At 34.9% G+C, this 72,089-nt stretch overlaps 1 protein-coding gene across 2 annotated transcripts; it reads left to right on the top strand.

The window, feature by feature from the left end:
- Positions 1–19,199: 19,199 nt before the first annotated feature.
- Positions 19,200–47,888, top strand: LOC125650180 (uncharacterized). 2 transcript variants are annotated; one of them, XM_048878227.2, is made up of 6 exons: positions 19,200–19,633; positions 19,726–19,813; positions 33,102–33,145; positions 33,596–35,502; positions 43,810–44,491; positions 45,027–47,888. In XM_048878227.2, exons 4-6 carry the CDS (start codon positions 33,607–33,609, stop codon positions 45,089–45,091), a joined length of 2,643 nt encoding a protein of 880 aa, XP_048734184.1. In that variant the 5' UTR covers positions 19,200–19,633; positions 19,726–19,813; positions 33,102–33,145; positions 33,596–33,606; the 3' UTR covers positions 45,092–47,888. The 2 variants fall into 2 exon arrangements, with proteins under 2 accessions (XP_048734184.1, XP_056021892.1); XM_056165917.1 differs by lacking the exon at positions 19,726–19,813.
- Positions 47,889–72,089: the final 24,201 nt, after the last annotated feature.

Here is a 72,089-nt window from a genome sequence, read left to right as displayed (position 1 = left end):
TATTCACACAGACCTATTCACCATTAGAACACACTTATAGTAAACGTCACATTGGCATCCATAGTGTACCATATGTATTCAATCCAATTTGAGCTAATGTTACGATTTAATAACGTTGAATTGATAAGATTGATAAATAAGAATAATTCGTAGGTAATTTAGAAATAAGATACGCGTTTCCGTGCATGTTGCTGGATAACCTCCGAGGTCGAGAAATGTTGGTTTGAAATATAAAACACGAGGCTTTATTTCTATTCTACTATGGCTCAGAAATATGCAGGCGATCGTATTACGCATATATCCACATATCGATCGTATCCATATCTAGCTACACATTAGGTAATTTCATGACGTCATGACAGCTCCAAAAACAGAATACATGAAGAGGTTTGATATGTATCAATTCTCTGATGATCTATTGATAACGTAACGTCTACAATGGACGCGAGATTCCTTTTATCTCTGTCATAACCGTGGTAAGATAGGCAACATAATGTTACTTACCATACGTACAATATCAGATAAACATCTTATCAGGTTCTCATATGTAAAACTAAATTAAAAAAATATTTACTATTGTTGTATTATTTGCCACAGAAACAGAAGTAAAGGAAAATGTTTCGGGTAGATGGATAACAATACAACAGCTTATGAAGAACCTTAGCACCCCACTATACTCCATCGTTTTTACTATATCGGGTATTGAAATGTTAGATAAAGAACAGGACTAATAGAGAGAAGAGGTTAGAACTGAATGTGTGAAGATCAAAGTAGGTGGCTAGACTGGGGGAAAGTCCATACACAATTGGGGCTCTCATATTTATTATTCAATACGATCATAAACATGAGGAGCAGCTGTTTAATGAGCAAGGGAACAAGCAAGCGCGTGGTGCAATAGAAACTCATCAGCAGAGGAGTGTACAAGATCAGATTTATGACAAACATTTGATATCTCATCATTAGTCGGTGTTACGCTTCAACAAACGATGGTCTGAATAAACGAAAACAATTTCAATAACACTTTAGATCAAGTAATTAAAGAAACTTCAAAACATAATGTACATATAGGGAGTAAACATAAAATCTGAAAAATCGATAAACAAGGAAAGTATTAGAATACATAGTGATGAAAATATCGATGATAATGGAAGTAGATTCGAAGAAATTGTCATCCTGAATAGCGTTGGTATCAGTGTAACGATCTTTCAACATGAATATATTCACAGGCATATCTCCATCTCCCCAATTGGAAATGCGAACAACTAGATATACCAGCTTCTAATAGATAATCAAAGTACAGAATGTATTCCTAGAAAGCCAACCTTTCAGACATCTAAAAAATAATTATATGTCAAAGTAATTCCCGAATGTTTTCTTAATTTAGAATTGATTCATCTTCACTAAATTGACAGTTAATATTGGTTCAAGAAACTTACAATATATTAGTTTACTATATACAGAGACTCGGATGTTTTAATCTTCAACTCCTCTAATCAGCGATGGACTCTTATAGTACAAAGGGTGCAAGCTAGAATAATGGTGACCGTTTCATAACACTTATACCGATTAAAGCTGAAGTTATGGTATTTATGAATACACAATACATTGAAAAAATCCATGTCTCATCAGAGTTCTTTTAATGCTTACATTTAACGAAACAATTTGTTCTGTATTAGAATAGGATTATTTGTTTCAGTGGACATTTTTTTTTATGTCTCATATGTCAAAGAGAGATTAAAGTATGATCAAGCTTTTAAAAAGTCCCTTGCAATACATCCATGTGCGATCTTTCCGATGACTAAGAAGATTTACATTACTACATGCCACAGTGAAAAGAGAGAGAGAGAGAGAGAGAGAGAGAGAGAGAGAGAGAGAGAGAGAGATTACACAACAATTAATAACATCGAATGTGACCACATGGTGTGATAAAACGACACAACATGATAAAAGTAAGAATCGGTTTAAATCAATATTAAATAAATATGGGCACCAATTGTACTCAATTGTTAGCTGACCTATTTTTTATGAGGCGGAATATTTTTCAAAACCTTCTAATTGAGAAAAATATTTCACTGTGGCCTTCAACTCGACAATTAAATATATCGACGATATTGCATCTATTTACAATATTCATTTTCATTCATATGTCGATTCGATATATCGGATTGAATTCAAAATAAAAGACACCACAGAATCTCCCATATCTCCTTCGTATTTGGATATTTTATTGAACATAGATATCAACAACAAACAACTTTATGACAAACGGGATAACGTCAACTTCTCCATCGTTCATTATCACCTGCATATGGTATTTATGTCTCTCAACTGATTCGATAGACGGGAGCATATGATAAAGACTTACTTTGAAACAGGTTATTGACAAACAAACGGCGGAGATAACGAACAGTGAATCTAAATCCCACAAAGAGTACATAATTAAGAGTAGGGCAAATTATATCGTCATTATAACGGTCTAATTTGTAAATACTGCACAACCCGCCATTTAGTCGAATGCTATCTGACGTGTTTCATACCAACTGTTATGCCGTCATTTACATACTTATTTTACTACAGATTATACCGCTTATTTGATTAAGATATATGGCTCACGGCGGTTGTGACCGGTGAATAGGAGACACCTGGTACTATCTTTGATATGCCCAGGTATCTGGGTTAGCGCTTGGCTTAATTTTGTATTATTTATAGGATTCATGAAATATGAAGATAATCCCGTGGGAGAGATATAAATATATACCTCCACTAATTTAAATGGTACGTAATACAAATAAAAAATAGAAACACGAAATAAAAGAATTGAATTTCAATAACGCTTCAGGTTGGACAGGATACAAGCAGAAGTTTTTGATTATGATGCAAAAGGAGTCAAATGCTGTCTGACCTGTTTCATACCGATTGTTAGATCGTTCTTAGCACACTGATTTTGACTACGGATAGCTCCGTTTACCTGTTCAGGATATACGGCTCACGGTGGGTGTGACCTGTCGATAGAGGACGCTTACTCCTCCTAGGCACCTGATCCCATCTCTGCTGCGTCCAGAAGTCCGTGTTTGCTCAACTATCTATTTTGTATTGCTTATAGGAGTTATGAGGATATCGCATACAACAAATTAGACACCTTATTGAAACACTTCAGAATATTACTTAACAGCAATGTTTTGCTTCTTTTTTTGTATAATATTTGGGGTTTTTTCACTCATATAGAGGCGTCGCTCATCTGTAAGCGAAGTGCCACTACATTAGGCCTATTTATTACGCTTATGGCCATAGCTGTTAATGTTCTTTATTGTGCCATCACTGACATTTCATTTGAAGGTCAAATCCAAGACTTTCACTTCTGATTTCGAGAGAATGGCGGAGAAACAGCCATTATATGTGAAAAATTTATGGTTTGATGAGACGTCGACATCGAAAATCGAACCTATGACATCACGGTTTCGACGCGAGCACCCTAACCACTAAGCTACCGCGACAGGTCAGATATGCGTTGTTATATGGTCGAAAACAAATGAAAACGTAAATAAAAATATCAAGAAATGAGAGGATGTTTCCGCAAAAGGATTATCATGTCAATTGTGTGGTCTGAGGTAATAGTCAATGTCTATCTCTCAGGAAAAAAAACAGGTATATGAAGTAGATTTAGAAACATTAAAAGAGGGGAAATCAAATTCACTTGACTCGTTTTAGAATGGAAAATTGCAGGCAAAAGGCAATAAAGTTGAGCACATCTCTTCCAGGAGAACATGATGGCCCAGAGGCACTTAGAAAAGAAATATAGAAGTAGATAATCAACACCATGGATGTACATGGAACCGTTTGGATGGCATGGTGAGTGAAGGACTAGTTTGAGGACTATTGTAGATGTCTATCCATTGCAGAACATGGATGGACTGAATAAAAAAATTATTTCATATTTAATGTTTCAATCAATTACAAATGCATGCATTGAATGAAGAAATGTCATAGATAATCAAGGGGAAAATAGGTAATATATAAAGTTATCATGCTAAATGTATTTGTTATTTCTCTGTTAATGCCTATAAATCATAAATCGTGTATCCTGTTAAACGGGAAAATCACGTGCTCGAGGAAATATGACAGGACTAATGTATACTTATATATCATTTCGTGTATGTTACACAACTATATTCCGTTACATAGAGTGTAATGTGACATTACACTTATGGCTGGTATCGTTTACATATGAATAACCATTCTCCCTGGGACGAACGTAAAACTAAGCATCATTTAGCAAAACTTGCAACACAGTAGTATCTATAGTCACGATGCGGAAACAGTTGATATCTAATAATCAACTTAAATATACATGTACATTTTTCAATGAACTAAGTTTTCTGAGTGTAGGTAAAAGTACATAAATTAAAAAAGGAGTTTGACGTGCAGATATTTATTTGCTATTTAATTGGTGATATATCAATGTTCGTTATCTTCATCTTTTCATACAAAACTAATTAATTTTTAGTCTTAACTTAACATTACGTACTTTCGTAAAAACAAACCATCCAATCAAATCCCTTCATTCATAATGCGGTTTGACCTTGATGAATTACACAAGCAAGTGAATGGTCATGTCGTAATTCGCAAAATTCATCACATGCATGTATTTGCATAACGTACATAATAGTCCTGTTTATTGTCTAACTTAAATGTTATTAGAAATCTTTAGATATACAGAAGGTAATAATCCGCCATTTTCTGGCGATATTGGGGCTTAACGAAAAAACTGGAACACTCAAATATGTTTTAATTATTCATATCCGGAAATCCTGCACTTAACAGGTAAACTAGGCATCATTGGTCACGTAAGTCAAATTGCCTTCTTCTTGACTGAAATTAAAACCACTAGTTAATTGGTTCCATACGCTCGCACAGAACCAATCACATTTTAAATTTCATACCAAGTTAAAATAGTGACATTTTTCAAGGGGTTGTATAAGAATCGCAAACCAGTGAGAGTGTGAAGATGGAAAGCTGTTCTTCCATTTTGATTACATGATATTTATCGACAAAACTTCTGATTATAGAAAACAAGCCATCACTAATTCGTGCTAGATGGACGTGTTTCATACCGATTGTTAGGCCGTTATTGACACACAGATTTGACTACGGATTCCTCTGTTTACCTGATCAAAAAATAAGGCTCACAGCAGGTGTAACCGGACGAAAGGTTGCTTACTGTTCATAGGCACCTGGTCCCACCTCTTGTATATCCAAGGGTCTGTGTTTGCCCAATATTTTGTATTCTTTAAAGGATTTATGAGATTAATCACTGTTCGTTATCGTCACCTTTCATGGAGTCATATCATTAGCAAAGGGTCCATACAGTTTTCACAAAACGTTTTGCGAATTCTATATAATAGATTATAACAACAATTTAACAACTCAACTTAATGACAAACAGGATGATTTCAGCTTGTCCATCGTCAACTTCCAATATTTATGAAGCAATATTCATTATCACCTGTATATGGTATTTATGTATCTCAGCTGATTTGATACGTAAGAGCATGTTCTGAGTATGATCGCTTTTCAAATAAAAAAAGTTGATGATACAGGGGTTTCAACAGTTTCGTTTAAAGTCAGCATTTTAAAAATACAATGTTCATTATAACGATCCAATTTACAAATACAACCTGTCAACAGGCATACTAATTTTGACTACGAATTACTCCGTTTACTTAATCGAGATATAGAGCCAATGGCGGGTGTGACCAATCGACAAGGGATGCTTACTCCTCCTAGCCACCCGATCCCACCTCTCGTATATCCAGGGGTCCTTGTTTGTCCAACTCTCTATTTTTTTCCCTCCTTATAAGAGTTACGAGATTGATCACTGTTCGCTATCTTCGTTATTTACACCTTTCATTGGCTACAACTACTGTAAAGTTATTATCCAGTCCGTTAGTGGAACTCCTATCAACATTGTACTCCTTTATTGACTATCCTGTTTTTGTATTCGTATGAGTCAGAATCTATATCTAAAACATTTTCATTGGAAGAAGAAATATCTTGCTGTGAGTCTGTGGCCTTCAAACGCAACATTGAAATACATCAACGATGTTTTATCTATTAGCAATATTCGATTTCATTTCTCATTGAAATCTACATAAAGAAAACTACAGTTTTCCACGCATGCTTTCATATTTGGATATTTTTTCTGAACATATACGTTAATGGTAACTTAGCAACTCAATTTCATTACAAACAAGATGACTTTAGCTTCTCCAACATGAAAGGTAAAGATAACGAACAGTGACCAACCTCAACAACCCCCACAAGCAATACAATAGATAGTTGGGCAAACACGGACCCCTGGACACACCAGAGGTGGGATCAGTTGCCTAAGAGGAGTAAGGATCTCCTATCGATCGGTCACACCGCCGTGAACCCTATATCCTGATCAGGCAAACGGAGCCATTCGTAGTCGAAATCAGTGCGCCAAGAACGGCCTAACAATCGGTATGAAACACGTCAGACAGCATTCGACCCAATGCCAGGTTGTATTGACGAAATAGATCGTTACAACGATCATAGAATTTGCGAAATGCTTACTTCAATCGAGACTGTTGAAACTCCTGTACTATCAACTTGTTTCGTAGTAGCTTGCATCTATTTGAAAACTGACCATACAAAGAACAAGCTCTTGCGTATCGAATCATTTGGGAGATATAAACACCATATGCAGGTGATAATGGAATATTGCTACATGAATATGGGAAGTTCCGAAGTTCCAATATTCATGCATACTATATCTATCTATCTATCTATCTATCTCATATATATCACGGTTGGTTGATTGCTTGTATATTGTTTAACGTCTCGCTCGAGAACTTTTCACTCAAATGGATTCGTCACCATTACCGGTGAAGGGCTGCAAAATTTAGGCCTATGCTCGGCGCTTATTGGATCTTTATCATGCAACACCTGCTTTGACATGGGGTCTCAGTGTTTGCGGTCTCATCCGAAGGACCGTCCCATTTAGTCGTCTTCTACGACAAGGAAGGTAATGAGAGACAATATATTAGGGAGGGTGTAATCGGTCAACAGGGGATACCCCTCCTAAGCACCTGATCCTATCTCTGGTGTTTCCAGTTTTCCATGTTTGCCCTGTTTTCGATGTTGTATTCTTTATAGGATGCATGAGATTGGTCTCCAGCTTTTTTTCCAGTTTATTCAATTAAATCCATACGCCATACTCTAATAAATGGAGAAGAATTCTTCCAAAGAAGTAAGATACATCTCCTTTATCCAGCAAAACCAATCCGAAAAGTTTCCTTATAAAATCCCCTCTATGAAATAGATCACTGTAAACCTCAATTTCATTTAATCTCTCTATCACTTCTCATAACACTGGCCTTCTTGCTGATATGGTGATTTTGCGATGTACGCATTGATATTGAATAGCATTTATGCAGTTGTAATGACAATGCTTTTAATAGGTTTAGTGTTATCATGTGATGCTCATTCTACATTGAAAATGAAAAAAATAGTACTGTTAACATTCTCTCTTTAAGATAAAAACTACACCGGATACAGAAACGTTTAATACGTGATCAATGTTCTCCACATATTTATAATCATCAACTCCTTCTGCCATGTTACAACAGCTCTTAATAATTAAAACAGTGAATCAATGTTCCATCTTCGTCAACAGCTAGTGCGTCTTTCGATCGAAACCTTAAAAATCGAAATACCTTCTCGACATGAAAACGGTGAAGATAACTAATACTGATCAATCTCATAAAACCTATAAAGAATACCGAATCAAAAAATAAGGCAAACGTGGATCCCTCAAAACACCAGATGTGGGACCAGGTGCCTGGGAGGAATAAGCATCTCATGTTGAACGGGATACTTTATGTAAGTCCTCTAGCTCTATCGGGTAAACAGAATAATCCGTAGTCAAAATCAGCTTGAAAGGAACAGCCTAACAATTGGTAGGAACTTGGCTTGCTAAATACCTACTTAAGTAAAATACCTAGAACCCCAAACAAAGTTAAGAGCTTTTGACATTTCAAAAGCCGGTGACATTTTACGTTACTTACAGAATTTCGAGGAAACACACACCTGGCAAACAAAATTAAAATCTACACATTTGCACACACTACATGAAAGGTGAAGATAACGAACAGTGATCAATCTCATAACTCCTATAAGCAATACAAAATAGATAGTTCGGCAAACACGGACCCCTGGACACACCAGAAGTGGGATCAGGTGCCTAGGAGGAGTAAGCATCTCCTGTCGACCGGTCATACCTGCCGTGAGCCCTATATCCTGATCTGGTCAACGGAGTTATCCGTAGTCAAAATCAGTGTGCCAAGAACGGTCTAACAATCGGTATGAAACACGTCAGACAGCATTTGACCCAATGATAGGTTGTATTGACGAACTAGATCGTTATAACGACCATAGAATTGGCTAAATGCTGACTTCAATCGAAACTGTTGAAACCCTTGTACCATCAACTTGTTTGTCAGTAGTTTGCCTCGATTTAAAAACAGATTATACGGTCTTGCGTATCGAATCAGTTGAGAGAGATAAAATCAACCCGTTTGTCATACAGTTGAGTTATCAGTTTGCCGTTAATGTCTACTTTCAATAAAATATCTAAGTATGAAGCAGAAGTGGATGAATCTGTGGTGTCTTTTATTTCGAGCTCACATGGGATATATCGAATCGACATAGGAATGAAAGTTATCATTGTTAATAGACAAAACCTCGTCGATATATCTAAATGTCGAATTGAAGGCCACATCAAGAGATGTCTTCTTCTTACGTATAAGTTTTTGAATATATTACGCTTCATATGAATATAGAAACAGGTCAGCTAACAAAGAAGTTTCTCCTTCACAGCCGTTAATATTTTCGTGAGGAGCAAAGATAGGGATTGGTAGAGCACTCACTGGATCCAGCAATGTATCTTTACATAGTTTGATTTACTTCTTTACGATCATGCATTCCACTTTCATACAATTTACAATCCAGAAGTCCCCTTAACAATTCATTTTCTCGTGTTAAGTAAATGCATAACTCCATGGACTATCATTAAAGCAAGCAATAAAGGATGGTTTTGCATATCATGTTATGTTGTATGTTCAGAAAGCTCGATGCTTCCATATTTTGATGCTGTACTGAACATGGACGATAATGGCAAACTAAGAATTTAGTCAATGACTTCGGTTTCTCCATCGTCACCTTCTCCTATCTATATAACAATATTCCATATATAATATAACTTAAATGATACGGTGATTATGTCCCTCAGTTGATTCGATACTAAGCAGCATGTTCTGCGTATGAGGAATTTGGAAACCGGGGGAAATACTGACCAATAAGTTGATGTTATAAGGGTTTCAACAATTTCGTCTAAATTCAGCATTTCATTAATTCTATGGTCGTTAAAATGATCTTGTTTGCAAATACAACGTGTGGTAAGGTGGAATGTTATCTGATGTGTTTCACACCAATATTGTTAGGTCTTTTGCTTCGTACTGATTTTGACTAAGGGTTGTATACTGTTTACCTGATCAATACATTACTGAGGTCTCACGAACAATGTGATCGGTCTATAGTGCATGCTTTCTGCTCTTAAGCACCTGATCCCACCTCTGGTTTGTCCAGTTTTTAATTTTCTACTTTTTGTGAGATTTATGAAATTGACCACTATTTGTTATCTTCATCTTTTTCATGTAACGTAATTTGTATACCTTAAATCAACAATTTCACTATATGCCATTTGTTTATCAAAGAATATAGAGTGCAGTGTATCCTAGTAGAAAACGCTCTTTTCTTGTGAAATACCCAAAACATTTTCCATCTGCAGAACGTCATTTTAAGAAATAGTATATTTAGTGGAGTAGAATGCGCATTGTGTAATATCCCTGAACAGAGAGAAATGCAAACTATATATACATGTACATGTATATAGGCATACTACAAATCAATCAAGAGTTTAAGTCGTAACTACAGAATCCCTTTAATGTAATTTGCTAAACAGAAAACAACAATGTTTTCGCCTATAAATCGAATATGCCAAAAAAAATTTAAAATGGATTTTAAGAAAGATTTAATTTGATTGATTTATTCAGTCATGTGACTACAGAGGATAAACAAAGATGTAGATCAATTTCAAGATCATTGTACTCGCTCTGAACCACTGACTGATTTAATTCAACGGTTGTCAAAACAAATCATGATAGCCGAAAAGTGATTTAATTCTATCACTAATGTTTTTTATAAGTTTACTTAATTAAAACCAAATGCACGTATACAGACTAATACACACCATTACTCTGTATGAAACAGTTGATTGCATGTTATGACATGACGGCTATTGTGACGTATTTTTTCAACAGTCAAATTCAGTGAATCACTGGTCCAGAGTGATCACGGTGATCCTGGAATGACTCTACAAATGCAATGAAAAGCATATCCACTAGCATTCAGATTATTTCTAAACAACATAAAAACCCTTACAAACAAAGATACATTGCTGGATCAGTAAGTGCTCTACCAAGCCATTTAATATCCCAGTCAATGGGTCGTATGAATATGATTTACCGTACCTATACTGGATTCCTAAACTTCATAAAAACCCTTACAAACATACATTGCTGGATCCAGTAAATGTTATACCAAACCCCTATTTTTGCTCCTCGGGAAAATATTAACAGGTGTAAAGGAGAAACTTCAAACTTACTGTCCGACTACATATGCCAGAAGTCGTGTAAATCAAATGTGGATTCTAAAAAAAAATATAAAGTACTTTTAGTAAACTTGAAATCGCAAAACTTTTCTGAGATCAAAATAATCAATACGTATTACTTTTCTACACTTTACAAGACCATTTCTCACGATAAATTAAAGACTATACTTTTTGACATCATAGACAGTTGCTTCTTCAACAAAATGGAAAACACAAATGTTCATATGCAAGGTGAAGATAACGAACAGTGATCAATCTCATAACTCCTACAAGCAATACAAAATAGATAGTTGGGCAAACACGGACCCCTGGACACACCAGAGGTGGGATCAGGTGCCTAGGAGGAGTAAGCATCTCCTGTCGACCGGTCACACCCGCCGTGAGCCCCATATCCTGATCAGGTCAACGGAGTTATCCGTAGTCAAAATCAGTGTGCCAAAAACGGCTTAACAATCGGTATGAAACACGTCAGACAGCATTTGACCCAATGCGAGGTTGTATTGACGAACTAGATCGTTATAACGACCATAGAATTTGCGAAATGCTGACTTCAATCGAAACTGTTGAAATCCCTGTACCATCAACTTGTTTGTCAGTAGCTTACCTCGATTTAAAAACTGACTATACCCAGAACAAGCTCTTGCATATCGAATCAGTTGTGGGAAGTTGACGATGGAGAAGCTGAAATCATCCCGTTTGTCATACAGTTGAGTTGTTAGTTTGCCGTTAATGTCTACTTTCAATAAAATATCTAAGTATGAAGCAGAAGTGGACGACTTTGTGGTATCCTTTATTTCTAGTGATTAGTCATCCAAAAATTACTTCGTTAAACACCATTCTGATTTCACGCACAAGTACACTGAAGTTGTAAAAAAAAAAATATCCTAGACTTCCTCATTGACAATATCTTCGTGGTCTTTGGTGATCAGATCTTCCAACAGTCTGTTGAAATTCCCATGGGCATGAATTGTGCTCCTTTGTTAGCTGACCTGTTTTATATTCATATGAAGTAGAATTTATTTTTAAAAAAAATTCTACATGAGAAGAAAAACTCTCTTGCTGTGGCCTTCAATTCGACATTTAGATATATCGACGACGTTTTACCTATTAACAATAATAACTTTCATTCATATATCGATTCGATATATACCTGTGAACTCGAAATAAAAGACATCACAAAATCGTCCACTTCTGCTTCACACTTAGATATTTATTGAAAGTAGATATTAACGGCAAACTGACAACTCATCTATAAGACAAACGGAATAATTTCAGCTTATCCGTCTTCAACTTCTCATATTTATGTAGCAATATTCCATTATTACCTCCATATGGTGTTTATATCTCTCAACTGATTCGATAAGCAAGAGCTTGCTCCGTGTATGATATGGGTTTTTTTTAAATCAGGACAAGCTACTGACAAACAAGTTGATGGTACAGGGGTTTCAACAGTCTCGTTTAAAGTCAGCATTTCGCAAATGCTATGGTATTTTGACGATCTAATTTGCCAGTACAACCTATCATTGGGTTGAATGGTATCTGACGTGTTTCATACCGATTGTTAGACCGTTCTTGACACACTGGTTTTGACTACGTATGGCTCCGTTTGCCTGATCAAGATATGGCTCACAGTGGGTATGACCGGTTGACATGGGATGCTTACTCCAGTTAGGCACCTGACGCCACCTCTGATGGGTCCGTGTTTGCTCGACTAACTATTTCGTATTGCTTATAGAAGGTATGAGTTTGATCATTGTACGTTATCTTCACCTTTCATTAATGAATGTTGAATATACAAGCCAGCTTATTACATTGAAAGTAAATTATCATTGGGACATTAACACAAAATGCCCAAACTACGTTACCAAAGTCTAGAATTATATCGCAAATAGAGCAATTTTATAGAAATAAATGTGAATTCGGTACACTAAACAGATATTTGCATGAAAGATCGATTCATATCATGACGCTTTATTCACTCAAAAATCACGAGTGAGTAAAGCTTCCACAACCCCCATTATCATACAATAAATGTATACCATTGCACCAAAATCTTTGTTACACCTTGAATGTGAAACCTCCCCCATCATTTCACACAATGCAAACTTTATTGTGAGTTGAGATCCCTTTTTGATTCATAAGAAACAAAAACAAGCCCTGGTGTTGACAATTGAAAACTTATGGCCAGTTAGTACATGTAATACGATGTGTTCCCTCACAGTAGCTGAGTAGTAAACGTTCTTTGTGATCGGGAAATTGTGAGTTGAAATCCTGTTGAGACATACTTGAGCTATGAAAAGGTAGCAACTGTTCCTTCCCTAAGTGCTCAACACCAGAGGTGAAAGCTGTCGGCCTTTAAAAAGTAAGGATCCATGTCACGATAGTAGTTGACACGATGAAGAAGCGTCTGCTAATTTGCATTTCACCTAAAGCTGGAAACGTTGAGATATGATCGAAAGAATGTTAATCAAAGAGGCATAGGTAATCATATAAAAATATCACGCTCTTGTCACATTACGCAGTCACTACATGTTGTGACGTAACATTGATTTAAAGTCATATGCATTATGACACAGTGACTCACGAGTTGATAGAGTGGGCACTGCTCAAAGAAAATACTTGACACATGTTTGGAAAGTTAACTTTGACCCAAACTTTATGTCATAATAGTCGATGTACTCGTAGTTAAGAAGTCGCTGGAGATGATTATGAATAACTGGTCAGAGTATAAAAATTACCGACGTTTTCTCTTTTTTCTTTCAGATTACTTCATTACAATAAATGATCTTCATGAGAATAATCACTCTTCGTTATCTTTACGTTTCTTTTTCTTTCTGAACTTTCGTCGTCGTCGGTGTCCTCGATTTTGACAAACTGCACAACCTTGAGTGGGGTTTGATATTTGTAACTAGAACTAAATCCTTTGAATGTGCGTTCCTATGTTATGCTCAGTTGTTGTCACGTGACCAGTGTATTAGTCTTGTGGGAGAAAACACACAGCTGCATGCCAAAACTCTATCAACAGCATGCTCAGGTAATATGATATATTGTATAATCCTCCTTGATATGAACTTTTTTTTTTACTTTTGCAAAATTTTTACTGACATTTCGTATAGAAATCTCAAAATAGCATGTCTTGTAGGAAAGAATGTTTTCCGGTAATGACGTTCGTTTATTTGATGGATATAAATGTTAATATATCAAACGTTGCCCAAATCTTACCGTACTGTTACAAAGTTAAATGACAGGTGCGACCTAATTCGACTCGGTGAAGCATATTAACTAATTCAGATACTTGGCCCATTGCCAAACAGCTGTATTTTATCAGGTTTCCCCGGCACAATGTATACAGGGCTTTTTATTATCTCGCATAATTCGTGTTGCTAGTGGTAACGTATATCTGATATTGAATTTACGGCTCGCTTTGTGTGGACGCCGCACAAAGAGCTCGTTGCCATAGTGATAATCATAGTGGTTTAGGGTTTGCATATTGATCCCACTATCTCTAGTTCTTTGTCAGTATTTCGTCTGTCTGTAAAATTTTGTTGTGTGTGGGAATTGCAATTGCACCTTTAAGTGCTGTACTTTACATTGTGTTATCTTTTCGAGATAAATTCATTACCCTCATCTTGTTTAAAACGTAATTAAACAATACTTATACGTTCTAATAAAAAAAATGATTTTGTTGATTATAAAATGTATATACTGCCTACAAGACTGAATGGTATGTAGTTTGGTTTAATGTTTGGCAAACCACAAAGTTCTAAACATATGTAGATACATGTAAATGAGCTTAAATCACATATATATACCGTATATCAATTTGGAATTCTTATAAACACTCGTTTAGATTTTTTACGATTTTATTCATTTGTTGGTATAAATTATGTCATGTTTTTCACAGTCGAGTGATTCGAATAAGCATTATTTTATCCTTTTAAACGTCAACAATGGATTTGGATCGGGTGGTCGATTCCTTTGTGCTGAATTGGCAAGCAGGCCTAACTGAGAACATGTTTATGCACATTTCCTGACAAGTGACTGACGTCTAGTTGATTTTTTTCCATACTTGATATTAAACAGTCTTGAACCTGAACAATATTTTCCAGATGAATCATGTAATAAGCTGTAATTTGAATAACTTTTTTTTTTAATGTTTTGCATGGTGTTTACCGGTTTTATTTACTAGTTTCTAAACATTTTTTAAATGTACAAACCATTCCATTTAATCATTAATATTACACACATCACTGGAAATGAAAAATCACTGTTCTATATCATAAAATACATATTGCATATCATAATATACAATTTTCAATTACCGTCCATATTCTTACATAATTTTCCTTGTCATTTTCAGCATTAGTGAATTTCAAGGAAGATTTAAAGTCTACATCTACAATTATATTTTTGGCTTGTCTTTTAGATGATAATTGAGAATTAATCATATCTACTCATTAACTACCAGAAATATTAAGGTGACCTGGGTGTAATTACAGTATGGGTTTGTCCGGTATCGTTTGTCGAGCAATATGACACAAAGCATTTCGTGTTCATTTAAACCCATTACAAATGTGGTGTCTCTTTCTCAATTGTAGAATTCATATCTCTCTCTCTCTCTCTCATCTCTTTCTTTCTCTGAGTCCCTTGGCAAACTAGTTATAGAATTATGTATCTCACAAACTCAACTATGCTAAGTAACATTTTGATAAATATTCCGTGCGGTCTTCTTCGTGGGCGTTTTATTTAACACAGTATTGTTTGAATGCTGGATATCATAATGTTAGCGGTGATGTTCTACTTTTCTTTCTCTTATCTGAAATAAGGTATCCCCAGACCGTTTTTGCTCCACGAAAGATCGTTAATTAGTAGATATGTCCGCTAAGTCGACGAAACAAATTGTTTTGCGAAAATCAACGAAAATTTGTGATTGGCAGTAATCAATGAGAATTTGTCCTCAACGAAAATTACACTCATCTTCTCTCCACCTTTCCATTAAAAACATTGACTACTTTACGTGAGTAGATTTCAGTAATTTCTGACATATGTCACAAAGGACACGAAGATGACACTCTTTTCCGAATCATTAGTGTATACAATCTCTTCGATTTGCCGTGACCCTTCTTCTCCGCAGAAGCGAATCATTTATCTTACAGATAACGGGAAACTGTGATATCCATTGTATATTATTTATAGGAAGTCTATTCTAAAGATCAGTGTTGTTTCATCACCAATCCTGTATCCAACGTCTTGATAATGCTGTATTCAAATGCTTCAGCAATGTTGCATTCAAATCCTTCAACATTGATGTATCCAAATGCTTCAGCAATGCTGTACTCAAATGTGTCAACAATGCTGTATTCAAATGCTTCAAAATGCTGTATCCAAATGCTTCAGCAATGCTGCATTCAAATGCTTCAACATTGATGTATCCAAATGCTTCAGCAATGCTGTATCTAAATGCTTCAGCAATGTTGCATTCAAATGTTTCAGGAATGTTGCATTCAAATGCCTCAACAATGTTGTATGCAAATAACTCAACAATGTCGTATCCAAATATCTCAACAATGTCGTATCCAAATATCTCAACAATGCTGTATTCAAATGTCAAGATGCCATATATATAAAAAAAAAAAAATAAAAAATAACAGTAGTAAGCACTATAATTCCAAAATTTAGAGCGAAATCATATCATCACTAATCTCAGTGTTTCAACACTATTTCTTTACAAAAAAATCAAAGAAAACTAATCAGTTGTATTTCATAGTGTACATGTAATAAATTGACATACTTTCATTAATGGCACTTTCATGGGCTATGTTATTAGTATTTAGTAATACATGAAAAAGGATTAACTAGTTTGCTTTAAAGTCGTTTTGATAAAAGGTCAATAAAAGACGCATTTTTCAGGATATGTAATATATGGGTAAGATCAGGCGTTGCTTACATCGACATCATGACGAAAGGCATTAATGGTGAACAAATGAAAAAGTAATACACTCGCGTTATGAGACCATAAAACAACGGAGATTTTTTTTATTGCAGGCAACCTTAGAAGCTCTCTGTTCACAAACAGCCCTTTAGACTATCATTACTTATGACTTGCATTTTATTGTGTAAGTGCCAAAATAACGAAACTTCAATTCTTTAAAATAATAAATATGCCTAGTTCGCAACATATGTTTCGGGTGTAGTTTCATTTGTTATATAATTATCAGTTTCTTTTGGTATGGCAAATAACGTTTATACATATTTTCCCTTAAAACGAGGTGTAATGTTTTGAGCATATCATTAAGGTTCTTATTAAATTTTCTTAAATAAAAGTGTGAAATTGAAAACTAGTCGAAAATAAAGTTGCATTGTGTCAGACCGAAAATATTAAAGAGCTGAATATTCTAAACATACAGTTCCTACTTGTAATCTCATTAGATTTGTTACATCTTATCCTACTTGGTTGTAGTAAAATATGTCCTGTTGGTGTACAATAAAATCGAATGTATTGTGTGTGTGTGTGTCTCTGATCAGTCATGCAACACAAACAAATTGAATATCATTCACCAGCAGTATATATCATTATTCAATAGTATATAGGGCTAACGGTGAGTGTGATCGATCGACAGGGGATGCTTACTCATCCTAGGCTCTGATCCCACTTCTGCTATGTCCAGGGGTCCGTGTTTGCCCTTCTCTTTTATAGGATTTATTCGATTGATCACGGTTCATTATCTTCACTTGTTCATGTGTAAGGAAGGCGATTCACTGTTGCCTCTCTGTCAGTTGGCCATCGAGATCGAACTAATGTACACACTTGACTAGTGAGTAACTTTTTAAAATGTGGAATGCACCTCATTTACACAATATACATCTTCAACCGATATATAATATTTCGAATCTAGAAATGTTTCCAAGTTTAAGTAGTGTGTGTCAACAGGAAACAATGCTTTCGAAAATTTTAAAAACATTTTTCATCGAAATTTTGTGACGTCATAAAAGCATGCAATGACGTAAATATAGTGGTTGTTAAGCCAGAAGTAAAATTGCCGACATTTTAAAACAAATTTGGAAAAATACAGTCACCTTGTGTACTGTGTCTTTCTTCATTTATATTCATTCAATGATATGCATCGTGTTTACGTTATTACAATTGAAATGGACTAATCTTTTCAAAATAGTACTAATCATTTACCTTTATGATGCAATGGAACTGTAGATGTACCAGTTTTGACTAGTTCCCCTATAGAGTGCTTTCTGAAAAATACAGTACACACATTCACATTCTGGCTGTTTAATGAGCACAGTAAATCTTTCAATGAAAAATTAGGTGAGTTACATGTCTCAATTTACATCAATTTACTGTATATTCATGTGTCGTGATTGGGACACCTATGTCAATACAGACAAATGAAGTCAGAGTCAGTCTACAACAGAATTGATGGGGAAAACACATGCTAAACCAAAACCAAATGGTTTGTCATACACTTTGCTTTTTACCCGTTTGATGACAGATGGTACAAAATCTCAGAATATGTCGATTGCAGCTGCTTAATTTTTTGAATTATGATAATATATAACTTTATTGCCACTTTAAAAAAATCCTTGCTAGTATGTTTCAAGCAGTGGTTTCAACGCTCGATAGCCTCCTCGGTATTATATTATAACAAACCTGACAGTGCCATCATGTAGGCTAACAGTTATTAAATACCGCAGATAACGTGATTTACAGTGTGCAGTATGTTTCCAAGGTATGTAATACTATGTATACGAGTGATACTCGTGCAAATCGCCCCATATGTAAGCTAATCTGTTTATCAAAAATCTTCGTCTGAATATTTAGAAATTTACATTTTTTCCCCTTATCAATTACCTTCTGTAGAATACATGTATGATTTGCATAATTCGTTGGGTTTATCGTTATAGGGTTGTTACCAGACCCCTGATATTTCGTCATCAGATAAATACTTGCGTCGTCTGCTTTGCGATAACAATCCTATGGTTAGAACTTCTTGTTCAAATAAACGTTGGCCCTCTGCCAAGTGATTAATTGTACTGACACAATAGCCCCGGGTTGTTTTATTTAGGCGATTGTGTGGTTGGCAGACGATCAATAAAGAATTGGGGGTTTAATAAATATGAAATTATAGTCGGGTTGTAAAAGAAGAATGAAAGGGGCTTTGACGCTATGTAAATCTCACGAAAACTTCTCACAGAAATTGCCTTGTTGATAAAAGCCTAAGTGTTTTTCAGCTGTGTGTTATTAGAGAACTACGATAAGTTAACTTAACGCTTGAGTAGGATTAATGACTCAGTTGCTAGGGGTAACTGTAAGCGCCCGTTAATTACATCTGACAAAGAAGTATTTGTACATGTCTGTCGTCTGCTAAATTTTGGCGTACTTTAAAACTTTCGCAATAAAACTCGGGCTGAGCAAAGTGTACAAGTGCGTGTTTAAATTGAGTACTTTTCATGTTTACTTTACACTCAATGATTGATATATATCATTGTGTCGATTTTTTTCTCGACTGTAAATATGATATAAAAGTTCTTTGTGATTAATTCGACATCTACTTGAAAAGATTTGATCTATTATGTTGGCTTGGTGCCAAGTTTTACAGCGATAGAGCCTTTGCACAGTGAGAAAATTGACTGCTTTGCGTTTTCAAGCGTAGACGCCTTTGTGGACAGGAAACTGATTAGATTTTGCCCAGGGAAGTCGAGCGTGGAGGGATATCCGTTGCCAATGGATACGTTGCTTTATGGGATTGGCGAAAAACTTGTCAGATGCGCTTCCTGCCTTGGGGCTTGTATTACGTGCGAACAGCTCAGACGATTCGATTCCTGAAATAAGCGGTGGCGCGGTAAAATCCATTACTGCGAGATAGTCGGGTCAGACATTTTTTTTTATATGCCCTACGCCATTTTCATCGTTTAAAAGGACTTATCGATTTTTTTATGTGAACTTAAATGTTTTGTCACAGGATATAGTACAAGTTGCTAACAATATACAGCGATGACAGTGATGGGTTACGTCATACTTTTAATACGGGATTAAATCACGGCGATAAGGTAAGTTAAGCAACACGTGTTCATATTAATTGTATCATCGTGTAAGTATCATTTGTAATGTGACAAGGTTGCGGAGTTGTTGCTGTATAACGATTAGGAGGATGTTTATTGATTGTATCATCCAGGATGAGTCTCGATGTGAGTGAGGAAGTGGTATTACACTGACACAGGTCATATTTCTCGTTTTGATGTTTGTTGTTGGTACTGGTGTGTTAAGCGCGGCCGGTGCACCGGGTTTAACGAAAATGTAAACAATACGTGGGTTGGACATGGCGGATTTTGCATGATGTAAATACGTGATTTGTTTTCTATGCTAATCTTCTTTTACAATACCATGATGTATTTAATTATAGTAAAAATTATAAAACACTATCATGAAAGTCATCAATATATATCTGTACATGTAAGTAGGTCAGATCATGCAGGTAGGACAGACTAAGATCTCGTTGCATTGTATTATCATATTATGCAATATTGGCAACATGTACGGACCATTCGTGTATTGGACCAACAACTTCCAAAAGGTATACAATATTCACCATGTCCTACCGTTTTACAATACGTTTATCAATAAGTTAGATGTATAGCTTATTCTCAGTCATTAATCAACCTTGTCAAGTCAGTCTGAGCGACGATGTCTTTGCTGTTTGACCGCTTATGTAAAATGTATTTATCATACCGAGATGTAGGGCTTACTATTCCACCAGCTTCACATTTGGAATACCTATTTTACAACATGGGGTAAATCATCGTAATGTCTAGGGATAAGCAGAATTCCAGTTTGCATGCTACTTAATTGATGACTTGTATGTACCTAAAATTTCTTATATAAGTTTGATTGACTTGTCAGTCACAGTCACATATTTATACAATATATAAGCCTATATATATATAGGCTATATGGAATTTAGGGTGAAAGGTGTTTTTATTTATTTATTTTTACATCATATCACCTAGAGGTACTGTGTATATCTATATGTTTGATTCTTTACTGAATGATGACATCCTGAAAAAATAGGCTGCATTTGCCCAGAGGGCTGTAATTTATATGTGGGAAATGTCTTCAGTTATACAACAAAGTAATGTACCAATTTGGATCCACATTTTCTGTGGTCTCATCCAAAATATCTGAATTTCATATTTGATGCGAAACCATTATTGAGAGCTTGTGCACTTAGTGCCATGAGTTTTACATGTACATGTACCCAGTAGCTGATTCAAACTTTTTATTAAAAATACAACTCATTTTACTGCACACTATATAGTCAAGGTTTGTATATCTTATCGACTGGTACTGTTAATATTTTTCGTAAATAGTTTTTTTGACGTTGTAGTTTTGTCTGCATCATGGATTGTAATTGTACTTATTCCTGTAATTAACTTATTACATGTAATGTACTATAATTGTATTTTTAGTTTTAACACTTTAGTGTATGTATAGTTCTTTATCATTTGAGTGTATGTTTAGTTCTTATATGTTAACACTTGAGTGTATATATAGACTTCTTTCACACTTGAGTATCTATGTAGTAAGACTACTTTACAATCCTCAGGCTCTTGAGTCATGTAGGCTCTTTAAAGCTCTCCTGATCAAAGTTTTTCATTGTCTGTCTCCATGTATGCAGAGATGCCATCTACACCGATTTTGGCGGAGTTTCTCCACATTTTAAATTTACTTTTAAAATCCGCTCTCCGATTTAATTAACTTAAATTTCTCTGATTTTGTTTTTACAACTGTCATTTATAAATATGATGTGTAACTGTACAGTCTCAGGTATATATGAAAGTATACCTTTAGAATGGCTTGAAATTGTGTTTAAAATTTATGAAATTTCATATTTTCTCGGGAAGCCTGTGGTCCCCTGGACCCCATACCCCAGGCCTTTTTGGATTACTTCTCGAAAACAGTCGAAGAGGTTGGCATCTCTGTGTATGCATATGTCAATCAGTATTTTTTTTTTTCATCTAATCTTTAAATTCTCCATTATTTCAACAAAATTTGTCATGAAACAGTCTTCACGAAAAACTTTGTGAAGCACAGGCCCTTCGGGCCTCCCAGTATAATAATTTTGCATGCCCGAACAATGTTTTAATGGCCCAAAATGTTTTTTTTTCTAATTCGACCACTTGTCATTTGCAAGGTACAAGCATGTTCTACTGTAGGAAAATACATATCCAGATGACCATAGTTAAAGAACAACTGACATTATTATATCTTATTTTATTTTTCAACAGATGACATCAGAAGCTCATGTTCTACTGTGTTTTGCATACACCACGTACAAAAAATTGTTTTCTCCTGAATTAAATCTCAGCAAAGGCCCACCCTCGGTCCAATGGGGCTTAACTTTTCCATCTCTTTTTCTCCTTGTACTACTGGGTTTTTTAAAAAATTTATTTGGATCTGATGGTTGTGATTGTGAAATACGCTTGTGAGGTTTGGAATTTCACTGACGAGCGCCCTCCCTACACGGGTTGAATATTATTTTACGTCCCTGTTGAAAATATTTCACTCATATGGAGACGTCGCCACTGCCGGTGAAGGGCTACATAATTTAGGCCTATGCTCGGCGCTTATGGCCATCGAGCAGGAAGGGCTCTTTATCGTGCCACACCTGCTGTGACACGGGACCTTGGATTTGCCATCTCATCCGAAGGACCGCCCCTATTAGTCGCCTCTTACGACAAGCAAGGGGGTACTGAGGACCTATTCTAATCCGAAACCCCACAGGAATCCCAACACGGACATTGGAAGTTAATGTAAATATATAGTATGTGCATGTAATTTTTATATATGCACATACTATATATTTACATTAACTTCCAGTGCAATGCCTCCCTATACTTCATAAAAGGCAGGATGGTTGATCATTTTTCAATGCGAAATTTCATTGCTACATGTAAGTTATGACAAATCTGAGTCAATCTCACGCTATATTTATAGTATATATAAAACATACAATAAAACATTTACAGGCCCTCCAGACTCCTGGGTTAAATATTTTAAGAAGCCCGATCCCGATTTTACTGGCATCGGGCCACCGGTTAACACCGAAGACTGATGAAATGTGTTTGCAAGGTGAGGTACTGATTCAAGTTTGTTCAGATGAAGGAACATATGGAAAATGTAACTAAAGAATAGGATATCAAGGTCATCTAAACATCAAGGTCATCTAAACAATCTTCTCATGAGTGTAACAAACTGATGAGATTTAAAATTTAAATGAATTCAAGTTATAAATTTATTGATCCAAAACATAACTATACACACATCGAATAGATGTCGTAAAACATCACTTCCGACTGCGACTTATTTATTAGAAAGTTTTAAAAATAGAGATTGTGTCATGACACGGTTCAAAATTGCCCGCAAACTCTTTAGTTAAGAGTAAAATATCTTATGGTTTAAAGTAAAGTTTCTTGTTTATTTTTTCAACATGACCTGGCAGTCGGACTAGTAAATCGACATTTTACCAGACTGAACCTATAAACTCGGTCGGACAGACCTGCTTTAGTGTCAAACCCTGTGTATCCTTATGTAATCTTACAGGAGATTCCTTTATAAATTCTTTTTCAAACAATGCCCCATTATTGACACTGAGAGCTCAAAGTGTCATGCTACATCTATACAATTCCTCATGTGTTTAGTTGTATACATACTATAGTTTTCTGATGTTCATGTTGAAAGTAGTAATTACAGTTTGTGTGTTGAAAACCCATGTAATGTTCACTGACGCCACGGTATATCGCGATCGCCACGTTATATCACCATCGCTGCACACCATCATCAAAAAGTGGACCGATTGAAAACCTGTTATGACGCCAGACTCACTTATTAATAAATACCTATCACCATACGCCACCCATTTTCTCTATATATATATAAGGATCAGAAGGCGTAATTATACATGATAGGTCTGATCACCTGCACTTTGCGGCGGTGAATCGCAATGATTTTAGATTCATTGTGAGATTAATTGATTGTATCTTGTTTAATGTCCCTCTTGAAAATGCTTCACTCATATGGAGATGTCACCAAGACCGATGAAGGGCTTCAAATATAGGCCTATGCTCAGCACTTACGGCCATTGAGGGTTTTTTAGCGTGCCACACCTACTGTGACGCATACAGGACATCTGTTTTTAAGGTCATCTCCGACGACCTGTGACATCCACACCTGATGCCAACCGTTTGGTGATGGAACTGTCACTACCTGTTTTAATGACTTCGGTCTGTTGCGACCTGCATTTGTACCCCCAACTTTCCGCATGTGGGGCGAACACTCTACCTATAGACCTCCACGACAGTGATTCATTGTGTGCCATGAAAACTGCTAGGTTAGTATAAGTAAGTGTGGTAATACTGGGGCACATTGTCATTGTTCCAAAAAACTTTCGGGTTGGGTCGGTTCAGGATTTTTAATTCGGGTTTGGGTATTTCGGTTCAGGTCTAATGGCAGGGTTCGAAATTAGCTCATGTCCGTAAGTCCGAGACTAGTAAAAAACATGGCGGACTAGTGAACTCTCCATAAGCACTAGCACTATAGTGCGTATGAACTGGTGAAAATCCGGAAATCAATCTTGAATTGGTTAATATTTTAGCAAATTTGTCTCAGGTCTGAGTATCTTCGATGTTTGAAGTTATGGTCGATTACCTGCATGGTTAAGTGTTTGCGTGACAATGACATGCCGATTTTTCAAACACATGGAGTGTGGTCGAGACCGTTATTCTTCGCACGAGTACAAATTCTTGCCAATTCCGAAAGCCTAGTGCGCATCATGAGAATGGGTTCGAGGTGCAAGAACTCGCACCACTTCTGCAAGTAGTGTGGTCAAAGAACACGTTTGTGCATGCGCACATGTTCTCGTCATTCACGACTCTTATCACAGAGGAGTTTGTAACACATAGCTCATGACTTGGTAAATCAAGTGAATTTTATTGACTTCATTGATAAAATTTTGAACGCCTGTGACTCGATCTAACAACTGAACACTAGAATAACGGGACCGTTGATTTCGAACGCACTTAAAGACCTAGCATTATAAAAGGGGTTACGTGATTAACTCTGAGTTTAATGTATGCTTCTGAAGATCTTGAATGTAAAATGAAGTATGGTGGTCTCTTTCTTCTCTCAGTGTAAGAAAGTGAATTGTTTGCAAATGTGATGTGTTTGCAGGTTTGATTAAATACTATTGAATAAAATGGAGAACATTTTATATGATATACTGGACGGACTAGTGAAATATGCTTTGCGGACTAGGGAACATCAATAGTCACTATAGTCCTTATGGACTAAGTGCTTCAAAAAGTTAACTTGGAACCCTGTAATAGTAAAATAAAAAACATCTTTATTTGTCTTTTGTTACAATAATTTCTCGCAAGTGTGGACTGTGGTTTAGACTTATCAGACGTCCATACTAGAAACAACATTACCACTGCTATACTCTTTGCATTCTATGCAGCTTTTGATATAAATGTGTTGTCTGCATTGATGATGTTGATCCTGCAGCATATTTTAAACATGTCTGACATATTTTGCGTACTGTCATTGTTTTGTCCATGCATGATGACATCATTTAACATAATAATGCCATTTTATTTACACGGATTTCTATAATGACTCTCTCATTAAAAAGAATGGACCGAAATCCGGAAAATTGGAACGGAACCTGATCCGAACAACACGACCCGTACGTGGTTGTTGGGTACCTGTTGCAGCCCTAGATAATAGTGATTGAAATTATTTTCCAAATTAAAACTTGTCTCTGAAATTGTCCGTTACAATGGCCACACCTACACAATTGATAACGAAAACATCATTATTATTCATGTTCATAGATCCACAGTCAGGTGTTGCTTATTTTATGTAGTACCATATGTGACCTATGTATATATTGAATTTAAGGGTATTTACATATACACTTCAGTACATTACATATGTATATGTTTTGGACATCAATAAAATAACAATGATAATATAATTTATTAACTACATTAATTAGTTTTTGATTGATGAACTAAAATGGTCAAACTCTTTGTAACGCGCTATACCCACGATATAATCCCAAATTATAGGTTGGGACGAAAGCTGGTGATATTATAGGGTGACATTTTAACAATAAAATGCTTTCTTTGTTGTTTTATTGGGCAATGAAGGTATCAAGCATTGCAGATTCATATTACCATGATGACCCGTGTAATTGGGTTCTGCAAATTTTATCTGCAATGCTTGCAGTTACCTTCATTGCAGCCTATTAAAACATTTTGTTATTTATATGTATATTTCTATACATGTATTCTTTAAGAACATAAATTAGATTTAAGTATACTAAAATATATCGTTGACCCATTCATGCAATTACTTTAAACGGAACTGAGCCCATATACTCACTTTGACCTTGTTTATGATGCTCTAATATTTGGTAATAAACTGGATCGAACTAGTTTGCAACAAACAAATGTATTCATGCATTGTCCAAAATGATAGCAATGTCAATTTCAAAAGAATTATATTATATATATAAGAGAAAAGATTCAGTGAATGACTGAATGTAAATATTGTAATGTTACCAAGTGTATACATACCAAGTTTGTATCAATGGTACCGGGGGCATTTCGACATGAACTTTGTCACCTAGCATCCTGAGGACATAAAATTCATATTTTGTTCAGATAATATTTGCATGCATATTCATGCTGTTAATAAAATTGTAGTAAAAATTTTGAACTTGAATTTCAAAAGAAATATAAAAATCCATGCATTTTTGTTTATATATTATGGATGTTAATTAGAAGAGATACAATTTTTTCCTAATTATTATTTTTTTTTTTTAATTATATATAATTTCAATTTATTATTTGAAAATTGATGTGAACACATGAGAGTACGATTGTACTCCTAAATGCCCCTGGTAAACTCTTGAGTACATATCAAACATTGTACATTTACACAATGAAACTCATAAGCCAATCATACTGAAATTTACATGCATCATGTGCATATATAGACTGAGAAATGTAAATGTATGTGACATATTTTTATGTACATGTTCAATTGGTCACCAGGATTTGAAGCAATAAATAACCTTCCAATTTCCATTCATATGCACACAATGTAAACATCAACTGCTAAAGAAAAGATATTTATAATGACAATGATATTTTAAATAAAATTACTGATACCTATAAATTCATTATCTGTGTAATTTAAAGAATTTCATACTGCTATAGACATGATCTTAAGAAGAGTCAATAAATGACTCTGATCATAATCGTGTTTTAATGAAGGACTATATATTATACCATGTATACTGCATGAAGAACTACAAAGACATCTTTTTTGCAATGTTAGTATGTATGAAAGTAATTAATTGTTACATATGATTTATGAATATTACAAAGGTCTCGGAGGACAAACACCTAACAATGTAATAAAGATTAGGTCCTTTGATCCACTCACATATATCGCTACACAAACCTTGCATAGCGATCTATGTGAGCGGATCAAAGGATCTAATTTTAATTAGATTGAACACCTAATTACAACAATACGACAGATAACAACGGTACAGGGTATACATATACAGACAGACAGACAGACATACATATACAAAGCACTGAAATTGACCAGCAACCAAAAACAATTACATTGTCAAATTTCTGATCGTCACCTGTCCCTTCATCAAGACAAATATTAGCCTAAGGATAGATGAAGATATATACAAAAAAAAGAGAACCACTAGCACCAATACTACACTAAATCTTAATGTATTTACAAGTGCAAGTTTTTGGCATGCTTAGATTATTGTTTTGTACTGACCGAATTAGGACATATTATATCCTATTTGTCCAATGGGCTGATCCACACATACACACAGTTAAAATACAATTTTTAAGCTACATGTATGTTAGCACATGCCAAATTATATAAATAGGTTGTCTTTTATAAACACACTGTACTAACAGTTGGGAATGTATGGTAATATGATATCGGTGAATAAATTATACTGTTTTCTATAATTACCAGAGAGTATAGTCCATAAATTATACTGTTAAGTGCAAGTTTTAATTTTATAACTGTTAATTACCTTTTGTTGGATTTGAGGCAATATCATGATGTGCATTTTGAACTTTCATGGACCAATATTATAAGCATACTGGAAATTAAATTCGGCATATATAATTTAATTATTTTTTCTTTAAAATATATTTGTTTTTGTGGCATATATGTTAATAATCAATGAGCCCTTTTCTTTAAAAAAAAATATGTGCAGTTTAGTTAAACTAGCTGTTATATATAAAAAAAAAAAAAAAGAATTTGAAGAAAATTCTATAATCTAGCTCATATATAAATCCCTTAAAGAATTATAAAATTAATAGTAGGGCAAACATTGACCTGCATGAGTATAGACACAGTTAGTGCAAGAGGTGGGGTCGGGTGCCTAGGAGGAATTCCCCAGTTCACCAGTCACACCAACCATGAGCCCTATATCTTGATTAGGTATTTGGAGTAATCCATAGTCAAAATTAGTATGAAAGAATGACCCAACAATTAGTATGAAAACATCAAACAGCATACAGGTTGTAATTGTAAATTAGGCTGTTATAACAACCATAGAATGTGAAATGCTGCCTTTAAATGATACTGTTGAAAAACCTATAGCATATATATATATATATATATATATATATATATATATATGTCAGTAGCAAGCTTCAATTTAAAAACTTGTCATATGCAGAACATGCTCTTATGTATTGCATCACTTGAGAGACATAAACACTATATGCAGGTGATAATGCTAAATGCTGGAGTTTTTCTGTATAAATATGGGAATAGGAATTCCAGTAGATCACCAAAGACTATACATAGATGTCAGTCAAAGAGAAAAACTCCAGCATCTTTTGATATCAACTTCAGAGTACTTGTCAAGTTGTGAGTAGAATCTGAGCATATACTTAGTGTTTACTTAAATACATTTTTGGATGACTTGGATCACATATGATTACTTCCGTGTTCCATTTTTATTGAAGAAGCATCATGATGTAAAAAAGCCTATATCTTTAATTTATCGTGAGGAATGGTTGTACATAAGTGTTGAAAAGCCATATACGTTTTGATGTTGATTTTGAGTATAAGAAGTACATGTATGTTGATATGGTTGAGCTAGTGCTTTTAGGGGGATGCAGTTTAATTGTGGTTTGATACAGATCAATGGGTATAAGCTGTTCATAATTTGAAATGGCTGCATGCCAGCTAGATCACTACAAACTTCATACTTGTCCACAAAAATTTCAGTGTGTGCACCACAGACATTATAATGTCTATAGGCTTCAATTAGTCCCTTTGATATATTCCATTGTGAAAGTGAACATTGTCTTAGGTAGTATAGGTTTGTAATGTAATAATTATAAATTCCTTGGTCTGTAGAACACTGATCGATATATGATTTATAAACAACTTAAATAGTAAAATGCATTTCCTTTCAACATATTGAACAAGAGGAAGATAAGTTTTCTTGGCTTTCTGATATGACAGCTATTGGTTCAAACTAAGAATATAATGAGGGATGGAATGTCTGTTGGGTAAATCTGAATGTTATGATGGCCACCCAATCTTCTGATTGGCCAAAACAAAATTGACTTTTCCAGAATAGCTGCAAGCCAAAGTTCAGTTGATATTGCTCTCAGACCACAAACATCACATTGGTATAATCTTGAGTCTTATTATATACTTTCAATTTCATCTCTTCTTTTTTCTTTGAAAGTTTGCGGGCATATATCACACGATATATGCCCGGAAACATTCCGGCCCGCAAACATTACGTCTGACAATCAAATTTCTACGCCGTTAATTTTCAATTTTTTTCGTGTTTTTCATCTTTTACTCAGTTAAACTGATAAAGTTATTGTTAAAAATAAAATTATTGTTAGTTTCTAAATGAAATTGAAAGTATATAATAAAAAGGTTATAGACTTTGTATGGGAAATATGACGACCTCGTTTTTTGTCGCGGACGGACCTCGCAAGCTCGGTCCGTCTACGCGCCAAAAAACTCGGTCGTCATATTTTCCCATACAAAGTCTATAACCTATAAATATTGGATAGAAAGGAGAAAAAGAAAATATGCTTAATTGTCAATGGTACATGTATATAGATGTAGATGGAATATCAAGTACCAAAAGCTGTATACTTATAGCTATATCACCAGTGGCATATTCATCATGTATCCAAAACATCCTATATACTATCTCACCTCCATCTTTAAAGATACGTACAATGCAGTACTTGCTGTCTTGATTTTGATGTGGCATACAAGCTGAGGTACATATATTTTCTTATCAAAGCAATTGATTATTCAGGCTATTACATGTTGGAGGATTTTTATTCTATTGCTGTGAGGAAATTTGATTGAATTTTGGCATTCTGTGATCTGTACGTTGTAAATGGTATAGTTTGGATTTGCATTCTGTACCAATCGGTTGCTTCTGTTGGAAGCCTGCCAAAGGTAAACTTATCTAACCAGTTGCATATCTTTGGCATCAGATTCATTCCTGTTGATACCAGAGTTTCTAGCTATTTTTACTTACTCTATAGTAAAAGTATTCAAAGATTATATACATGTTTATATATACATATGAACAAGATGTTGTATGCATGATGCACTATGTATCAATTACTGCAGTAACTAATTTACATTTAGCATTAATTGTGTAATGATGTTAATTGAATGTGTAATATGTTAATTGAATAAATCTCCATGGAGACCATTGTACTACAAATTAATTGAATAAATGTCTCTAGGTTATTTGTGTTTTGGGAGAAGAAATATTGAAAGCATGGGATTTAATTCACATAATCCGCAAAAGTGATTATACAGAAAATTGTCCTGTGCTAGCTTCCATTGTTTAAATATTCCCCATATATTACAAAGTACGGTAATTTACAAAATCACGGTTTTTGAGAAAAATATTTTTAATTTTTGATATTAAACAATAAAAATATAACTCATATAAAGTTGACACTACCAAAATTTGGACCCTAGACTTAACACAAATTTTAGTTTTTAATTCTGTGTTATGTAAACAAGACTTGAGTCATGTTTATGTTTACTATACATGTAACAAACTAGTGAATTGCCAATTTTGTAATTTTAAATCATTCTAATTTTGCATGTACACACACAAATTTAACTTTTTAAAAATGGCATATTTCACTTGAAGGACATTTGAAAGGTGATAAACTTAGATCAATAATCATGCATTTCAAAACTTTGTACATGTAAACAATAGCATACCTCAGCCTTTGTTTACATAACAAATAATAAACTCTCTATAATGAACTTCTTGTAGAGCTGTCATAATGACTATGTAACCTTAGTTTTTTTGTGAAACCTTTTAAACTCATTAGACTGTAGATTTTGATCATATTGTAAGTGAAAAACAAATTTGGGGGGAAATTGTGAATTAAGTCCCTTTAAGGAGGAATGTACCACATGGTCATAATGGCTGACTTCATTTTCAAACATGAATGAAAATTAAATATATCAGCAGTATTTGTATATTCCTTTAAATCTATAATTGCCTGACTGGGAAGCACATTGCTGTGATATGTGTAGATTGTGGGTTTGAGTCTATATAGAAGGGGTTTTATTTTTCCAATTACTTTCTACGAAAACTGCATTTTTAGGATCGAGTTATAACTTTGTTCAGCTTCCGTAAGACATGACACTCGCTGCATGCATAAATATATTGTAAAGGACTTCGGTGTGGGCGTCTTCACATATTTGTTTTACTTGAAATAACATAATTAATTATGTCCCAGAAAACGTTCTCCAAACAATATAATCTTACTATTTTTGTATATATTCAAGAAACAAAGGGCTAGTTGTATTAAATCAGTGCGCCCGCGCATCAATCGTGGTCAATGTTTTCCAGTAGAATTTTCTATGGTAATTAATAAACACTCAGATGAGCTTGATTTTCTTTACTTTTTAGCTTTATCGCTTGTTGTTGTTTTTTTGGAAACTTTTCATACATTTAATCCTCTTTGTGATGTAAGCAGGATTGTGTGATCAAATATTAAATTGGCAAATAATTACTATTAATTGATAAAACATTTGTTTCATGAATGTAAATATTGGGGTAATAATATACATAGATTAAAAGTCAAATGTCAGCAGCACAAATGATAAAGTCTGGCCAGTTACCAGTACCAAATGATGAGGGTTTTCTGGCACAGAACCTAGCTGTTTGACCTATTTTCAAGTCCCTTCAAGACACAGGGCTGAGGCATCACCTGGGTTTACCTGTTTCAAGCCTCTGTCCATGAGATTTGAAGGCAATTAGCTAGAGCTATATATTTTCCTGGCCTGAAAGAATTTGAATTATTATGAGATCAGTTCATATATCTTGTGGTTTTTAATACATTAATTATCTGCTATAAAATAGCATTCCTCATTAAGTAAAACACGCTTGTAGCGAAATGTGGGAAATGAACAAGTTTAATTTGTTATAAACGCAATTCATTATATCCATTGAGTTCATAATATGTTTACATGGAATTAAAATCACTTCACTGTAAGTGTGGATTCATTATAAGCATGTTCACTGTAACAGTGTTTCACTGTATAGTGGTATACTTTTCAGAGGATATGCAACAGATTCTTATCAACTTTATATGTAAAAGCACAAATCACTTCTAGAGAAGCTACCGTGCAGTGCACTATAGTTCTCCTAAGTGGCTCAGATTCTTGAGAACATGGTGTATAAAATTCTGGGAATTGAGTTCTTGAAATTCATGTATCAACTAAATTATATGTTAGCCGTTCCACATCTTTAAAATCATATGAAGAACATATGTTATTGAGAAACAGATTTTAAAGACACAGATTCTGTGCATGTAAGCCTATCTTAATATATTAACTAGCATTTCATATCAAATAATCATAAATTAACAAGGTGTATCTAGTAAAAATATAGATTTTTTTCATTGAACATCTGAAGTAATTATTTAATTGTCCTTTAGAGTTTGTTAATTTTGATATGAATAATTTTCTTCATTTGCAAGACAAGAATATGATAACAATTTTATACAGAAGAGAAGGAGTTTTAGACAGAATTTAATTATTCACTCAATTCCTAGATAGGAAGGAGTTCATAATATAAGATCTCTCTTGCACCAATTTTTTGGGTGAAAATCTTTTGAGATAAAAGGTCAAATGCATTGCAGATCCATGCATTATTATAATGCAAATATAGTAGACTGAATTTCTGTTCTTTCTTTTCAGGGATACTTAAGAATTGATGAATTATTTCCCTAATGAGATATAAGGTAAGCTAAATAGATACATATACATAATATTTAAAGAACACATCTGCATATACAGTACATGTATACGCAGTGATCAAGATTTAAAAGAAAAATCACACATATTTTTTTTGCACAAGTTATTGTATTATGGAATTTCACGATGTTATAATTTTGCCCTTTACACGTACGATTTTACTGTCAGTAAGCAAGAGGAGTGCTTGAAACGGCTCCATGCATTTGAATGATCTGTACTTGTATCCCCTTGCTGGCTGAAATTTTTAATATCATCTTCATATTTTAACTAATAGAACATACAGAGAGAGTTTTGTCATGTTTATTATACCTACTTGAAAACTCTTCAGAGCTTGTGTTCATTTTTCGAAAAATGTACGTGTTGTTGAATGTTGGCTTTTTTGGGTAAATTTTGTGTTTTGGCTGTTTTAGGTAAATTTTGTGTTTTGGCTGTTTTAGGTAAATGTAGCATGCAGAGTATGCAGATAAAAGCAGAAAAACAAGACACTGGCTACAGTGTTGCTACAGGGTACCAGCCATCACCAGCATTGCCCTCACAAAATGGGGGTCCTCCATCCCACCCCTCGCAGCTTACTAGTACCTTCAGACATATTCCCCCGCAGTTGTACTCTGCATATGGCCAAGTACCGGGACAGCATCCCCAGTCTTACCCACAGGGAGGACAACCCCCATTTTATCCCCCACCTGCAACAGCATCAGTTGCACAAGTGAGTCAACCCAGTGGTGAGCAAGAGGAAGAAAAATTGAAAATTTCAGAAAATCAAATAGACTTCTCAAGTGTGAAAGGAATTTTTGGATGGACTACTGTAGATGGTGTGAATGTGCCTTATATTTTCAGAAAAGATAAACAATTTGTGTCAGTGCGCATCGTGGAGCAGAAGCTGCTCAGCAAGTATCCAAATTCCTATCCAGATGAGCTTGGCAAGCATCAACCATTGACAAGTTATTTCATTACAGGGCATGAAGCCAAACTTTTGAATGAAATCAATACTGTGCACTGTGGTGGTGAATTTGGCCAAAAGCTATTTAATTCCAAAGATTTGATAGTGTTATTAGAGGATTTTGTTGATTTTTACAATCTTGTTAAAAAGACTTTTCCAGAGGCTAAGCAAGGTGAGCATAATGGCAATAGTTCTGTTGCACTCCCACCTATGCAGTCCATGCAAGTTAATCTGAAGCTGACAGAAGACAGCAATGAACCCTGTGGATGGATACAAGTGAACAATACTGTGACTCCTTATGTGAGAAGAGAAGCACTGGGGAAATTTGTCCCATTGTCCGTCATGAAATATGCAGCTGCACTTAGTATCCCAGAAAAGGGTGTGCTTCCTTCTGAAGAAGAATGTGACTTACTAAATAAAGCATGCAAATTGGCAGGCTTTAACTTCACTTTTTCCATGACAACAAGAATCATATGCTTAACAGACATTTTGAAACATTGTCAGGTTCACATTATGGAACTTCCTATGGAAAATCCACTGCAGCATGCACAGTACCTAGATCTTCCATCATCCACCCCATCCACTTCTCAAAACTCGGAGAGTTCTTCCACTTCAACTTCTGTTTCTGGGCAAACACAAATGTCACAGTCTTCACCACAGGCAGTCAGACAAGACATCTCTGAAATAACAGTAGTCCCAACTGATAAACAGTTACCACATGAACAAAACACTCATTATCCACCCACTGGAGCCTACATGGGACCTCCCTACCCATATATGGATCCTAGATATGTCTTTACATATAACAGGCATCCTATGTACCCAGTTAACTATGGACCCCCAAATGTAACTGTTAATCAGCCACATGGCTTCCCACCCGGAACCAGACCCCCATACCAAAATGGGCATTTCCCTCCAGGGCAACAAAATAGTCGCTATCCATCTCAAGATCAGATGAGGCCATCTCGCTCTCCAATCAGGAGTCCATCTGCTAATATTCCATCCTCTTCTGTGAATAATCGTGTGTCACCCTCTGCAGGAGGGCGACCAAGGGGTCCAATTAGTAATGGAATGACATCACCAAGTATGTATCATCCCCCACACATGAATACCCGTATGCCTGCTCCAGATATGCAAGGCTACAACATGGGAGGCAGACCAAGAGGTAGTGTTGGTAGATCACCGTACCCACCTCGTGGATCCCCCTCCAACAGAATGCCTAACACCAACAATATGCATGGTTTTCCTTTTGTTCCAAACTATCCTTTGCCACAAATGGTAACTTCTAATCAGCAAGGACAGGGTATGACCATGAGAGCCAAAACTGTTAATATTCCTCCACCTCCAAATATGTCTGGGCCCCACCAGGCCCCAAGGCAGCCAAGTAGTCGAGTGCCGCCTCAGGTGAGTGATCACATTACCTGAAATGTTCTTCTTTAACAGTCATGTACCGTTTTGGAAATATTTTGCCAGCCAAGAACGGAAATCGCAAACTGGTGGAAAGTTGGTTCTGAATGAGCCCACAGTTTGGAAATTCATTTCTATAAGTAAAAGTAGGTGACTTGCTAATTCATGGACCAAATAGGACTTTTATGTTATTTTAGAGGTTAATCAGACTTGATAATTAATTAGTATTTATACCAACTACATGTTATATATGGTAACTTTATGTAGAATGCATATACACACTGTATATAGTGTTGACATGAAATTATATAATGATACGATTGAAGAGTATCATGATACCTTGCAATACTTATAGCAATACATCACTTTTGATAATTTGGATCCCGCAACAAAGGCAGCTCTGATATCCTGTAGAGTGGTTAGCATGTGTCCAAGCAAATTAGGCTAAATTCTGGACTGGTTTGACTATCCCTGCAACTATTGAATTGAAAATTCATAAATGAACATATATATATATATGAAAGATTTAATACAGATCAATTTTGAGCAATTGGCTTTGTTGATCAGAAATTTGATGGGGTTTTTGTTGTTGACTTTTTGACTTTTTTTACTATCCCTGCAGCTATTGATTTGAACATTTATACATGAACTTAAATCAATGAGTCACAGATCAAGTTAGAGTTTGGGCTTTGTCTGAGAGTTTGGACATTTAACGTAGTAAATAATGGTACAAAGAGGAGCCCTTTTGTGGTGCTTGCCATCACGATGATTTCTAGTTTGTATCAACACTTTGCACAAGTTATGTTCCTTGTGGTGAAAAAATCAAACCAGGTATTTCCCTACATTAGCCATTGTAATTTTCTGATTAGTAGCTTTGAAATTTATTTTTCCATCAAATTGCACTCAAGGTGGGGCAACCTATTAACTTGTAAGAAAACTTGAGAATTACGGTAGTGATTTTTCTACATTTTTTTACAAGGGTCCTGTGGCTTTTGAAATGGGAAAAATTGTCGACATTTCAGTCAAATTGGGAAAAATCAATTTTACCATAAATAAGTTTTAAAATCATATCAAACATTATATTATCTGTATATTTACACATCTAATTTTCTTTTACCTTCTAAAATTTTCAACTATTCTATCCAAATCATCATTCCCATAACTGTTAAGTCTTGTGTATTTAATTTACATTGAATGTTTATTTCTTTCAAATACGTTTTCCTTTCATAATTTTATTATTGGGAAAAATGCAAGCTAAATTGGGAAAAAATTGGCAATTTTTAGGAGGGGAAAGGGCCGAAAAATCACTGACGTAACTATAATTCACAGTAGTAACCACTTACACTTTGTAGGGAAAAGAAGGAAAACTTGATTTTTCACCAGTTGACCTTTAACTGATCAACTCTGCAAAGGGATGTAGCTTGCAGTGAAGTGTTGATACATGTATTTGTGCTTCTTTGTTCTGAAATGAGACACTTCTCTAAATGTGCAAGGATTAAAGATATGTTATTGTTGGCCAGGTTGTATATAAATAACATGGATCCAGCTTTATAGTATGATAAATGGCGGGAGAGTGTCCCTGTAATAGCTAGGGTACCTACTTTGTGTCATCAACTCCTCTCACACCTCTAACTTTGCTCAAACTTTGTACAGTTGTTATGGACACATGGAAGATGTGCATGTGTTTTTAGCTCATCTGAGCTGAAAGCTCAAATGAGCTTTTCTGATCACCCGTAGTCCGGCGTCCGTCTGTCCATCTGTAAACTTTTAACATTTTTGACTTCTTCTCAAAAACCACTGGGCCAATTTCAACCAAAGTTGGCACAAAGCATCCTTAGGTAAAGGGAATTCTAAATTGTTTAAATAAAGGGCCAGGCCACCTTCCAAGGGGAGATAATCAAGAAAAGGTAAAAATAGAGTAGGGTCATTAAAATCTTCTTCTCAAGCACCACTGGGCCAGAAAAGATGAAATTTATAGATAAGCTTTATTAAATTGTTAAAACCATAGCCCCCTGGGGGTGGGGGTGGCTACAATAGGGGATCAAAGATGCGAATAATTAATAATAATATATTGGAATTAACCTTCTTCAAATGTATAACATAGCTTTTTGTGTCTTACTATTTGGGAGTATTGATCTCAAGTTATGTTTGGTGTTTTCTTTATACAACATTAAGTGAGGACAAAACAAAGGAGTTTGTGCATTTAGACCCCCCCCCCTTTTTTTTTTTTTTTTTTTTTTTTTTTTTTTGTTTATGGTGCCATAGTGCATATTATACATTAGTATGAAATTATACATATTATATATTTCATGAGTTATGAAAAGCTTTTGTAATCTTCTCAAGAACAGCCATTATTGGTCACATTGATATGGAATCATCCTCAGGTAGGGTAGATTCAAGTTTGTTCAAATCATGACCCCCAGGGGTAGGATGGGCCCAATTATATATTTCAACTTTTGAAACTGAATTCCTCTCTGCTTTTTCTAGCAATAACCAAAGTGATCAGGTGAACAATGTGGCCCATGGGCCTCTTGTTTTTTAAAGTGATCATTTTTCGAAAAATGTACGTGTTTTTGATTTTTGTCATTTTTTAAGCATGCCTTGAATAGATGGTACCTGTTTTGGTAATCAACTCTTCTTACAACATTTATTTGACATCCCTCAGACCTTGTACAGCTGCTATGGAAGTAATGAAGATGTTCATGTGTCTTTTTGGAAGTGATTGGACAATTTTCGAAAAATTTACATGTAGTTGAAAGTTTTGTGTCATTTTTAGCTTACCTGAGCTGAAAGCTCAAGTGAGCTTTTCTGATTGCCTTTTGTCCATCGTCTGTCTGTAAACTTTTTACGTTTTTGACTTCTTCTTCAGAACCACTGGGCCAATTATCACCAAACTAGGCCAAAAGCATCCTTGAGTGAAGGGTTTTCAAGTTTCAAGTTTGTTGAAATGAAGGGCCATGCCCCATTCAAAGGGAAGATAATCACTAAAATGCAAAAATATGGTGGGGTCATTCAAAAATTTTCTTCTCTAGAACCATTAGGCCAGAAAAGCTGAAATTTACATGAAAGCTGCTTTACATAGTGCAGATTCAAGTTTGTTAAAAATCATGGCCCCTGGGGGTAAGATGGGGCCATAATAAGGGGATCAAAGTTTTACATACAGATTTAATGGGAAAATCTTTTAAAATTATCTTCCTCTCAAGAACCACTGAGCCAGAAAAGCTGAGATTTGCATGAAAGGTTCCTGACATAGTGCAGATTCAAGTTCGTTAAACTCATGACCCAGGGGGCTAGGATGGGGCCACAGTAGGGGATCAAAGTTTTATATAAATGAAAAAAATCTTTGAAAATCTTCTCAAGAACCAATTTGGACCAAAGAAGTTAGCTTTCTGACATAGTGCAGATTCAAGTTTGTAAAAATCATGGTCCCCAGGGGTAAGATGGGACCACAATAAGGGATCAAAGTTTTACATTCAAATATATAGGGAATTAATCATTAAAAATCTTCTGAAGAATCACTGCATGGGTAAAAAAAGTTTACATTTACATTCAAGTTTGTAAAAATCATGTCCCACGGGAGTAGGTTGCGGCCACAATAGGGATCAAAGTTTTACACGCGAATATATAGGGAAAATGTTTAAATATGGGCCAAGGTGACTTAGGTCAGCAATGTGGCCCATGGGCCTCTTGTTGAATAATTATACCATTTTTCCAGTGTGTTACCTACATAATCTTGCTTTATTACAAATGCATACGGAAATCCAAGGCATCTCTAGGATAGACTTCTTAAAAGCATTACATAATTGATTTTCTACCCAAATACTTCAGTTTATTTATATTTCATCTGGATCCATGTCTCTCTGATATATTAATATCTTTAAAGCAACCCAGCCATTTGTGTTCTTGAATCGATTTTTTTTAATAAAGTATTATAAACTCAGAAGCACATTTATAAGTAAATACATGTACTTGCAGGTCAAACTCGATTCAATGTTTATTTCATTATAATTGATCAAAAATGATTCAAACACTCATTGTTGCTTTGTCACAAAATTTGCAATGCTGTGAATTAAGATGATGACAATACATGATCATGATGATGAGTAATGGCAGCCGCAAGTTGAATTGAGGAATAGGAGGATTTTGGAAAATTGAGCAACACTATTTTCAGTTACAAACACGTCCACCAGCATGTCACAGTATTCAGCCAAATTCATTGCAATTTGCAAGGGGGATAAGAAAGTGAAAAATGTACTGTAGGCAAATTTGATAGGCTGATAGTCTAAATATATAAGTTGCGGTTAATTGAGTATTGAATGATTAACATGAAATGGTTTTCAGACAAACTCCATATGCTTATTAGCATGTTATGATAATTTTTCTGTGCATCATTTCATGCTATTTGCACAAAATATGCCAAAAACTTATCATCTTTAAACTGCTTGTATAAATTTACATTTGCTTAACAGAATGCTTTGATATTTAAATCTATTCAATACCACTTTATCTCTACATGTGTGTGAAATTGAAGTAGAAAATCCTATTATAAATTAAAACATGCGTGAAAGTTTCCCTATATAGTGCAGCTTCCAGTTCAATCAATGTACGACTGCCAGGACTAGGGTGGGGTGGCAAGATGTACTTAGAAATATGTTCCTCTCAAGAACTTTGTCAAATTGATATATATATATATATATATATATATATATATGCAAGTACATTTTTATTTTTATTTTTATTTTGTTCGAAGCATAATTCCTCGAGACCCTATTAGTGGCTTTAAAATTTTACACTATTGATAGTTTCCCATACTTTATATGAGCATGGAGACTCGAGTGAGTATTTTACGTGGCTCGACATACGTAATTCTTAAAAATTAAGTATCATGCGCATCTGAAAATTCTTAAAGATTGTTTTTTACGCCCCATTCCAGAATTTTTCACTCGGTGTAGAAATCTTAAAGATTGTTTTTTACGTCCCATTCCTGAATTTTTAACTCGGTGTAGAAATCTTAAAGATTGTTTTTTACGTCTCATTCCTGAATTTTTAACTCTGTAGAAATATCACCAACTTTAGTTGAAGTGTCAGACACTTTGACATATATATGCATGTTACATGCTCAGGTTCTTTATCATGCCAACTTCAGTGAAACAGGAATTCTATTTTTAAGGTCATATCCGAAAGACCTGTGACCTTTACATTTAATGCCGGGTGTTTGCGAGAGAAGAATCTCTACCTATGTTAATATCTGAAATTTTATATCAAGAATCAAACCCCAGCCCTCCTCCTTCTGCCCCCTCCCCCGTTGCAAATCAAGCATCCCAACCACACAGCTATAGACCACAAACTGTTAGTACACTAGCTGTTTTTAAATGAGACATACATGTATGTATGCAGCAATGTCTGAATGTACGTCCATCTCTTTAGGGTTTTCTGACTCTATTTTCGTTTTTGTGCCGCAAATCAAGTTTAAACTTGCCATGTCAGTTTTAGTGGGTTGTTTAGATCATGTAATTTTGATCCAGTTGTAGCTTTCTTAAAAAGGAGTTTTGCCCCTTTATTTGAAATTGAATGTTATATAGAGAGTACATGATTTGTTCACTTTGTAACCTAGTTCAAGCCCTGCTCATGCCATATATATTGGCTCCGTTAAACCTAAGACATAAATATAGGTAGTCATTGCTCCTTCACCACTCAACATTTAGAAGAGAGAATCACAAGGTCTTTTTGATATGATCTTAGAAATAGAGGTCTTGTGTCATAGCAGGTGATGGCACATTAAAGCCCTGGGCATGAAGCATAAATCTAAATTTATAGTACTTCACCTCTAGCTGGTAGCTCTCTATATGAGTGGGAAATTCTCAACAAACGTTTACCAACAATCCATCTAACTCCTCTTCTTTATTTTGAAATTTAATGTTATATTGAAGATACATGATTTGTCCGTCTAGTTTTCAAGTTACGACCTTAATTTATGGCAATTTTGTATCCACATGGGCATTGAATGTGTACATTTAAGTGGCAACTATTTTGATTTTCTTAAAAAAAAAATTAAGAAAATTACAGGTTGTTGAACTTGGTCAGTTTTGAGGAAATATTTCATAAAAAGTACATGATTTGTCCGTCCAACTCCTCCCACAGTTTTCAAGTGAATTAAGACCTTATTGTACAGAGTATACATGTATGTATTGCTTTTGAAGATGTGCATATGGCAAGGAGTTTGATTTTTTTTTGGTTTTTTTAAAAACTGCAGATTGTATGTTGATTTTAAGTCAGTTTTGAGGAAATATTACAAAGTGAGTACATGGTTTGTCCATTTAACGCTTCTCACACTCTTCAAACTAAGGTTTAAACACTTGAAGATATGCATATTACAAAGATTTCAAAATTTTCTTTGATGTTTATTGATAGAATTACAGGGTATTGACCATAATCAATTTCAGGAAAATATATTATAAACATAGCTCTTGGTTTGTCTATTTACTTCCTGTCACTGCATTTAAGGCTTTAAGCTAGGACCTTTTACCCATACGATGCATAAGAAAGAACAGACTCTGTATGTTGCAGGCTGATACTTACCTTCAGTAAAGTTCTTTAAGGAAAACATCCTACATTGTGACAGGTATATTCTGTACTCTTGTTGAAATGTATATTTACAATGCAACAGAATGTACATACAGATTGTATAGAGTAGCATTGTGAACTCAAAACAATTTTCTAAAGAAATGTAAATATTGCATGATATGACATGAGAAAAGGATTGAAGAAAAATTACATCATATTTGAATTACTAGTGTGCATAATTATATTGTCGGTTGAACCATAAAAGTTTAATTTGGCTAAAAGCCATGAAAAATAGATAGTGTAGACTCTGGGGTATGCAGTTTCATAATCTTAATTTATTTTCTAGCTATAGCTACCATATGATAATTGAAAATAGAAATAACAATACATAAAATGTTTAAGTATTTGTATAATATAAGCAGATGTTACAGAAATCAATGGCCACTTATAATTATTTATTACTTGAAACGTGTACATTAAAGCAATTTTAGAAATCGGAAGCAACCCATATTCCATAAAAATATGCATCCATTAGAGATTGCATAATATTGTTTTCAAAACTACTGCATTTACCTTTTTTGTCTTAAGAGTTATACAGGACAGCCTGTTCACCGAAAAATAGCTAGTGTAGATATAGACTTCTATTTAGTACCAGTTTGTATAATTAATATTTTATTTAAAGTTACTGTAAGATGTACAAACTATTCACCAAAATCTAAGTACTAGTTGTTGTCAAGTTCAGTAAACAATCGTTACATGCATCTGAATGATACAACTATATATATATCAAATGTTGATCACTTTGCATCATGTCCATCTGATATCGTGTACACAATGTAAATTGTCTTGGAGCCCCATGCTGATTGTGGACTAGTCAGTCTCTGCCCATTAATTGTTTGAGATTTTGTGAACTTTGTACCTGTACAATGATTAACGTATTCATGGGTCTGCTCTGTGCTTGAGTGTAATTCTAGTCTTATCAGAAATGATCTTGGCCTTTATGAGCTTTCCATGGCAGACGTCCAACTTTTAAGCTGTTTTAAAATCTCTATAATTTAACAATCATGCTCTGGTAATTGTTTGAAATCATGCGTTTGAAACTTCATACTAGGGATGGGAAGAACCCAACTATTAACAAAGGAATGCAATTTGGTCAACCCAGTACCTTGATTTAGGTGTGTGTTGTAATTTAAATAGACCTAGGGAGTTTTATATATAGAACAAGTAAATATGCAAATGATTACTATGAAAAACTTGAAAGAGTTTCCCTAAATTCTCAGAAATCTTAAATCTTTTCCTTAAACATGTTAAAGAAGTATATTTTACAAGTAGTTTAGAACAATATTAACATGCATTGTGCAGAGTGTTTAATAATGAATTATGATACATATATATAAAATATGAATTTGAAAAGAAGTTCTGTGAAGTGATTGTATGTATAAGGGTGTACATGCAACAGTTTGTGCAGCAGAAACATGTCATTATTGCCTACGACCTCTGACAACAGTTTCCTGGGTCTTCGCCACTACCTTGGGACAATAGTTTTGGCTGTTTCCCGAATAGTCAGGAAATAATTGTATAATGTTTAAGTTAGGGGGCTTGGTAATACCCATGTTGCTGGGAGATGCCTCCCTTTGTAGGGCTGTCATTAAAATGGGGTTAACGAATTAGTTTTCTTTTTATCAGCTAATGTAGATGTTTTTCCTGGCGATTATACTATTTTAAAATATTTGTTTTCAGAGTCTTCCAAATGGTCACCTCAATCAAACAGCACCACCTCCAGGAAGCAGTCAGAAAAACAGTGATTTAAGAGTGAATGGAGTTCCAGCAAATACATCAACACCTCAGCCACAAGATAGAAATGTCACTCAAAATGGTCAAAATCAAGCCAAAAACAAGACTTCTCCACCAGCTTTGGTTGAGAGTATCAAAGGAGTGTGGCTTGCAGGGAAAAGCATATCCTGTATGCATTTGGACAGGCCAGGTAGACAGGGCAAATTCTGCCTTGTGGAGGCAGTGTGCAAGCTTTATTTTAATGGGTGTAGTGTGAATGAATTTCTCTATGCTCTGGAGAATGTTCTAAAAGTTCCTTTGGTTACATGCACAGACGAAGAGGAAAAGTCATTCATCCATTACTACAGTTTACCTGTTTCTGTCCTGAAGTGCAACAAAATGATCAATTACAAAGACTTGGATGAATACTTCCCACAACTCTCTTATGTATTCAGGGAGAAAACGGGCTCCAATGGTGAGAGTCAGAGCCAAACATCTAACTCAAATAAAACAAACTCTGCCAAAGGTGAAGATTTATCCAGGAAGCGACATTTGAGTGCAAACAGTGGACCAATTGGTAAACAACCTTGTCGCAGACTAGAAGCAACTGTCCAAAGATTGATGAGTCAACAAGAGTCACAAATAATTGGCAAGTTAAAACTTGTGACGATAGATTTGAGTTTCCTGTATTTTACTATCTTCCCCTCTCAGAAATACAACTTTCACAGCATTGATTATAAGATAAGGGTACTTGAAAATATTGCAAACTTTGATTATATGTTTTCTACACAAAAAGGGGGAAGAACTGCAATATAATCATAAAAGTTCAAAAGCTGGTCGTATGGATTTCTTAAGTTTTGTACCACCATGCGTTAATTCATTTGTACTAGCTGTGAGAAAACTTAAATTTCTTTGAATTGTCCAAATGAGCACCACTGTTCTTGGTTTTTATCTAATTATTTATCATGTTTATTTCAATTATATCCTGTTAACCCTTTCTGGTAAAAAGTCCAGACTGAATGCATTTATTTTGAACATGTCTTCTTGATATAAGGAATGGACACAAGTTCTGGGGTTTTTATTACTACTCCCCCTCTCCATTGAATACATCCTCTACTTTAGTTATATATATTTAAGATGTTGTGGTGGGCTTGAATAAATGATTGTACATTTTTGATTTACAGAGCCTACCAATAAACCTAATATGAATGGGGAATCCTCAGGGGGAGCAGTTATTATTTTGGATTGAGTTTGATACCTCCATAAAGTATCATTCTTTTCCAGCAGAGACCACCACAAGTTCCACATAAGAAATGTTCCCTTCATCTGGAATATTGGGGGACCAAGAGAGGGAACATTCAAATTAGAGATTTGTCAAGAATCTGTGCTCAAAATCTCAACTGCTTCTTCACCTGCAAAGATGAGATGAATACATGCAGCAAAGAAAATCTTGAATTCGGAGGATACTGAACAAAGCAGTATTCTAATATGGAGATATTTCAGTGGCAACAATGAATCAAAGAAGGTTGTGTTAATGTTGCAAACATTACTTTGTACATAAGATGTATAGTGACCAAGTCTTTGCAATGGACTCAATACCATTGTATGTATTGTTCCTGTAACTAATTTCTTTTGAGTGATTGAGGAGCGAAAAGTTGTTGACAGAAGTGTGTTTGTTCATCATAGGATGACATTCTCATAAGGCATTAATTTTGTATTTGTATGTTTTTACTTTGTCTCATTTTACTTAAACCATTGTGTTCATGTTCTTGCAGTTGGGCATTATTACTTGAACAGAAGACAAAATGAAAGAAGGATAACTCACAAAGCAATAATTTTTTTGCATTCTACTCTGAATTTTTTTTTTTTTTTTTTTTTTTTTTTGTTCTTATATTTATCACACACAAAAAAAAAAAAACAACAAAAAACAAATATAAAATTTGAAGAAAAGAAATGGAAATGGAATGCATGTACAAACACAGAAATTAAAAATTAACGATTATCAAATTTTACATTTTTCTAATGTCATATTTGATACTGACCAGACTGATCCAATTGTTAATCCATGCAATTTATTTTTTAGTGCTTTGTTTTTTTTAATTTGCATTTACAGAGATGGAGACTATTTTTATGCGTGTAAATAGAGGTTCTGATGATATATTAATGTGCAGATCATTTTTATGATGACCATTTATTGGCACTAGATATAATTTTTGTATGTTTATGTTCATTACTGTTCAGTGCTACAGAGAAATAATATTATCAGTGTTAACGCATTTTTATAAGCCTGTCAAAGACAGGATGTATTATGGTATGGTGTCGTCCGTCTCTCTGTTCAGACCTTTTAGGTAAAATGCAAAATAAACTGTAAGCTCCAGGATCTTACAATTTGGTATATTTGATCACCACGAGGAAGATGCCTATTGTTTTTCAAGGTCAAAGTATCAGTTAATAGAAAAATCATGTAGGCAGACAGACCAAACAATTGGGGCTAGGACCGTTGAACTTGTACACATACTTACCATGCAAGGGGAGGATGCCTTTTGTTCTTCAGGGTCAAGGTCATAGGACCATCAAACTTGGTACACATACAACTTATGCCAAGCAGAGGATGCCTTGAGTTTCTCAAGGTCATAGTATAACTTGAAAAACTTTGTTTTAGTTACGGAAACAGATATTTCCCTGAAATTTAGTCACAGTAGCTTCCTTTAGGAGGAATATAAGTTCAGTTTGCATTTCAGCTGGATTGACCTTCTTATGGGGTAAAAGTAAGTCAAACAGTTTTCCGGGGGGGGGGGGGGGGGATTCGTTATCAATAAATGTTTTGCCCAGAAATTTTGTCACAACCTCCCCATCAGAGAATTACACACTCGGTTTATATTTCAACTTGATTGGTGCACCATGACCTACTTTAGGGCTATAAGTAGATCAAATAGTTTTCTGGACTTTTTCTCTTCATAGATACAGATATTGCACTTGAAGGTCTAACGGGTATATGTTGTACCGTTTGTGGTACACTTATTGGTTTAAACGTGCTACTCTGTAAGAAATTGGTCGTGCTATGGTAATTGTTTCGCAAACCTGTTGAATTTAATTGATCAATATGGGCATTATCTGTTCTTAGCAATACTTGACAGCAAATAAAGGGTACACTTCAGAATGCAAATTCATTACAAATCAATCATATTCACGATATTGCATAATTTTATTTGCTTCATACTACATATTGTCATTTGCTTTATAGTTTTCTACACCATGCAAGAGAGAGAAAAACGAATAATTTGCCAAAACTTCAATGGATGCTCAATCTTGTTTACAATTATTATTTTTCTCAAGACTAATTCTACTTACAAACTTCTTTTCAGACATTATCCTAAAGCATTAAGTTGATATGCACACATTTTACGTGTAATCGTAGAAACAGCTTCATTTTATATTTCAGAACTGAAAGTAGGACTTCCATTAATGTTGATCAAAATATTCAGAATTTTTTTCTTAGCAGTCCTTCAGTAGCAAGGGCATATATGACCTACATTCATACAACCAGATCTAAATCGTCAAAATGGCTAATACTTCATGTTCAGTATTAATAGTATATTGTGATCTGATAAAGATAATGAAAATACAGTATTTGACATGCTCTGTGTAGCATTTTGTTAATGTGAATCCCAATGGCCACCACTTCGCTAAAGTAATTTAGCTCTTCCTACTTTTTATTGAACCATTCAATGTGAAAACTTTTTGAGTTAAAAAAAAAGTATTGTTAGTGATTAGTGAACAAGAAACCAGGAAGAACGGCTAAAAAGCAAAAGATCGATTTTTTGTTTTATTACCATTTTCTTTCATTTGGGTGTGGTCAAAGCATTGTTTTTAATTATTTTTTTTACCTGATATTTTTTTTTTTACATAATTTGACCATGTCAATATCATAATGATACATGTATGTTATGTTGATACATATTGTAATTGGATGACAAGGAAGAAAGTGTGTGCTTCAGATTATTGTTAGTACTCATTACTGATGACATAAAAAGTGACAGAAAATATGCAACTGTATTGTTTTGTTTTGGGTCTATTTCCAGCGGCTCGACAAATATTTGGCATTTCATTCCTGCAAAAGCCATCATTTTTTTCCCCGCAATTTTAAGATCAAGTACAGCTTCATAAAAGAATCAGGCTTATTTACTTTGATTGAGGTTATTTTAGAATTGTGACCGTTGGGTATAAAAATCAGCAATAAAAAAGCCTGTAAAATCTTTCCAATGTTTCACTTCTTGTCTGATTCTTGAATGGATCTAGACATATTTTATGGCCAAGAAAAATGACTTCTAACACAGCGTCATATGAAATTATAGATATGATGGTATATGAAAAGTACTCAACTAGGACCCATTAGTACTGCTGATTTTGACATTTGAGGTTAGAAATAACATTGCAATTATAGCCCAGACTTGGATTTCTCGAAGAAGAAAAAAATCTCAAACTTAAAGGGGCATGGACATGATTTGAACGGAAAATTTTATTTTTCCATTTTTAATGTTTAGAATACTTAACTAAGGTATTTCTAGTAGTCAACAAAAAATTAAATGTCAGTTGTCAAGGTACATGGGAGATATAGAACTCACAATTCTTTTTTATGTAAACAAGGCTCATGCCATGTTTTGATGTACGAGTAAAAGTATCGTTTAAAGCAATTTTCCAATGTACAAGTTCTGAACACAGATAGTTGTTAGTGTTTGGCACATCTCATGTACTTTCTATTAAGTAATCTACACAATGTCTATCTATTTTGTATTGCTTATAGGAGTTCTGAGATTGATCACTGTTCGTAATCTTCACCTTTCATATGTAAACAAAAACAGGGCATGAGCCGTGTTTGCAAAACAAGGAATTGTGAGTGTTGTATCTCGGTTGTAACTCGATAACTGATATCTAAATTTTCGTTGGTCATTAGAAATACTTTAGTTAAGCATTGTAAAAAATAGAAATTTAAAATTTTCAGCTCAAATTGTGTCCATGTTCCTTTAAGTTTGATTTTTCTTTTATTTGAGCAGTCAAAATTTATTTAAAATCTCAGACTTAAGTGGAAGTTTCGACTTGAGTTTGAGATATCCAGGCCTGATCTCGACTCGCGATTTGCTTCCTTTGGTAAAGCCTACACTATCTAGCATATCGTATCAAACCTTCAAAATGCAGCACATTATTTTACGTCACATGGAGAAATGTTTTACTTGTAAAAGTGGCAAGTAATTGTACATGTGAAGCGCCACAGATTATGACCTATACACTGCTATTTGGATGATGATCAAAGCTGTGGCTATGAGAGTGGTTTATAAGTGTCAACCGTAGCACTACGTTTGTTTAACGTCGCGGTGCCAGGATTGAGAATCGATCCCAGGTGGGAAGCGAGCGCTGGACTGCCGCGACACACAAATTATTCAAAACAAATTGAGAATATATACTTGTAGATAGATTAATGTTAAGAAACTTTTCTGAAGCATTCGTGAAATGTTACCTCACCCTTTACATGACTAAATAAACATTACAAGATTGGCAATAGCTATATGCGAATTTTATCAATTCCGATCAACGAAATCAATATCTGTATTGGAAACCGCATATTACTAAATGAACACGTTCAGATAGCGAACAGTGATCAATCTCATAAATCCTATGAAGAATACAAAATAAAGAGAAGGGCAATCATGGATACATGTAAAAGACCGCCACCTCTAATGCATTTCATAACGCGGGAAAATGTTGAAACAATTAAACCCAAGATTCTGCCTCTTTATTTTAAACTACATGTTAGATATTAGTCTTGTCAATAGGAGATAAAGGACGCCTTAACTGATGAACCAATCACTTCAAATCAATATCCTCACAGTACAAGTGCACGTTAACACGCGATACAGTGGCGGATCCAGATTTTTTTTCGAAGAGGGCTGCGACCCAAGTTTGTACCTTTCTTTCCTAAAGAGCACGGGGGGAGTGGGTAGGCCAACATGGCAAACAATGCAACCAAATGTTATCTAGATCCGCCACTACTGTGGGTATCTCGCAAATCTAAATGTTTATATATGTTGTATTAAAATATAACAGAGAAATAGCCCACTCTGAATATATAACAAATGTTGAACTATATAGATAATGTTACTGGGAACTTGTTTTCACTTCAATATACATGTAAAGGAAAGTTCAATATAAGTCGAGTAGACTGTACATGCATTTGCATATTGATTGCATCATTCAAGTGAGCTCAATATGTTGTCGAACAAACGCGTAGAACCCATGCCACCTGAGCAAGCCATTACAGTGTTGGAGAAATGCACAATTTAGATAATCGATAAACATTTCTCCAGATGTTACGTTGCGTAATATACAATGGCGAGACAAAGCCTATTAAAAGTTTTCAATAGCACTTGTTTTACGTATACACGTACACAACACTCAATAAGTGTTATCATTAATATATCATGTTATCAATTTAGGTATCTTTATTTACTGCACGGTAGTGCGTCAACAAAGCCTAGATAAATCTCAGATCTTCCTTGATAATCAAGATATTGTGAAGACAGGAACAAAGATAGCCTTGCAAAAAATATATACATGATTACCGATAGTAAAGTATCCAGTTGCCGGTAACTGACGTGAACAATTTTAAACTGGCATAAAACATCCTGTCATTCCTAGAGAAAATAGATTTTGTTTTCATTGTCAAACTATTGTTGAAGATGAAAAACATTTTTTACTTGATTGTCCTGTGTATGAACATATTAGAAAAATGCATTCAAAACTACTAGATATTAATACCTTATTTTGTTTACTAAATCCACATAACCTTGTATCTACAAACAAACCTGTCTATACATCAGAGACTGTTTTAATGTTAGAAATAAGTTTTCAACAGTTTGATATTTTGTAATGTATCAATATATATGTGTATCTATGTATGGCTAACAACACATTCTTATATAATGTGCTTTAGTGCCAATAAAGAATTGAATTGAATTGAATTATTTTTAAACCAGAAGGAACTATAGATATACATATTTCGATTCATGGGCGAGTACACGGTTCGTTGGGGGTACATGTATATAAGTATATTTCATATTAGTTGGAAGGTTCGCTTTAAGAAAGTAAATTGTAGTGCCATAATATTCATTAAAGCTGACATGAGATTACAAATACACTGCGCTTTGTTTTTGTGCATGCCCGTAACACCCAACTCTGTCCGCCATATTTGTGAAAGAGTGTTCGTTATGCGGGCTTATCTCTCGGTAAGTGCATATAGTCTCCGATAAATACGTTCAACACTACATGTACATTGTGGCAGTGTTTTTGTAACCTCAAAGATTATCAATAAAAATCGGCACGATGGAGAATACACAGATAATGCATGACTGGAATGCTTGCCAAGGCACAGTCATGCACACTCCGTGTACATTGAAAGTAAAACAGATGATAAGATTTTTTTTAATTGTAAGATTGATTTACAAACATTTTATGGGAAAGAACTACAGGAAAATTGAGTTGCGTACATTTAACGCATACACGTATATAATGCAACAAGCACCACAACGGATATTGGAGGTTGACAAGAAAGCTTATCGAATGCGAACAAGTTATTTACCTTCACCTACTGCAAGGGAGACCGATATGAACCCATTGAATACACAATTCCCGAGCCGCCCAAAAGTTATGTCCCTTTGTTGAACTCTTACGCTCAGTGAGACATAACAATTGTTTTCTTTTACACATGCGGTGGGTACGAATTCTTGCACTGCGTTGTATTGCCTAAATATTGTTTAGTAAGTGTCACACAACAACCCAATCTGCAGGGAAACACAGTAAGTTTATGAGTATTTGGTGATATAATATCTCAAACAAAAAGGGATTATCATCATCTTTCTTTGATAATTTATGTATCACTCTTGTCGAAGAGGAAATAGATAATATTTCATATCAAATTTAATGGCCTGATTAAAAATATTATTCTTGATGTAGTCGGTTTAATGTATACCAATAGCTGATATAAACAAAATTTATGCTTTCATATTTTTTCTTGTTACCTACATAACCAGTCAATGATGTATATGCATACATCTTGTACCCATCCATGCGTTCAATAGAACACTGAACATACCTCCATCACAACAAAGCTGATATGTCGGAAATTGCATATTGGAAATATTGCACTGTATGATCGATTTATTGATAAAATGATCAGAATCACGAATCAATTATCCCATTTTAGTTTCGAACGAGAAAACTTTGTCATTTCTTACCACTAAGACAGAAACATTTCCTGCCAGAAACCACATATTAACTGTTTTAACATCAAACGAAAGTTTATTGATCTCAATTGATTGTGTTAGTATAGATATTGTGAGTTTGAATGTTTTCCGGAGGACCAGTGGAAGGGTGAGCGATTGTTGGTTTATATTTGAAATATCATTCCTGGTTAGATCTTTACTGTTAATTCATTTAAGAAATAAAGTTCTTGTTTTTCGTGGATGTTGCAGGATAACCTCCGAGGTCCAAAAATGTTGCTTTGAAATTATATTTATGTTGCAAACAACATTTCTAGACTAAGGGTAGGTTATCCTGTGTCATCCACGAAAACAAGAACTTTATTTCTATTTTACTTCGGCTCCGAAATATACAGCCGTCGTTTACCTAATATACAGCTGCCATTAGGTCACTTCGTGATGTTATGACAGTTTCTGAAAGTGAGGTAGAAGAGTATGCTATCTATTTTGAAACATATTTCAAGTATTTAGTTTGATGTTGACGGATTATATCAACTGTTTTGAATGAAAGGTGAAGATAACGAACAATGATCAATCTCATAACTTCTATAAGGAATACAAAATAGAGAGTTGGGCAAACACGGACTCCTGGACACACCAGAGGTGGGATCAGGTGCATAGGATGAGTACGCATCCCCTGTCGACTGGTCACAGTCTCCGTGAGCCCTATATCTTGATCAGGTAAACGGAGTAATCTGTAATCAAGAACGGCCTAACAATCGGTATGAAACACATCAGACAGCATTTGAAAACACAGTCCAAGAAAACTACTCATACGTTGAAGAGGGTTAACTTGCCTGTGCATCGCCATGTTTGTTTACATGTGTATTGATCATGGAATACAGACGATCAATTTATATTGAAAGACAAATATTCTTTATAAATTTGTTTGCAACATATATTGATGGATTTTTATGATTATAAAATTGAACCATCAGTTATCGACTTTACTGTTATAATAGCAAAACACGAGGTGCAAGTGAGATGTGTATGGATTTTCTCACAATCAGTTATTACGTGTGAAGGTATATCGCAGAGTAAAGACCGCGGCATTCCTTTGATCTTTGCAAGAACCGTGGTAGAATTAAATGCACACATTTCCGTTATTTTGCGAAAATACCGCTTTTAAACACAATTATTTTCTGTCCAAAAGCAATATGTTTTTTCTTCTCATACCAAATTCAGCCAAAAGGCTTTTGAAATGATGACCTGGTACAGCTTGAAGAATTTTATTTTGAATTTCGTATTCGTATTCTTATTACATGTAGACTGTTAGTCCCCGAGGGTCTCTACAGCCCAGTAGCTAAGTACTTCGTTACTAGCTTGAAAATACGGATGTATATTTAATTGCTGTTATAAAATTTAGAAATTCATTTCAAAATTAAGGATTATCTCCCTCATGCATAGCTCTTATCCTTGGACGAATTTGGCTCCACTTTTTTTGGCACGCTGTTTTTGGCTATATTTAGCTCTAAAACTTCATAGTTATTTCGGATTTCAAACATTTCGGTTGAGCATCACTGAAGAGACATTATTTGTCGAAATGCGCATCTGGTGCATCAAAATTGGTACGTATAAGTTTTACATTATGACCCCTGGGTCGAGGCCTCTGCTGGTGGACTGTTAGTTCCCGAGGGTCTCTACAGCCCAGTAGCTAAGTACTTCGTTACTAGCTTGAAAATACGGATGTATATTTAATTGCTGTTATAAAATTTAGAAATTCATTTCAAAATTAAGGATTATCTCCCTCATGCATAGCTCTTATCCTTGGACGAATTTGGCTCCACTTTTTTGGCACGCTGTTTTTGGCTATATTTAGCTGTAAAACTTCATAGTTATTTCGGATTTCAAACATTTCGGTTGAGCATCACTGAAGAGACATTATTTGTCGAAATGCGCATCTAGTACATCAAAATTGGTACCGTATAAGTTTTACATGTACATTAATCGAGCTCTATTTTGAAACCCTTGATGTACCAAGGAAGAATATTTGATAATTCATCAATATTTCAAAATCAACGAGAATTGCAAATGCATGTATTCTAGAAAACTCTCGAATGGTTTACTATACAAATCAGTAATGATTACTTTTGAATTGGAAAGAGAAGATTATCGCGAATTATGATGAATATCAATTAATCGATAATGAAAAAGAATTTACAGTATGAAAGGTGAAGATAACGAACAGTGATCAATCTCATAACTCCTGTAAGCAATACAAAATAGAGAGTTGGACAAACACGGATCCCTGGATATACCAGAGGTGGGATCAGGTGCTTAGGAGGAGTAAACATCACCTGTCGACCGATGAGACCCGCCGTGAGCCCTATATCTGGATCAGGTAAACGGAGTTATCCGTAGTCAAAATCAATGTGCCAATAACAGCCTAACAACCGGTATGAAACACGCCAGACAGCATTTGACCCAATGATGGGCTGTATTGGCAAACTAGATTGTTATAACGACCATAGAATTTGCGAAATGCTAACTTTACACGAAACTGTTGAAACCTCCGCACCATCAACTTGTTTGTCAGTTGCCTGCCTCAATTTAAAAAAAACTGATCATACGCAGAACTAACATTTTATTGAGAATATACATGGAAACCTACAGTTTTTAAAAGATATCTATAGAGCAATAAGTGCATATAAATTCACTCTGTTTTGTGCAAAAAGGTCAAACATGTCGTTTAATTCAAAATACTCAATGGGTTTGTTTGTTTTTTTTATTTCAAATACATGTACATGTATGGATGTGTAATACAAAAGGGAATGTGATGTATAACAATGCCTGTTGAATAAGGTCATACATGTGCTTGATTTTAAAAACACTACCATATTATTATCGGTATGCAAATTTCTGATTTTTCGTCTTCTGACAATTAAAGCTCTGTACATGTTTTGAAGTTTAACGGAGAGGAGGGTTTTTTTTGGGGGGGGGGGGGGTGTGTGTTTTTTTATTTTACTTTTTTTTTTTTTTTTTTTTTTGAGAAATTTTGAATTTACATACCATTACAAGCTGTGTTCGTTGTATGAATGAATGAAACACCGATGAAGGGGAGGATCTTCCTTCTTGTCTACAAGTTCCAAATCTCTCCAACTCATGAATTAAAACCTTATCAGAACTGATTATTGATTACATTTGTTTACTTTTCAAACGTATAAAACATTTGATTTATTGCATGAGAATTTCTCTGTAGCGTGGGGAATGTAGAAGGACATTTGTTACTGGGGTGAAACCGGGTACATATGTATTGATATTATTCAGAATTCAAGAAATATGATTATAAGGTAATCATAGTTTAAAGAACGATGGCAAGTATATGATGAACAAAGACACCAAACTCCATTTTTTGTTCTAGATTACAAACATGTGTTAATCATGCTATCCCCGCCTGTTTCGTACAGTTTTCGGAGTACTAGCTAAAGGATTGACCCACTCTCCAAGAAAATCAATGGGTTTCAAGGATACACCTAATGGTGTGTCCTCGTAATTGATGGCTAGTGTTTTATATGTTAACATTTTTTGTAACTAAAATGGTATACGATATTCTCGACCGATCATCCTGTGACAGATGAGCGAATACTGACAGGATGTCGGTATCAAATTCATACAAGTTTTACAATAGACTGTTCTCAGTTTAGTTTTAGAACCATCAATTTCCACCATCTGTCTCTGATCCCCATGAAACACATACACCGAGAGGCTCTATCATATTGGGGTATATTTGAAATATTGTATAGCTGATGACCATAGAGGCATGAATTTGAACATTATTCATGTTTCACTAGATGCAGGCTTCGATTCTTTTTTCAATATCCATGATGTAAAAAGATGAACATGCAAATACGAGTAGCACACTATAGCTCTTTGGTCACTAACTGGAATCTACACTTAACTATGTGAAATCAATCCCAATGGTGGCTGAAAAGACAGACAGACATGGGGAAACGAATTCACCACCAAAAGTTGTTGGATGGAGAGATACTAGCAGAATGTTCAGAAATATAACTACAAATGGTTATAACTCTCTCAGCATTGAACGAATCAATCCCAAAATATGAGATATCTTCTGAAACGAAGTTACTTGAAGGGAACTTACATGTGTGCAAGATTTAAGTTACATTTCGTACATGATTTTTATCAAAAATTCAGAAATGATGGAAAGGGATTTACTTAGTACTAAGTACATTTGCTACAAACAAATCGTGTTTCTGTTTTCAAATATTTCTGTACAAAATGTAAATAAATATATAAATATGGAAAATATGTAAAACTAGCAACATTACAAACTGATTGAAGTCAAGTGGATCAAATCATTAGTGTTTGTTGGATATTTGTTTTCAGAGCTCGCCCGGTAATCGTATAATCACTTGAACTCTTTTAACGCATTGAAAAATTACTCTAGGTGATCGTGTTGGTAAATATATGTAACTACATGTATCAATAAATACTTAACAGTAAGAAAACATTCAAACATGCCCTAATTTTGTCAAAAAATGTAAAAATTGGAACTCTTCAAAAGGAGATAGAAAAGTTTACTGAACCATAGTAGGACTAGTACAGTCACTTGTACATCCGTAACTGATTATTAATATATGTTTGATATAGTGAAATGTATTGGAAAATTATTACATAGTCTTCTCGGGAAACACAAAAATAAGATGTACCTAATTCATACATGTAAGTACCATATTGTAGTATAGATTCATTCAAACCGGGTCCCCAGGCCCTGGTAGAGTCACACTTTCATGTTTTGCATCAGAATGTTTTCAAATTATATTTAAGACCAGGAACTATTTTTTTTAAATATCTATAAAATAACTTTCAAGAATCACTATGATACAGTTTATCTAATAAATAAGAAAGTGTCCAAATGTTGTGTATTCCATTTACTCCACAATGGGTCCATAAAAGGGAGTTAGGGATATATTCTCTTATTGTCCCAAACGTACGGGTCTCTCTAAGGTAAATCAGATAAGAGCTTTGTGGTCAACGGACTGATTGTTTCATGACGTTTCACTGTCTATGTAATAAGAATGCCGTAAACTAGATACAGTAGAATGGGGGTATGAAAACTATGGAAGAAAGCAATAATGCCTAAACCACCCCTCCTTACTACCATTCTTTTCACATCCCCCTGGATACTAACATCCTATAATTTATAGTCTATAATCTATGTTTTAATGAAACTTTTTATACGTAAGTGTCAATATCAGTTTCTGTCTCTTTGTAACAGTAATATTGCGTAAAACCGTAAGGTGAGTAGGGACTTCTTACAAGCATATGCATCTCTTTGATAAAGATCGAACTCACGCATACATGTAGATATAATAAAAGATCGAACCCACACATACATGTAGATATAATAAAAGATCGAACTCACGCATACATGAAGATATAATAAAAGATCGAACTCACGCATATACATGTAGATATATAAAAGATCGAACTCACACATGCATGTAGATATAATAAAAGATTGAACTCACGCATGCATGTAGATATAATAAAAGATCAAACTCACACCTGCATGTAGATATAATAAACAGGATATACATATCAGGCTCCAGAGACAAAACTCCTAGTATGGGATACAAAAACCCTAATAGTATAAATGATACCATTATTAGCAATAGATATTAAATCCTACATGTTACACATTAGGATTGAATAACCCATATATACTAACAATGGTTGGCGTGTAGAAGCTTATATCTTTTCTAAGTCGAGAGAGTTTAGCAGTGTTTTATTTGTCTGTAATCTTTCCTCCGGTATTTTTTTCAGTTTCTAATTCTATAAATCATGAGCAATTATTCTTTTAGAAATAAAACTCCTGGGATGATCTCTTCTGTTTAAGTGTCATTCTATAAGAGAATTTATCCGAAGGCATGTTCTCTATCACAATGGGCCGGGATAATGATAGTTATTTTTGTTGGGGTAAGTATCCACCCATTCCCTTACAATGATGTCCCACTCATTCCCATATATGATGTTTGTCTTTGAAGGCTGATATTCCACAACCAAGTAGAATTTCGTCTTTGAGTCTTGGGATCCTGGAAGCAATCTCCCCCTGTGTATTTTAATTTTCCTCAAAAGATATGTTTAGAATTGTTGAGTAAAGTTGGTTAACCTTTTCGTTATCTTTACCTTTTCAATAAACTACTTAGTGGAAGGGTTTTATGACAAAAGGTGTTTAACAAATTCTCTTTTTATCTTCCTCAGTTTAGACAGAAAATCCATGATTGTGGTTTTTAAAGGGCTAAACAATTTCCACTTTTATTTATCTGCTATCTCTCGAGATATCAGTCAGGAGACTAATCTAGCTTGATTGATGTCTGACGGGGTTAAATGTCAATTCAGTCTTGCAGTCATTGCCGTTAACCATTTAGCTCTGTAGAACCAACCATACCCAACCTTACGGAAAGCAGACTCAAAGTAAACCATGCATCTGCAAAAACGTACATGATCTAGTTTACATTTCTATCAACTTTGTGGTGGAATAGCTAGTAAAATATATATATTGGGATTACACCTTGTTAATATTGTCAAAGTAAAGCACTATTTCATGTAAACACCAGGATTCACACGATTAGCGCTGTACTGGTTATAGTATATGTATGTAACCTCGGTTTGATTTATACTGATCAATAAAGAATGCTAAACATAGAAGTTTTTAAGAATTTCGGGGATATGGTTTCTTTTCATTGTTCATTGAACCTTTATGTAAATTGTATATTTTGAAAGCGAACTCGCGAAATCCACTAGAACTCAGGAATGATTTTCACAAAATCCCATATTTCCGTAAAATTTAGCATTCACTTCAAGTTGCCCATTTCAGGACTGAGGAGTTATCGTTCTTAATCTATAGCGATTCGCTTTCTCCTGTTTGTGGAAGATTTAAATTCAGGGGCATGTCCTGACATCGAGATCTATGTTTATACCTGTAAATGCAAAATTAAGTGATTCATCAGTATTGTACAAACAGGAATGGCGATCAGGGACAGCATGCTGACATCAGCTACATGTACATTGTATCTATACCCCAGTATGCGAGATGTAGCATTCTGATGAGTAGTACTCGACTTGGAAATGAACATGAAGATAATGCTAAAGCAGGCCATCTTGACATTCTTTCTTGTCTTCCATTTTCGCCAGATTAGAATTGGTATTTCCAATGCCCAACTATCACGAAACTTTCTTAATCTCCAGATTGGTAGTCTGTCTTCAATACTCGTGTTTCATGTAGCTACTTTAAAGATCTACTATGATCATTGTACATGGGAAACTAAGTTCTAAAAATATATTGTTTTATATATAGGTACATTGATTGTATTGAACTTTAAATTGGGATCGGGCTGAAGTTCCATAACGTAAGTAGCCTTCTTCAAACAAGTAAACGATAAAAAAAAAACTAATTAAAGTTAAAAGCAAAAAGAAAGAATACATATTTAGTTTTCTTATCAGACCCTCCTTTGCTTTCACTTCAAAGCTACAAAGGAACGAAAGTGAGAGAGCAAGGAAGCGAAAATTTTGGAAACGCAAAGAGAACGGAGCGAAACTCATTTCGCTTTTTCTCCCCATAGTCCTCTGCGTCTCCACACACAGAGACACTACCAGATACCGCATAACACAGAAACAATATTAGATACCGCACAACACATACCAATTTAGGATAATGTACGTTCGCGATTACAACGCGGCCTAATTACATGTACATAGCGTGCGCACTTATCATCAGAGGTTTCATTTAATGAAAAGTACAGAGTTTCGTATATGAATTGAATTTGAAATACACGAAATTGGAGTACTATTGAAAAAAGGAAAGAAAAGTTCAATAAAACATTGAAGTAAACGTTATAGATATGTAACTTTTCGATTTAATAAAAAACAAAACATGGATCAAGTCATAACAAGTGCAAAACAGAGATTGAGAATCAATTATGAATTAAAGTCAAAACAAGTTGCAGCATTCCGTGCCTTTGTAGAGGCAAAAAAACATTATGTGCCAACTACAACTAGGCTTGAACTAGCTGTGGGAAAAGTATAATTTTCCATCTAATGTCATTTCTTTCTGATGACACCATCTTTATGAATGGTAGATTGTTGGAATTCCCTATCCCACAATGCCTGCATGGAAGAGTGTGGTTTCTGTGCTAACTAACTCAGGCGAAAGTTGCCTTTCTCCATTGTAATTTTCTACCATCGCTTTTCAATATACATATACCCAAGACGGACATTTCATTAGTAAGTTCAATTTATCCTACACAAAATACTAAAATAGTTACTATTCCTAGATCTTTTTTGAATAAAGTTCAAATTTGAATGCAGAAAGAAACATATTGTGATAGATCATTAAATTATTTTAACAAGTAAATTCATAATATTGGTATCATACACAGTGGTTTCTTCATGAAAAATAAATAAAGGAAATAGTGTATTCATATCTAATGATTAGTCAATAAAAAAATTACTTTATTAAACACGACTCTGATTCTACGCACAAGTACACTGAAGTTGATTTTAAAAAGAGGCTGGAGTTCCTCATTGAAAATATCTTAGTAGTCTTTGGTGATCCAACTGTTGTAAATCCTTGGGCACAAATTGTGCTCCTTTATTAGCTGACCTGCTTTTATAATCTTAATAGGCAGACTTTATTCTAAAGCTTCTACATGAGAAGAAAACATGGCTTTTTCTGTAGCCTTCAACTCGACATTTAGATATGTCGACGACGTTTTATTCTATTAACAATAATTTTCATCCATATGTATGGCGTGTAAAACCGTTGCTATATTCGATAATCTTGTGATGTATGCCCAATATTTTGTGCTGTATTATTCAATTTCTTGTGATGTATGTTCATTATCTCGAGATGTATGTTCAATATATTGTGATGTATGTTCAATATCTTAGGATGTATATTCAATATCTTGTGATGTATGTTCAATATCTTGTGATGTATGTTCAATATCTTGTGATGTATATTCGATAATCTTGTGATTCATATTCTATATATTGGGATGTATGTTCGATAATCGTGTGATGTATGTGCAATAATTGCATTATGGGTAATATGATGCAACTGCGTTCTTTAAATAAGAACAATTTTCATTGGTTGGAAATAACGAAAGTATCCCGTGATGCAAGAGTAGCGTCTTCTTTAATGCTCATGATATGAAATTGAAACTGAATGGGCAGGAAACCCCGTGCCAAAATTGTAAATTTCATTATCCCAAATTAGGACTTTTGGTGCCAGGGTGAGGCCAAAATGGTCATAGTGATTTTAATTCAAATGTCTTTATCATTTGAAGGACTTCTTTACTTTGCTGATAGATAAAAGTTAAATGCATATATTGCATCACATCAACAGTCGTGCTTGTCTTCTAAAGTTTTATTTACTAATATAGTGGTGAAGATTGTCTCTGTGGTTGAGATATCGATGGCTATACTATATCATGTTTCATCAACAGACAAGTCAAAATAATTTGTCAGGTAGGAAACTATCGATTAGTTTACAAAGTATATGGTGCAAATTCAGATCAATGTGCCCAAAGGCAACATCCTAAGGCCATTTCTATTTCATTTGTTATGTAGAGAACACTGTATAAAGGGAAGTATTCGCATCTGTTTTATTCTGGCCCTCGTTGTCAATGAGCTATTTTAAGACTGGTCAAAACTGTTTTTCTCTCCTTATATCTTTCTTTTAACGCAAGTGTGTCTAGGCGAATTAAAATGTGGTGAAACCGTCTGCAAGTGTACAAGGGCGAAAATAACACGGGGCGAAAATTAACCTATATACAGTTTATGTATCAGTACAGCTGATAAACTTAAAAGTACCAGATATATACATATATATGATATGTTTTACCGGGTATATGTCTCTGCATGTACATTGTACCTAATGTCATGCTGATTATTGTTTTGTAGGTTTTGCTCATGGAGATCCTTATCGTGTACTTCACAAAGTTGTTTTAGGAAGAAAATTGTTTATCATGGCTCATTGTCAACAAATTTGGGAAAGATTGGATGTTTGTTGGTATACATAGAAAAATAGAAAATGTGATGGGAAATCACCTAATTACAAGTACATGTAATATCTCAGATGTATTCGATGCTATTTTGACCAGATGTTTGTTCGTTGTACAGTAGTCCACGAACTACTCGTAGTAAAATCCCATAAACATCTGCAAGTAATACCAAAGAAAGATATTCCTTTATTTTGAATATAGGTGACAGAGACAAGTTTGGACTCTCCTAGATTGTTTAGAGTTGATGATCGGTAAAATATTTACGATCAAACCATCATCTAATAATTCTATGCTTGGGAGGTGCATGTTATACATTTGCGCAACAAACAAAAAACACTTTCTCAATAAATCTGAGAAAATTGAAGAGGTTCCTGGGGGTTAAATTAACTTCCTATGGAAAAATTAATTTCCTATTGAATTTTATGTTCCTGTGGGAATTTAGGACAATTCAAATGTTCTGTAGGGTTTTGAAATCCTATGGGTATTCTAGTTTTTCTATAGAAAATCAATTTCGCCCTGGACCCACTGGGGGCCTAAAGACGGCCCCCAGGACCCCTACCTCTCAGGGGTTTACTTTTCAACGCACCCTAAACTGAAATCCTGAATCAGCCCATGAATCTTTATCTCCCGCGAAGCTGCTTACTCACGTCCAATATTTGAAGAATACGGTTACTAATTGACAGCATAACGCAGACTTGTGCATTGGTTAGTGTTGAGACAAGTTCAAGTTCATCTATTCGCTCAAACAACATTATATATGGTACAAGAGGAACATTAGATAGACATGCATGTGAGTACAAATAAAGTCAGAGTATGTACAAATATACAATATACATGTAGTGAAAAAGTATTTACAAAATATGCTAAGGAGGACAGACTAACTCAAAGATTTTTTTAGATAAACATACAGAGTTTTTTTTTAAAATGTTTTAATCTTACTGGTTGACATAATTTCATGAAATCTAATATTAGGTATCGTGTAGTACCTACTGTGTACGGACTCTTTCCTAATATTTGACAAAGCACTGCGTTCTAATATGAAAGGTGAAGATAACGAACAGTGATCAATCTCATAACTCCTATAAGCAAAACAAAATAGAGAGCAAACACGGACCCCTGGATATACCAGAGGTGTGATCAGGTGCCTAGAAGGAGTAAGCGTCCCCTGTTGACCGATCACACCCGTTAATGGAATTCGTCTGCAATTTTTTATTCGTTACACAAAACACAAAATCTTTTATAATAAGGAATACTAATCCATCTGCCAGTTGCCACTGGAAGGTGGTGATTTGTGGTGCGAAATTTGAGAATAATAGTTCTAAATTTTAAGCAATTTTTCTTAATATTTTTCTCAAGTCCAAAGTCTATCTTAAAAGTTCTGTATATTTTACCTTTTCATGAATATCGCTCGACTATGTTTAAATAAATTGATCCTCAAGTCTTTGTTTAGTCTTAAACAACGTAGTCTTAATTGTAGATCCCATTAGAGCCGAGGTAAACAAAGTTCATCGAAGTGTAAACTCTTAAGTAGCTAAAGTATTAACAAATCAGAAGGCTTAATTATTTCAATATCTTTATTAGATTGGAATTACATGTACATTAACATATTGCTTTTTCTGATTCACCAGTTTTCTAATATTCAAATAATCTACGTTCAAGTTCACTAAAGGTATAATTAGGCACTGATTCAGACCGTAATTTAAGCTACAAAAATAAGAAAAGTGCTTACATGTGTAATGTCAGAAGTAAATTGATTTTCCAAATCGATTTTCGTTCAAGTCGAAATACGGAAATCTTAAAAAGATTACTGATTTGATCAAGTTCACGCATTTTCTCATTTTAGTTAGCGTAACTGATTGTCAGTCGATAAATTAACAGCAAAACCAATCGCTTCCCGGCAAGTTGTTCCTCTCTCAAGAGAGAGAAGACATCATCTTGCTCTTATTGCTTTCAGAACATTGATTTCAATCTGCCTTTTCATGAAAATTCTGTTAAACATCTTGATTTACTTACCGAGAAGACGACCTTAAAAGTATGGCGTAATCCTTACCCCAAATAAAATCATTTTTTCGTTTATTTTGACTACTGTACAAGGATATACTTAACAGCAGCAAGTCTTAAAAAGTATTTATGATAAACGAGTCTATTAAAAGTTATGACCAGTGCTTAATGATATTAACCCCATCTGAGGTGAAAATCATCAACATGTGTACAGATGTAATACAAGACGGATGCATTTTTCAACGTCGAATAATTTCCTCAGATTAGATATTAAAGCAAAAGAAAATCCATGTTGATAATAATTGAAATTTAAAAAAAGCACTTCAATTATGTGTATCATAGCATGGTTATTGTTAAACACTGTTTAGGACAACTCGTAAAATCATTTGAACGTCAAAATAAACTTAGTGCTGGGAGGTCACATGTTGTAGTACTCTTGTACTGAAAAGCGTAAAACACCGGTAACGCTGAGAAACAAATTCTGGCGCAAATTTTATCGATGAACTGAATAGATGTTGCTCCGAAATCCGAAGGACTGTACATCGTCAGGTTTTTCTTTAGATCTGTGTATTATATGAACCGAACCGTATATTGTTTTATGTTCCATAACTGTTATGCAATATTCGTCCAAAAAATATTCAAATTATGTCTGTGAGGTAGCAGGGGACAGTTTCGCACTATAGGCCCGGTCAACTTTTTCAGAAAATGGAATTACCCCGTATTTGAAGTGATATTACATGTGTAAAAATGTATACAATAATTTTAGGATGCATGTCAAATGTAGCTGAGTGCTTAGTAAAAATGTTGATATACAACATGTAGGTGTCACCATGATTCCTAGCATATAGATGGGTGCAAATACGAAACTAAGACACGTGGTCAGTTGCTGAAGAAATTCCGGTGAAAACATGCAGGGTCTAGCAAAAGGTCTGTAGCTGTGAGGGAAGGTGGATGGCCCCATATGAGAGGTAGATTTTTGAGAAGGGCAGATAGGGTTCTTGATTGTGCACAGTGTCTAAATCCCCATGTTTGGTACTGTGATGGTGTGGGGGTGGTGCGGATTAGCCCAAATGAGGGAAAATCAAAGCAAAAAAGGGGAACCTGCTCAGAGCATGTTTTGTGCACCAGCACCAGTATTTATAGATTACATGTAATTTAGGGTCATAATTTATTAACTACACTAATATGAAATACAAGTATTGACATAAAAGGGAAATATGATTTTTCATTAGTCTGTCATAATCTGACTTTGGTGTATACCCCCTATCCACATGTTTCAAAACCAAAGAAACTGTCCCCTGCCACCTGAGACTCAGAGCAAGAAGTCGTCTGCTTTCGATTTCAACAGAAAAACTATCATGGACCTAAACATCATCGATCAAAATTATCACTTTTCATTTATGAATATCTATACCATCATGCTATCCTGACTACTTGATTAGGATTAAAGACCACAATATCATGAATATGTTGTGACATCACTAATGCAAGCTTATAATTTCAACTTAATAGTGTTCATGAAATTTGAAAAAATCGTGGATTGATAAACACGAAAGCTATTTTCAGTTGAACATGTTGAACAAGAAAATATCCATTTTCTTTCACCTGCTTGCTTATCTGCTTATCTGCTACTAGATACCTTACATCTGGTATAGGTACAGGTTTTCTGCATGAAAACGGATCTGATTGGGGAATTTGTGATATTGATAAAATTGTTAACCTTTTTATGATTTCTGTACATGTAAATGTAATTATATATGATTAATAAACAATCAAGACCTTATTAGTCGGGGGACATCGTGTGTTCTCAGGTCTGCACACTGAAGGGGTATCAACCAATGCAAGCATTAGCTACTTGAGAAGTATGATATTCATCGAGTTTGGGCACATTGAATGTTGTACACATACTTCGCATGTAACCAAAGCATCGTATTGACATCGAAAATGTCAATAATTGTTATATTATATAACTGAATACTTTAAAACATCGAGACCGGTTACTCAGTAATGCTTAAAAAGTACCCGGTCGGCCAGAGAGAGTGCAAAACCTAGTCGAAAGTGATTAGAGACACAAGTTTTCATTGGACAACCAAACATAGTAACTAATATTATCAATTTGAGAATTCCCAATTTATTTTGGTCAATGTTTGCAAAATCAAATGCTATATCCACACCTTGAATGCACGTGGAGAAGGTGAATACTAGTATAACGTTAAACTTCTTTTTTCTTTTGTTGTTGTTCTTTTTAAGTTTCTTCGATCTCAGACAATCGGATAGCAATTTCAAACATATAATATTATATAAATAATGCATTTAGTTGAGGGTAACATTGAAAATTTTCACCCCGAGAAAACCATTGTCAAACGAGGCGTAGCCGAAGTTGACAATGGTTTCTCGAGGAGTGAAAATTTTCAATGTTACTCTCAACTACATGCAATATTTGTTTTATTATACTGAATGTTACATAAACACAGAAGCAGACAAACTTACGTCTGTTCACAGTCATGCGATATATCTATGCGTGTATTCGTGTTTATTACAAACGCTCAAATGACGTCGTCTAACAATCTAAGGCGAACCGTACCAATCAAATTCGAGTATTTTACATGAAAGTATAATAAATCAAACTATCACATCAAATAAACAATTAGGTAACCCCCAAAAATTATGAAACATAAAAGTAGAATGATTTTGAATTTGATTGTTTTTCTTTTATGTATCAGTGCGAAGATATTTTGTGAAAAAATTGTTTTACGTCCCGTCGAGAATTTTTCACTCGTATTGAAACTTCACCAGCTATAGATGAAGTGTACCAAAAGATCTATAAGGCTTTGCGCCCAGGGCCGTAGCACTGAGGGTTCTTTAATGTGCTAACACCTGCCGCGACATGGGACCTCCGTTTTAAGAGGTGTTGCTAAAACGCGGAACGGAAAACAAAACGCAAGACGAAACGGAACGGAAAATATTGTATGCAATAATGTTATGAGGAGGTTTAGCATTTTGCAAAATAAAAGGTTTATCATGAATATGGGAAGCAGAAATTACAGAGAGAGCGGGGAGTCATACACAGAATCCACCGTTTCATATACTTCATACTAATCCAAATGTATTTTGAAATTATTTACTTACCATGAAAAATATTAATAAAGGGGGAAAAAAAGAAAACAAATTATCATACTGAAAAAGACTTGAATTTTCAAATTTTAGCACTCAATCACCCCACCCCCAACCCCCGAAAACAACATAGTAAAAGATAAAATAATTTTTTCAATAATTTTACCAAACATTGCCTTCTTAAATCGAACTTGCTTTATTCGTAATTTAGTTCTACACCTTATATAATACATGTATATATTTATGTATCACATCAAATTTTAAAGCGAACGAGTCCGGTGTGTGTAAAAGGTTTGTCTCATTTGGGATGAATTTAAGTGAAAGTTCGTACATTTACCGATATCCTGCGGATTAGTGTTGAACCCGAAGAGATACAGCTGGAAAGAAAGATTGAAACAGAACCAATGAAAACTAAGATGAAGTTTACGATCCATAGTATGAGAAATTTACAGATATGAAATAGCTAAAAGACTAACCGACAAGTTATGCTTGAATGGAATTAAAATGTTACCTCGTTATTAATCTAAATATTAAGATACAAGTATTTAGTTTAGAAATAAACTGCTACAAGTCCTCCAGGCTATTTAGGATTGGAGTGCTACGGTCACAGAGTCACTGTTAGTTAAAACATAATATATCAAACACAAGCTGTTTAACTTGCTGACTTAATAAGATCATGAATTGTTGTTATGTACATACCACGCTCCCTGTTGTAAATATACATATACACGGTATTATGTGTAAATTTACATGTAAATGTGCGTTAATGACGTTTTGTCACCCCGGGGGGGGGGGTGTTAAAGTACGTGTGTTCTTTCCATTCTCTACCTATAGGGGACGCTGCTCGCTAAAACATCTGTCAATGCCGACATTTCGAAATTTTTGTAAAACGCTTTGTAAATTCTTCTTGTACAAACGTTTAACTTCGCTTAAACAATTTATGATGCAGAATTTTAAGATAAAATTGTTTTACCGCTGGTAAACATATTCCCAAAATTTTGATTTTGATCATGATAAAGTATTTTCTTCCGATTTTTGGTGTTATCTCAGCTTTAATCATTCTAATTCTTAAATTCTCTTCCGCGTTCCGTTCAGTTTTCCGTTCCGCGTTTTAGCAACACTCGTTTTGAAGGTCATATCCGAAATACTATGGTACCAGGGGCGGATCCAGGAATTTCGGTTAGGGGGCTCAACTTTGTGCAGGGGTCTGGGGGCCGCCTTTAGGGCGAAGTCCCCGGAAACTCCTGGATTTTACAGATTTTAAATGTCTCCTATGTAGTCATTTTTACTATTTTCTGTCATTTTTGAAAAGGTCAAATTGATAAAATGACACCATTTTAGAGGTTTTTTTGGAAAAATGTAAGTAATTCAAAAGTAATTCAATTGCAATAAATCAAAAGATTTTATCATTTCTCCGAGACTGGAAGATATTATTGCTTCTTTTTATCATTTGTATTTTTCTAAACAAGAGACCACGATTTACCTTAAATTTGAACGCCGGCTGCGCCCCTCCCCCCTCTTAAATCCGCCACTGACTACCTAGGTTTGACGCGGCCATAGAACGAACAGGGCTTGAATTTACGACCACACCTCCGGGTTACGAAAAGTACTATGATCTAACCATGTTTGTAGATAACATTCGATGGCACAAAAACCAGAAGCTAAAGATGACTAAATCATCAAGTAATGCCAAAAACTGAAAATAAGGAATGTGATGTTGTTACTTTGAATATAAAAAATAAATAGAACCGATGACTAAGGCGTATAAAGTATACAGAAAAATTAAAACAATGTGTTTCCCTTTACAACCCTTTGCATTTGCATACATTCTCCTTGACTCGAGGGGATAGGTTATCAAAAGCTGTGGTAAACAGCTCGAAGGTAAATTCCTTTATTCGCGTCAATTTAATTTTCTCTTCCCACAAAGGTATGTAGTCCTCATGAACGGTGATTTTTTGGATCATTTTACTTGCATGTACATAAAAAATGTATAAAGTTATTCCGAAAATAGGGGGAGGGGGTTCTACTTAAAATAGATCAAGGGGCGGATCAAGGAATTTAAATAACAGATTTGAGATGGTGAAGGGGAGGGGGGGGGTCTTTACATATTTTATAGAACGGTTTTGATATGTACTTTAAATCTATACTTATAAATTAACAATTTATGGCGATAAACCCGGAAACGCTTGCTCCAGAGTTACTGTTTGCACATTTAATATGGTTTCATATGTGCGGTAAAGTCCGTAAGCTATAACAGAATCTTACTTGATTAGTTAATGTCGTAAATTTAATTAAAAACTTACCTTCGTTCTCGATGAACTACCCTGAAATAGCAAAAATGAGAGTACAATGGCGGACATGCTTTGGCGGATATTTAATAAGTCAGTGGCGAAGTGGTTAGAGCATCGCGCTCAAAATCACACGACCTCTCACCTCTGGTTGGCGCGGGTTCGAATCCCGCTCGCGCCGGTATAAAGTGAGAAAGTTTCCCAGTTTACTTGCGGAAGGTCGGTGGTCTCTTTCCAGGTACATTGTATCTGGGTTCTCTCTTCCACCAATAAAAACTGGGCGCCACCAAATAATTGAAAAATTGTTGAGTGTAGCGGAAAACATCAATCAATCAATCATAATAAGCCCGTTTTATTTTATTTTTCTTTTTAATGACAACTTTGAAAAGATAATACAATAGGAAGGAAATCCTATTGTTTATCGATGCTTGATTTTGATCTTACGGAAGAAATAAGTTTCGATAATTTTTAAATGAACATATGCTTATTCGTATCTTCAATCAGTGATTTTAGTCTTGAATCAACCCTATGGAAATTTCCAGGAACGAGGCATTACGCTTAGGTCTACAAGCAATTGCACAGTCTCGGGCTTTTCCAGCAAGCCGAGAAGTTGCGGTTAGTTTACACCATTCATTCATTCATTCATTCTTTATTTCCTCCATGTGGAGATATTGTAATATAAGTTAATATACAATTACATACACATGAATATTACATTTTGAACAGACATATATATATATATATATATATATATATATATATATATATATACAAACAAAAAGAATATAGAAGAATAAACATATATACACTACCCTTAAAGTATGTGATGGATAGGGGGCAGATAACGGCATGGTGTCTGACAGCTAGGGAGGCGATACCTGTAACTGAGCCAGAGCTCTCTGGTAATGCGCAGCTGCGCTTCGATCAAGATTGAAGTTCAGTAAGCGGAAGGTTTGATTATTGGTTTCGTGTATTGTATACCGCCCCAGAAGAACAAGAAACATTTCATTTTCTGTCAATCCGCATAACTCTGCACTTAGGCGTATGTCAAAACAGTTTGTGATCACGTTCCACCAATTGTTCCTAATAATTGCAGTTGCAGGACATGCGCAAGAGGGATGTTGAAACACATTAGAGAAAGACCTTCCACAAAGAGAGCAATTTTGGAATTGGTCCATTGAGCACGTATTGGTACACAGTTTGCATATGAATTTGCAGAGTTCAATTTCCTTGTAGTTTTTTTGCTAAAAACCAGATAGACGACGGTTTTGAGTCCGAGAAAATTTGTATAAAGGAAAGAAATTCACGGTCGTGCAACATTCGTATTTGACGCTGAGATAGATGCAAGGTCATGACTCTGCCACGTACCATATTCTTCCAGTTCAGTTTCGAAGGGAAGGATCCATCCTCCTGAAATTTCCATAAATGGGAAACAAGATCATATGATTGGAGAGTCCTCACAATATCGGGAATAAAACCAGAATGAACATCAGAGAGACTGTACAGATAGGAAAATAGTCTTGCGAGAAATATTGACTTCGTTAATGTTTTTGGATTCAGACGACATAATCTTCCAAAGAATGAAAGTTTCCGCACGTCAATTTCAGCACATATGGGTACAACATTGGAAAATGATTCGCACATATCTGACCTGCATACCTTTGGTAAATGAAGGGAGTTTTTGCAAATAAAGTGTTGGAATGTGTTAAGTCGAACTTTATCAACAGATGACATGTTGCTCCAGAGTTCACATCCATAAAGCACTGATGGTAGTACGATCGTTTTGTACAAATGAGACATTGTCATTGGGCTAAGAAACTGTGTACCAAGATCGGATAGTGCGAAGTAAGATTTACGCCCTTTGTTGCAAGATTCCTGTATTCTGTCCGAGAGTTTGCATTTATGGTTAATAACAATTCCTAGATGGTTATAGGACTGTTCGCATGCCACTTTGGAAGGATCTATCTGCCACGATAATTTGTCTAACTTTGTTCCTTTAGCTCGAAATTGCAAGACGCAGGATTTTGACATATTGAATGTAAATCGCCATTTACTGGAGTAGTTGTATGCGATATCCAACATTGTTTGGAGCGATAGTGGTGATATGCCAATTAATGACAAGTCGTCAGCTAAAGAGGGACAGCTGCTAGGGATATCTAGTACACCAGTATTTAGACTACCCGACTGTAGTTCATGAATAAGATCATTAATAAAAACAAGGTACAAAAAGGTAGAAAGCAAACCGCCCTGTCTAACACCTTGGTTAACAGGAAACCAATCTGATTGGGTTTGGTTTACAATAATTGAACTCGCTGTATTTTGGTGACATTGGTTAATAAGTGACCATAATTTACCCCTAATGCCAAGTTCGTATATCTTAAACATAAGACCAGGCCTCGATACCGCGTCAAACGCCTTGCTAATATCAAGAAAACCACGTAACCATTACTACCTTGTTCCAAATTATGAAAAATTGTTTCATGTAGATTGAGCGATGCAGTCAG

The sequence above is a fragment of the Ostrea edulis genome, chromosome 5 (genome assembly GCF_947568905.1).
Source record: "Ostrea edulis chromosome 5, xbOstEdul1.1, whole genome shotgun sequence".
NCBI classification, from domain to species: domain Eukaryota; kingdom Metazoa; phylum Mollusca; class Bivalvia; order Ostreida; family Ostreidae; genus Ostrea; species Ostrea edulis.
Note: the sequence above shows the minus strand (reverse complement) of the source record. Positions and strands in the feature narration are given on the sequence as shown.

Coding starts and splice junctions, on each gene's coding strand:
- LOC125650180 (XM_056165917.1), top strand. CDS start 33,607: ATGCAGAGTATGCAGATAAAAGCAGAAAAACAAGACACTGGCTACAGT. Junction 35,503..43,809: donor GTAGTCGAGTGCCGCCTCAG/GTGAGTGATCAC, acceptor ATTTGTTTTCAG/AGTCTTCCAAATGGTCACCT. Junction 44,492..45,026: donor ACAAGAGTCACAAATAATTG/GCAAGTTAAAAC, acceptor TTTGATTTACAG/AGCCTACCAATAAACCTAAT.